The sequence below is a fragment of the Gouania willdenowi genome, chromosome 2 (genome assembly GCF_900634775.1).
Source record: "Gouania willdenowi chromosome 2, fGouWil2.1, whole genome shotgun sequence".
Lineage (NCBI taxonomy): Eukaryota > Metazoa > Chordata > Actinopteri > Blenniiformes > Gobiesocidae > Gouania > Gouania willdenowi.
Window position 1 is genome coordinate 10,537,553 of NC_041045.1, and position 72,089 is coordinate 10,609,641.

The 72,089-nt window shown below is 36.1% G+C and overlaps 1 protein-coding gene across 1 annotated transcript; it reads right to left on the reverse strand.

The window, feature by feature from the left end:
• Positions 1 to 15,447: 15,447 nt before the first annotated feature.
• slitrk6 (SLIT and NTRK-like family, member 6) lies at positions 15,448 to 37,753 on the reverse strand. The gene is made up of 2 exons (XM_028472084.1): positions 37,312 to 37,753; positions 15,448 to 19,547 (listed from the first exon to the last, which is right to left on the reverse strand). Exon 2 carries the CDS (start codon positions 19,529 to 19,531, stop codon positions 17,003 to 17,005), a length of 2,529 nt encoding a protein of 842 aa, XP_028327885.1. The 5' UTR covers positions 19,532 to 19,547; positions 37,312 to 37,753; the 3' UTR covers positions 15,448 to 17,002.
• Between the last annotated feature and the right edge of the window lie 34,336 nt (positions 37,754 to 72,089).

A 72,089-nucleotide genomic window follows, 5' to 3' on the forward strand; every position in this document is an offset into this window, starting at 1 on the left:
AAGGACAAGGCCAGACTGCAGCGTATCATCCACTCTGCAGAGAAGGTCATCGGCTGCAATCTGCCCTCCCTCCAGGACCTGTATGACTCCAGGATTTTGAGGCATGCAGGAAAGATTGTGGCCGACCCCTCTCAACCCGGTCATAAACTGTTTCAATCTCTCCCTTCTGGTAGGAGGTTTCGGTCCATCAGGACCAGAACCTCCAGACACAAAAACAGCTTCTTTCCCTCTGCCACCATCCACATGAACACACCCCAAGTCACTGAACCCCCCCACCCGATCACCACCTCCATGATGACATTATCTGCTGCACTGTATATATATATATATATATATATATATATATATATATATATATATATATATATATATATTTATCCTATTTATCCTTTATTCTCTATCTATCCTTTATTTATCCCTCATCCTTTATATTTATCATTATTATTATTATTATTGTTGCTGGGTTGTGCTTTTTTTTGTGCACCAACTACCAAGACAAATTCCTTGTACTGTCCTTAAAACTGTACATGGCCATTAAAAACATTTCTGATTCTGATTCTGATTCTGAAAGTAGAAAATATTTCAATCCTTGTTATAATCGGAAATAAAATGGGTTAAAAGTGACCAAAAATGGTGGAAAAAGGTGGTGAAATTGGTTTACATAGAAATTGCTTTTAGAAAAAAAAGGTTCAACGTGTCAGAACAATTATATTAAACTGGCAAATAATGGGCATGAAAAATACTGAATGTGGTTAAATTTGAAAAAAAAAAAAAAAAAGAAAAAAAAAAAGATGAATTAGGGTAAAAAAGAGGTTACAAGTGATCAAAAAGTGGTTAATAGTGCATCAAAGTATACAACATTAGGTGGGAAAAGTGGTGGAAAGGGTAAAAAATGTTTTGAAAGTGTTCAAAAATGCATGAAAGGGAGGAAAAATATGGCACGGAAAAGTGATGAAAATAGGTTAAAATATGGCAAGTTTGGTGTAGTTACCGAAAAAGGGTAAAAATAAGCTAAAAATAGGCTTAAAAAAACATTCTTAGTTTCTTGATGGCACATTTGGGCCTTGTTTTGACCCCAAGGTTTAGAACCACTGCTCTAAAGCACAAATGTCCTAAAAAAAACCATCAAGAATGCAACTTTGTGTTTGTCCTTTTCTCTTTTTCAGCTTTGCACGCTGAAATATGCCTTGTTTTTTTGTATTTTTTTCACCCACAGCTCCTGCAGCTTTTTTTTCAGCACACAAGCCGACGGGTAAAAAATGACTTAATTGTTTTGACTTCTAACATCAAAAACGCAACAGCAGGAACACACCAAGTCCAAAGCCAAAGGGTGCTTGGATGTGTTTTTTTTTTTTTTTTTTTTTGTGTGTGTGTGTGTGAGGGGATTTGAACCTTGCTGAAAAAATGGGGAAAAAATACAAAGTCACACGATATTTGCATAGAAATCAACAAAGTGTATAAACATGGTTTTCACAGATCTTTTAACAACTTTTTTTTTTTTTTTTTTTTTTTTGCAACTACAACATTTTCCTTTTCTTCCAGAGAAATCCGCTTCCCCTTAAATCCCTGATATTAAGGACTAGCACTAATTCCTACTAAGAGGCTTCAGAAATCCGCATAAGAGACTTGGGAGACTTAGTGATTTCACCAATGGGAGGGGAAGGGGAGGGTTCTAAAGAAGTGTGTCCCAGACCCCGTTGATGATGATGGATGAAGTGACCCATGAGTCACATTTGACTCATGTCTGGAGCAGGTCACTAGATGTGTGTCGCTAATCCGGCACAAACAAGCATTCCTCTTACAAGGATTTCTTCCCATTTTTTATTGAGAATTTGGGATAATAAGTGTTGCATTTTTAATAGTGAGTATTTCTTATTTTCTGTTGCCGTGCTGTGATAGCAAATGCTGAGTCATCTATCTATAAAAGCAAGGAATATCTGTCTGTGTGTGTGTGTGTGTGTGGCTCAAATATCTCTGCGGTTCGAGGATCAGACAGAGCTGAGACTTTCAACATGGCTGCTGCTTGGTTCAAGGGTGTGGATTTGTTTTGGACTGCAATGACACCGTTAATAAATTATCTCATAAATGCAGCGTTGCATAACAGCTCGATGTTAAGAATTTTTTTTTGATGATGTCACAGGTTATCTCAAATAAAAAGCAGATGATGATGTCATACGCTCTCTCAGAGTCCCAAGCCTGGATAAAGGAGGAGGGTTGGATGTTTCATCGAGCAATTCCACCCCACGTGACAGTCTTTTAATGAAATTTGATATTCTAATATTTGACAGAATTAAAATAAAAATAATTAATTATTAATTTGAGACATAATGGCCTCTTTCAATGTCAAAATAAAAAAAAAAAAATAACTTAATCTCAGCAAACTGCAGATGTATGCTAGCCTATATTACAGTGCTAAATATAGGTATTCTTCCTACGGGCACTGCACTAGTTTTATGTAATTGTTTATTTAACTGTGACGGACTGGGGGAAGCTTAAAATTTTGTGTTCTATGGCAACAGATGAAGATAAATAGTGTTTTACTAAGGAAAATACAAACTAGCACAACCTGATTATTGGTAAAATAAGTATAAATGATTTATTGTACATTGAATGAATTGTTGAAGTGAATAAATCCAACTTAAAAGAGGAATTTAAACGTTCAGAGCTCTTATTGTGACAGGTCGAGGCAGGAAATGAGGGCTACACTTGCAAAACAAAAAGTCTTACAAAGGTTTTTATTGATTGTCTTTTATCTATTTATCGCACAGGAAGTTAGACCCATGACAAGGATGCATCGTTGGAGGGGTGGACGTCCTCACAAACCTGCACTTAAAGTTCTGCCGTGGGATGAATGGGTGACTGTTTTCAACAGAGTAAACTGAGAAGAAGAAGTGACTCAGACTTCGAAATAAATTAAAAGTAAAAAAATAAAAAAATCTGTTGGAAAGTCCTCACTGAGCTCGAGGCTGCCAAACATCCACTTTGTTCACAACGTGAAACGCTCTTCATATAAAAAAGTAAATAAAATCCCACTCGTGTGTGGATGTAGTGCTGCTTTTTGGGCAGTTTGCCAGTTTTCTCTGCAGCATCTGTCAGCTGTTACGACTTTATGTTACTCATATTATTCATCTCTGTGGTTTCTGGTGCTGGAAGTTCACACTCAGTGTAAAAACTCAGCGCTGATGGGATTTTATATGAAGGAACACGATTCCCTGTCAGATATTTTTAATTATATTGTACGTTTAACCGTCTCTGGAGCCTAGAATTTATGTGCAAAATCACACAATGTCAATAGTTAGTGGATGTTTAAAAACAGCGTAGTGTGGTGGTACAGTTTCCTGTGGAAGAAGATTAGGGCCACAAAAAAAATAAAAAAACAGGCAGGAGTGGAAAAAAAAACTAAAATCATAATTGTAGAACAATTCATCTTGATTTGTCTTTGCCTTTTTTGTTTTAAATTTTTTGGGCTGTTTTTTTTTTTTTGTTTTTTTCATTTGTTTTTTTACTGTTGGGTTTTCTAGTCCTATGTTTTATTGTCTTGATTTTCCTTTTTTTGGAAAAATATTTGGTCTTTTTTTTTTTTTTAGGGCTGGGCTTGAGTTAACTTTTGTTTTTTGATTTTTTTTTTTGTCTTGCTGTTTTTTTCAAGTTTTTTTTTTTTTCAAGTTTTTTCGACTGGGTTTTTTTTTTTTTTTTTTTTTTAGGGCTGGGCTTGAGTTAACTTTTGTTTTTTGATTTTTTTTTTTTGGTCTTGCTGTTTTTTTCAAGTTTTTTTTTTTTTCAAGTTTTTTCGACTGGGTTTTTTTTTTTTTTTTTTTTTAGGGCTGGGCTTGAGTTAACTTTTGTTTTTTTATTATTTTATTTGGTCTTGCTGTTTTTTTCAAGTTTTTTTTTTTTTTTTTCAAGTTTTTTCGACTAGGTTTTTTTTTTTTTTTTGTAGTCCTAATTTGTTTGTCTTCATTTTATTGGGGGCTAATCCTTTTCTGTTTCCCCAGTTTCTTTGACTATAAAAAAAAAAATCCTAAATCATGTGTGTATTTTCTGTGTCAAAAAGACTAGAGTAATTATAAACTTTTCCTTTAAAACGAATCAAGCTTTTTCTTTGGCTGCTAATGGCCAACATTTAAAGCCTTTATCGCAGAGAAACTCAAAGAACATTCCATCAAAGATCTTTTTTAAACAGATCTCATTCCTTTCATGTTTACTCTAATCTAAGAATGTTGGAATAGTTTGGAAGTAGTGAAAAAATTCCAATTATCTGCACAATTTTAAATACTTATACAAGTACAGTAAGATTTTTGGTCAAAGACGTGAATCTGAACTGAATGGAAATGACTCGTCTCTTTGAGGATGAAGAACAAGCTAGCTGGGAGCTAGCATCCTTCTGACGCTATAGAACATCGTTCAGAGGAGGAAAAGGACCGTCGGGTCGTCTCAAGCCGTGAAAACTCAGCGAGAGACGTTCCATGTGGCCATGAGCGAGACCCTTCACACTACGGCTCATTAGCTTTAGTCGTATTATTAGAAACACTTTGGGCTAGCTAGCTAGCGTCTCATAGCTCCGCAGTGGAAATGTGCTCTAATGTGATGACTATGATGGTGATTATCTGTATTCATCATCATTCTTCTACTTCTTTTTTTTTTTTTTTTTTTGCACACAGACTTGTGTAGAGTTTCCAAGACGTAGCAATTATCTTACGGGCCATGCTAACATGTCGCGCACGTGTTACGTGTGCACGAACAGGCTTTTCCTCGCCTCTAAAGTACCAGATCCATGTCCAGGGATGAGTGCTCCATTGGTTATGCCTGTTTATGTATTTTTTTTGGCACACAGGTCACGGTTGTTTGAACAAAGACCAGGTCGTGTGGTACATCTGTGTGTCTGTTTCTCTGCTGAAGCGCACACGGCTTATTTTCTGCTCTGGAAATTGTTCCAATCGCAGGATTTAAATCCACAACTTGGAGTGAATGAATAAACACACTGCAATAATATGATATAATAAAGCTCCCAGTGTTCCCATGCACCAGGGTTGATTTTGATTAAAATTGGACTAAAATGCAACTTATTTTTAGCCAATATTTAATTCTAAGTACTATTTCAACTAGTTTTAGTCAACTAAATGACTACATCTGTGAGAGATTTAGTTGACTAAAATATAAAGTATTAGAGTTAATGCATTTTTGCTACATTACTCCCATTTCTGCCACATCTCCATCACATTTAAATGCCTTTTCTGCACATTTTTTAAACCCTTTCCACCACTTTTCCCACCAAATGTCACATATGTTGACATATTATTGTCACTTTTAACCTGTTTTCAACATATTTTATCCTTTTTTTTTTTTTTTACCACATTCATTATTTTTTACACCCATTATTTGTCATATTTCTGTGCCTTTATTGCATTTTTGCTACATTACTCCCATTTCTGCCACATCTCCATCAAATTTAAACTCTTTTCACCATTTTTCGCACATAAGTTAACCGATTATTGTCACTTTTAAGCCCCTTTCACACATTTTCACGCTTATTGTTTTTGCCAACGTAACCACATTCGCAATTTGTCACAGCCATTGTTTGCCACCTTAAACTAATTGTCCAAATGTTGACACTTTGAACCATTTTGATAATTTTTTCCATTATAATTTGCAACTTTTAACCAATTTCTGTGTTTTTTAAAATTCCATTTCACTGCCCTTTCCACCATTTTTGCTTTTTTTTTTTTTTTTTAACCCTTTTTCAGCATATAAACCAAACTTGATATATTTTAACCTATATTCATCACTTTTTCTTGCCATATTTTTTCTCCTTGTAATGCATTTTTGCACATTTTTTCCCACTTATAAACCCTTTCCACCACTTTTCCCACTTAATGTCACATAAGTGGCACTTTTAAGCTGTTTTCATGCTAATTTTTTGCCAATTTAACCACATTCACGATTTGTCATGCCCATTATTTGCCACTTTGTTCAAACATTGACGCTTTGAGCCATTTTTACCACTTTTTCCGTTATAATTTGCAACTTCTAACCAATTTCTGTGTTTTTTAAAATTCCATTTAATTTAAATTTTTTACCAATGAAGCCACATTGACTTTTTTTCATGCCAGTTTAAGCAAGTAATTGTTCTGACACGTTGAATCCTTTTTCTGTCCATTTTTTGGCCACTCTATTTTGCAAATTAACTAATTTCTGTGTTTTTAAAATCCAATTCCACCACCTTGTGTACTATTTTTTCTCACTTTAAACCCATTTTTATTTCTGATTAAAACAAGGTTTTAAATGTTTTCTACTTTCAAGACATGTTTGGCAGTTTTAAACCCTTTCCATCATTTTCCCACCGAAAGTTGCCCCATTATTGTCCCTTTTAACCTCTTTTCACCTTATTTTTGGCAATTTAACCACATTTACTATTTTTCATGCCAGTTTAAAGTAATCGTTCCAATAATTTACAAACTTTGAACCCTTTTACCACTGTTCTGGCTTCTCTAATTTGCAACTTTTAACCAATTTCTGTGTTTTTTTAAATCTAATTCCACCAACGTTTCCACCATTTTTGGTCACTTTTAACCCATTTAATTTCTGATTAAAAAATGGATTTACATCTTTATCATGACTATATACTATGGAACTTCCTGGATATTAATCAGATACATTAAGAAAAATGGCACCTTTTTTCTCCCCCAATTTAACTGCATTCGCTATTTTTCATGCGTTATTCACCATATTTTAGTGCCTTTTATTGCCTTTTTGCGACAATACTCACATTCCTGCCACTTCCTCATCAAACTTCAAATCCCATATATTTTAAATCCCATTTTACCAACTTTTTCATCAGTTTTGGTCACTTTTAACCCATTAAAACAGGGATTTACATCTTTAAGACGACTATATGGTGCAAAAAAAAAAAAACTTCTTGGATAACAGTGGATATTATTCAGATAAATAAATAAATGTGGTTATCACAGATTCATAAACAATGGAACAGAATATTATACATGCCCTGACTGTTTTTCAATGTCTTCAAAGGTTGCGAACCACAGCATTACATATATATATTTTTTTAGTCAACTGCCACACACAGTAAACTATCCTCAGGTGTACCGATGCATGACAGCTTCAACACCCCCACATTGACTTTAACTGCGGGTCACTCAATAAACATTGGGCTCACAAAGAGGATTTGAGTGAATGTTGCTTCAATGGGGGGGGATTAGAATTAACCACCAACAATGGCTTCAATCCAGGGTGCAGTGGAATCCGATTAATCAGTCACTGGCTGGGCGTTGACGCTGTTTATTTAGCCGTCGGTGTTTGAAACGTGAACAACAACAAACGCACTGGATAGAAGGTCATTTGTATACGCCATCGCCACTTTGAAATCTTCTTTTTTTTTTTGTTTGATAAAATGCATCAGTCTGGTTAAAAGAAAAAGACTTGTTTTCCCCAAACCGCAACAGTGAACTTTGTTTAAGGTTAATCAATGAAAGATAACAAGGTTGGTGGACTCCAAGTGTTGTCTAATTGATGATGAAAAAGGTCCTTGAGAGCAGGACAACCAATCAATGGGGTTCATAAAGGAAAATCCATTCCTCTGCTTCCTCTAACGATGTCTGTGTGTGTGCACGTATCTATTGTATGTACGTTTCCCTTCGTCACATCGACACTTCACATAATCCATTACCCAAGACGAGTTTCTCTCTCTGATGCCTTCAATCAATAAACCATTGTTTTAGAATGTTAAACGTATTAGCGCAAGATGTTTCGCGTACCTCGGTTTCTTACGTTTCTATAGGAACGAAATCAATTAGCATTTGGTGTCAGCAATAGATTCAGAACCTGCTACTACACAATAGTCTAATTGCAGAAAATAACACAATCTGACAGCTAAACGGATAAAATGACTAAAAAAACACACACACAAAATGAACGCAAAAATGCAAAAAAACAACAATAAAGTTCCACAAAATTGTCAGAAAAGGCACACAAAATTCCGAAAACATGCACAAGACAAGACGACTTCAAATAAACACAAAACTAACAGAAAAAACACAGAAAATGGAAAGACAAATACACAAAACAGCAGCATACATACGCCACACGGTAGCAAAAACACACAAAACTACAGGAATTGCAAAGCGACGACAAAAATACGCAAATTCGTTCAAAAAAAAAAACACAAGATGACTTCAAAAAGCACAAAAATAAAAGAAAAACACCATAAATGGCAACAAAAATACACAAAACAACAGCAAACATACACAACATGTATAGCAAAAACACACAAAACTACAAAAATTGCTAAGCGACGACAAAAATACGCAAATTCGCTAAAAAAAAAAAAAGAAAAACAAGGCAAATTCAAAAAGCACAAAAATAACAAAAAAAAAATGAAAATGGTCACACAAATACACAAAACAACAGCAAACATACACAACACGGTAAACAAAAACACACAAAACTACAGGAATTGCAAAGTGACGACAAAAATACGCAAATTCGTTCAAAAAAAAATAACACAAGATGACTTCAAAAAGCACAAAAATAAAAGAAAAACACCATAAATGGCAACAAAAATACACAAAACAACAGCAAACATACACAACATGTATAGCAAAAACACACAAAACTACAAAAATTGCTAAGCGACGACAAAAATACGCAAATTCGCTAAAAAAAAAAAAAGAAAAACAAGGCAAATTCAAAAAGCACAAAAATAACAAAAAAAAAATGAAAATGGTCACACAAATACACAAAACAACAGCAAACATACACAACACGGTAAACAAAAACACACAAAACTACAGAAATTGCAAAGCGACGACAAAAATATGCAAATTCGTTAAAAAAAAAAAAAAACACACAAGATGACTTCAAAAAGCACAAAAATAAAAGAAAAACACCATAAATGGCAGCAAAAACACACAAAACAGCAGGAAACATACACAACATGTATAGCAAAAACACACAAAACTACAAAAATTACAGAGACGACAAAAATACTCAAATTTGTTAGAAAAAAAACACACAAGACGACTTCAAAAAGCACAAAAATAAAAAAAAAACAATATAAATGGCAACAAAAATGAGTCCAAAAGCCAAAAAACCAAGAACAAAAATACACAAAACGAACCTATAATTAAACAAAATGAGCAAAACATTTAACAGTTACAAACATTTTTGGTCAAAGCCAATAAACACATACAAAATCTACCAAAGTAGGAAGAAAAACAGCACATTTATCAGTATTCTGGGATTCCTGAAAAGACTATCATACTTTTTTTTATTTTAAAGTTACAATTATGGGTATTCAGGAATGATGTTGTGGAACAGAAAAGGAAGCAAAACCAATTTGTGATTCAAAGCTAAAATAATGGGGGTCTTATGAGGTCACGTGTTTACGAGAAAGCTACATCGTGTCCAGACTAATTCCCCCGTATATTGTTATTGTGTCCAAGCGTGTGTCCAACAAAACATGGAATACAATGACAACATGTTTGCATTCAAATTGGGTCAGTGGCTCGGCGAGGGGAGAGGGTTCAGGGGGGTGGGCGGGGGGCCAAGCCACTCTGGTAAAAAAAAAACAGTCACTATTTCACTCAAATCACAGCATGTGGACTCTTAAGAAGGATTAATGTCACTCTGTCGCCTTTTAATGCATTTCTCTACCTTTATTCCTCACTTTTTGCACAAAGTGTGTGTTTAGGACACCTAATGCATCACCTGCTGTCGGTCGGGCACAGACTGACACTTTAATGGACAAACCGTTCTCCCTCCTCCTGCTCATTCTCAATCACTTGAGGGGCTGATGCATACATAAAGCTCTGGATGATAACGGGGTAGCTGAATTGATGGCTGGGTTTGGTTCGATAAGTAGATAAAAGATAGAGGAGAACAGTTCCTCTTTCTAAATAACAGCCCATCAATACAGTGACCACGAAGCAAACGATGCCAAGGGGAGAATTTAATGCACCTCAAGCTTGTTTGAAATCTCACCCCATAGAGACGTTTAATGCAACGAGAACCACTGGAGAAGAAAGCTTGTAAATCTGCAGCTTTCACTTTAAAAATGTGTGTGAAAATGCACTAAAAGCTGAATGATGGAGCAAGGGCAGCAGTAAAAAAACAACACAACAAAATACACAGAACAACAGCAAACATACACAACATGGTAACAAAAACACACTAAACTACAAAAATTGCAAAGCAACTACAAAAATATGCAAATTTGTTCAAAAAAAAAAAAATAACAAGACGACTTCAAAAAGATCAAAAATAACAAAAAAACACGAAAAATGGCAACACAAATACACAAAACAACAGCAAATATGCACAACACGGTAACAAAAACACACAAAGCTACAGAAATTGCAAAGCGACAACAAAAATACGCAAATTTGTTAAAAAAAACTACACAAAACGACTTCAAAAAGCACAAAAAAAAACAGAAAAACAGCAAAAATGGCAACACAAACACACAAAACAACAGCAAACATACACAACATGGTAACAAAAACACACTAAACTACAAAAATTGCAAAGCACCTACAAAAATTTGCAAATGTGTTAAAAAAAAAAAAAACACAAGACGACTTCAAAAAAATCAAAAATAACAAAAAAACACAAAAAATGGCAACACAAATACACAAAACAACAGCAAATATGCACAACACGGTAACAAAAACACACAAAGCTACAGAAATTGCAAAGCGACAACAAAAATACGCAAATTTGTTAAAAAAAACTACACAAAACGACTTCAAAAAGCACAAAAAAAAAACAGAAAAACAGCGAAAATGGCAACACAAACACACAAAACAACAGCAAACATACACAACATAGTAACAAAAACACACAAAACAACAGAAATTGCAAAGCAACTACAAAAATATGTAAATTTGTTAAAAAAAAAACACAAAACGACTTCAAAAAGCACAAAAATGACAAAAAACAGCGAAAATGGCAACACAAATACACAAAACAACAGCAAAAATACACAACACAATAACAAAAATACACAAAACTACAGAAATTACAAAGCGACGACAAAAATACGCAAGTTTGTTAAAAAAAACACACAAGACGGCTTCAAAAAGCACAAAAATAACAGAAAAACATTGAAAATGGCAACACAAATACACAAAACAACAGCAAATATACACAACACGTAACAAAAACACACATATATATACAGGAAAGAATAGTTTTGCGAGATTTGGCAAAACTAAAGCATGCAAAAAAATAAACATTCTTCCTTTTTTTTTACATGTCCCTCTGAGGGCATTGTCATTTTGCGAGATCCTGTAATATTTTTGCAAGATTTAAAATAATAATAATAATAATGTTATTATATCCTCCTTTAAAAAATGAAAATAAATAAAGGGAAGAAAGGAGATTTTGTAAAACTAGGCATGCAACAAAAAAAATTGCAAGTTTTATTATTATTATTTTATTTTTTTTTACTTTACATGTCCCTTTAGCGGCTCCGTAGTTTTGCGAGATCGTGAAATACTTTTGCGAGATTTTGCAAAACTAAGGCATGCAAAACAAAACAAAAAGTTTTTTTTTTTTTTTTTTTTTTTTTTTTATTACACGTACTTTTAGGGCCTCTGTAGGTTTGCAAAATTTCGTAAGTTTTACTTTTTTTATATCCTTCTTAAAAAAGTGGAAAAAAAAAAAAAAAAAACATACGTGAAATTCTGCAAAACTAGGGGATGCAAAAAAAAAAAAAAAAAAAAAAACCTGAAGTAAAGAAAAAAAAGTTCACCCAAATCCTGCAAAAATTTTGCAAGATTTTGCTAAACTATTATTTTTGTATTCTTTTCTCCCTTTAATTAGTTTTTTTTTTTTTTTTTTTTTTTTTTTTACTTTACTTTAAGGGCAATTTAGCGAGATCCTGCAAATTTTTGCGAGATTTTGCAAAAGATTTATTTGTATTGTATCCTCCTTTAAAAACATAAAAAAATAGAAAATATAGGAAGAAAAAAAATAACTACGGCATACAAAAAAAAAAAAAAGAAAAAAACATGACCCTGCGAGATTTCGCAAAAGTTTTTTTTTCTTCTTCCTTTAAATGTTTTTTTTTTTTTTATTTTTTTTTTTTTTACGTCCTTTTTGGGCCTCCGTAGGGAAAAAAAAAAAAAAAAAAAAAAATGTTTCCAAGCCTGCACAATTACTTTTTAAATTATGTCATGTTTTTCTTCTCTATATGTCAAAGGAAACCTAATCACAGGTTGTTATGGTGCATTGTTAGAGCTCAGCTCTGAAATTGCCTAAGTGTGCTTCTCGTGTGTACACGACTTCCAGCGCCCTTATTACCAGCTCCACACCTGGCGCCATCGTTCATCTTTCATCCTAATTGCATTCCGTGCGATTAGCGGCGAATAAGGAGCGCTGCTGCTTCGATGGGAGCAGAACAACATTATTACAAAGTCAAGCTTGTAATACACAGTTTCATGTTTACGAGAGGTGTTGAGCTTTGAAAAACCACAACACGTTTCTTAAATGAATGTGAAATTATTATCATAACTAATTATTCTTTTTTGTCCAAGGAAATCCTACTTCCTGTGTGAGAAAAATCACCAAATTTGGCACAAATGTTCAGTCCCATAACAGATTATATCAGTTGCAAACACATGTGCTAAAAATGTGCAACTTTCACCAAAAAAAAGCCCTAATCATGACGAAAAGTTTGTAAATTTAAACCTCATCCAAATTATGAAGTCCAACATGATTTTTTAAACTCATCTTGTCCCACAAATTTTGGGAATTTTTGGTAAATTGACACCAAATTTTCTAAAGTTAATCTCCAGACTGTACAACACAAACCATCTGCAACATATTTTTAATTGATCAAAAATTAAGCCTGACAGCATCAAAATGTTGAACTGGAAACTGTAATAATAATAATAATTACACAAATCATTATTTGGTGTCAATATCAGAATTTTATCTCAAATCCACCTGTTTTTGAAGATGGAGAGTTGCCAATGCTTTAAGAAAATCAACTTATTTCAGAGAATGAAATGTATACAGACAACATAATTTCAATCAATCATTTCCTTTAATGTTGTTTTATATCAAGAAATATATCTTATTGAATAAGGTTGAATTTTTCAAAGAAATACTAAAGAAATGTATGAACTAAACGCTAAAAAAAAAAAAAAAAAAAAAAAATATGTCAAAAACAGATTTTATTTAAAATAAGCAAACAATTGCATTGCAAAACAATGCAAAATCAGAAAAAAAAAAAAAAAAAAAAAAAAAAAACAGTTTTACATATATGGAGACAATGAATCATTATTACAAAATAAATTAAACTTAAAAAAAAAAAAACCTAACATATCCATGCTGTCGAGATGAAATATGTTTTTTTTCTTTTTTTTTTTAATTCTGACTTTAATCCCAGAGTTCTGATTTTTTTCTTCAGAGTTCATACTTTAAACTCAGAATTCTGACTGTTTCTCCAAATTATGACTTTTCCCCCCAGAATTCTGACTAGTTTCCTCCTAATTGTGACTTTTTTTCTCCAAATTATGACTTTTTTCCCCAAAAATTCAAAATGTTTTCCTCCGAAATGTGACTTTTTTCTCCAAATTATGACTTTTTTCCTCAAATTTCTGACTTTAATTATAGAATTCTGATTATTTTTTAATCTCCTACATCCAGGATAGAGATTTTTCTGACTGGATTGGATAGGAATGTGCTATCCTGACACTAAATCAAATGGCCAAGCTTTTGAATTTTAAAATTCTTACAAATACGCATTAAATTGTACTATTGTCGCTTTCTTAACTTTCTTTCGTTCGTGGTTGCTTAATTATTCTGTTATTTGGTGTATTGGCGCTGCGAGCTAACCCCTACAGTATTTATTCATTGTCAGAGCTAAAATAACAAATGTCTCCCTCCATGGTTGTGCACTTTGCTAATGTCCAACCTTTGGTGCGTATACAACACTCCCAGGATCAAGTGAAACAGTATAATTTCCTTCCGGCCTGTTTTGTCTGTGTGGACGTTTGCTGCATGCTTCTGTGAGTTCCGCATACGTTTAACGATGTGTGCATACAAAGCCATCATGAATATTTATTCTCGCCCAGGCTTCGGATACCGCACACACACACACACAGCATCAGTCTGGTGTGCAATGACGAGGTTACGTGTGTGCGACACAACGGCGAGTGCATCACTTACGGGGAGAAAATGGGGAAATTAGAAAAGGTCCTTCTGTTTCTCCAGTGAGAAATAAGGAGGATGGAAGTCATGCAGAAAACTGGGGGCTGCATGGTGGAAAAGCCTGCAGCCACTGTTGTGTGATTAAGAACTAAAACTCGAACTGTGGCGGGGGGTTGAATTATTCACACAGTAGGGAAAGAAGATCCAAACATTGTTTTGAGAAGACCATCCATGCACAAATAGTCGTATACACACGAATCTTTAGGGGGAAAACATTATTTTTTCAAGGAGGAGGGGCTGTTGTGTCCATTAGCTGTATAGTGCAGTGATTCTCAACCTTGGGGCCTTTTTCTGCAACTACACCGAACTTGCCATATTTTTTTACTTATTTTCATCACTTTTTCCAGCCATGTTTTTGCTCCTTTTAATGCATTTTTGCTACATTACTCCCATCAATCCAATTTCAATGCCTTTTCTGCACATTTTTTTCCCACTTTCAAGACATTTTCAGCGCTTATAAACCTATGTTAACCCCTTATTGTCACTTTTAACCTCTTTTTACCACATTTCACGCTTATTTTTCCCATTTTAACCACATTTGAGACTTGTTATGCACACTATTTGCAAGTTTAAACTAATTGTTCCAATATTGACCCTTTTTACCACTTTTTTTTGTCTAATAATTTGCAACTTATTGCCAATTTTTGTGTGTCTTTAAAATCCCATGTCACCACCATTTTTTGGGGAACTTTTAACCCATTTTATTTCTGCCTAAAACAATAATTTAGATCTTTAAGATGACTATATACTACGGCGCAAATAATACTGCACTTCCTGTATAACAATGGACAATGTGCGTATGGACAATTAGAATAAAATGGCTACTAATGGCCATGACAAATCGTGAATGTGGTTAAATTGGCAAAAATAACCATGAAATATGGTGAAAAAAGAGACATTAATGGGTCAAAATATGTGAAAAAGGGGTGGAAAGTGCTGAAAATGTCTTGAAAGTGGGAGTGAAGTAGCAAAAATGCATTAAAAAGGACAAATATGACAAGAAAAAGTGATGAAAATTGGTTCAAATATGGCAAGTTTGATGCTGCAGAAAAACTGTCAAAATAAGCAAAAATGGGCTCAAATTGCTCAAAAAAAACATTCTTAGTTTCTTAAAGACCCCTGGCTACCCCCTCCCAGTGTCTCATGGTCTTGACCCCTGAGAACCCTTTGTATAGTGAATGTGTTGCATAGAGACTGTGTGAAATAGCCACCATCTTAAAGTCATATTCCATTTCTTTATTTTCCTGTTTCTGATACAACTTATTCGTATGATCTGTACAGCACTGAAGGCACAAAGAAAAAACCAAAGTTTGAACCAAACACAAGTATATACAAAATATACAGAATAAATAATTAAATCTAGTCAAGTAGAAAAGCTACAAGGTGTGTGCTTACGTCGTCACAACATATTATCCCCCCCCCCCCCAAGTGTGTTGTCGGCACAAACTCTGAACACTGAGGACAAAACGTTGCGTTATTCGTGTGCAAGTCTGTTTTTTTTTTTGTTTTTTCTTCTTTGTCGTCAGAAGTCCCGACGAAAACCCCAGGTCCAGGTTACCGTGCTCAAACTCAAGAAGATGCACAACACAGCAAGAGTTCTCCGTCTCACGCGCACACACATGCACACGAATGATCATGTGACCAAATAAAAGAACGTTTCAGCAGGACACCGTTGATTGTCATGCACCATCGTAGCGTATCGTATGGCGTTTGATTAATGCAATGCAACATTTTTAAGGTTACATTTTGTGTGATGTTCTTGTTTTCCGACGACATGTCTTCAATAAATAATAAAAATCTCAAGACTGATAGTTTAGGGCAAAATGTTGAAGTTTGTTGGCAATTTATTAACTCTGCGGAACAAAAAAAAAAAAAGCCAGTATTCCAGCTGGCTGGTGTTGACAAAGGGTGTAATCAGGTCATACTCTAAGTCAAGAGTGATTAAAAAGCGATTTCTGGGTCAAGTGGTGATTGAAATTCACTCACTCTTTTTTCCAGACATCTGCTTTATCCTGTCAGGGATGTCAAAGGGGGTAAGGGGCGGTGGTGGGGGCGGTGGACGGGTTGTGCTACGTGGATCGATTCATTTTCCTGCAGCCAGCCACACTATAGGAATCCAATCAATTGTAAAACGCAGACCGAGTGATTTTTCAAGCGACTGCCACAGCTTCTTCAAACGAAGACTTATCAATGTGTGTCACACTTTCCAGAACAGAAGAAACAAAATAGTACATTCTGTGCTACGATCCAACAAAGTCGTGATAATTCCAGCAAAGTTCACTTTAAAAAAATATGTTAAGGTCTTCATTTATTCCAACAGTTTTTCAGAAAATGTACTTTGATCTCCTGACTGCCAGTCTTCATCAAAAGCGTCTACTGAATGCTTTGAAATAGGTTAAATATGGTAGGTTTGGTGTACTTGCAGAAAAGGGGTAAACATAAGCAATAATAGTTCTTTTTGTCTTATTTTTTAATTTAAGAATCCAAAAAAAAAGACAAAAAGAACTTCCTGAAATTATCGCAAAGAAGTCATAGAAACATCAAAGTGATTAGCAGCCACCTCTGAAGAAGTGGACAGTCGAGATCAAGGTAAATTTCCTGAAAAACACTTGTCTGAATAAATGAACTTTAACATACCAACAAAGACGTGCCCAGGATATATTATATGCATCTATTCACACAGATTTGTTTAATACGTCGTGAAATACAAATGGGCAAACCATACAAGGCACTTGTTTCCAACTTTTTTTTTTTTTTTTTTAGCTTAAACTCAGTTAAACGCTGTCTGATGCTCCAAAACCTCCAAATAGTCCGGCTCTGTGTGCAGATTGGCCTTTAGTTCAAAGTACTCATTCTTTGTTTGCTCCAGCATGACCTTGCGTGGTCTCGAGTACATAATGGCCTCCATTAGCTTCAGCTCCTCCTGGTGACCTGGGACTTGCATGTCCACGGTCGACTGGAGCCCGGGCATGTTCTTGCGTAAATACTCGGTAATCCCAAGTTGCTGCAGCTCCTTCTCTCGCTCTAGAAGGTTCCGGTACAGGGAGTTGGGGTTCCCTAGAGTCATGAACTCCGTCGGGCAGTCGCCGGTCAGGTGTTTGAACTTATTGTTGGGGTTTCCGGTGAGAGGAGAGGTATTCTCCTTCTCCATGATGCTCCGACAGAGGTGGTGCTTGGTGCTGGCGTTGTCTAGGCCATAATCCAAATCTGTATCGTGCTCTTTATGTTGCGAACAGTATGTTGGGTTGCGACAGATCTGCACGATCGGGCTGTGTGATCTCTCTTCGTATAAAGCAGAGGGGCCTGTTCTTTGCGTGAGGGTGTGGTGGGTGGTTTTTTGGCCATACATGCTGTAATGTAAGTGAATCGGCGAGCTACTGTTGGTGTCACGCGGCTGCTCTTCCGCCGCTTTCTTCTTCGCCCTTCGCCGCCTCCGATGGACCACGAATACTACCAGCCCCGCCGAGCAGAAGATAATCATGAGGACGACCACGAGCAGGCCGAGAATGAGCACCGAGAGTGGAATAGTGTCCGTGAGGGAAAGAAAGATATTTCTGTCGCTGATGTCTGGCCCCAGCGTGGCCACCTCGCTCTCGTCCCCGACGGAACCAGCGGGGTGGTACGTCCCCAAGTTGGGACACAGAGCGTCCCGGTGAATGCTCCGCAACTCTGTTTCAATCAGTTTCTTTGGGTTTTGACACAATATGGCACCCACGACTGTGTCCTTTCTGAGCTTCTCCACCCATTGTTTGAGGCTGAGCAAGTCACAGCTGCAGTCCCACGGGTTGTCCTCTAAATAAATCTGCTCCAGTGACTCAAGCTGATCCAGCACGTTGCTCACCGGCAGGTGCGTGAGGAGGTTTTTTCTCAGGTTTAACTTGGCGACGGGGACGTTGCGGAAAATCTGTGCAGGGAGAGAGCCGAGCAGGTTGTTGTTTAACGACAGCAGCCTGAGGTTTGGAAGGGGATTAAACGTGCCAGGGGCAATCTCTTTGATAAGATTGTATTCCAGATACAAGTATTCAAGGTTGTGGAGTCCAACAAACATGGTGGAGAATAGTTTTTCAAGCCTATTGCCATTCAAATACAGCTTCTTCAAGCTACCCAAGCTGAGAAAAGTTTCATTATCGATGAAATCGATTCTATTGTTGGCCAAGTTGAGTAGTTCCAAGCTGTCATACGTCACAAAATCAAACTTCAGAAGTCTCTGAATCATATTTCCAGTCATCACCAGCTTAGTGGGGCTCTGTTGAAGTATTCCGATATCTGACACCTTTTGAATTCCTCTGTCCTGACAGTGCATCAAAAAGCCAGCCACGGGGTGATTGTGACACGAGCAGTGCTCCACACAAGGGCTGCCAGGAATCTGAGAAGGCGACGCGTCATCTTTGGCATTGATCAGCTTGGGAATCTGGGACACTTTAGTTGAAGGAGTAACAACCATATCCAGAGACTTTGACGGTTCTTCCAGGTTGATAACGGCGTGTGACGGACAAAGAACGTCACGCTTGACTTTAGCCAGAGTGATCCCTTTGAGTTGATGGGGCGTGCTGCAGATCACATCCCCGATGACCGACTGCGCCCTCATGTTCTCCATCCAGATTTTCAAATGCAAAATATCGCAGTCACAAATCCAATCATTGTCCTCGAGAAGCAGCTCCATGATGCGTCCAATATGCTCCAGAAAGCCCACGTACGGCAGTGTCTGCAGTTTGTTGCCCCGTAGGTCCAAGTGGGTGAGGGGCACGAAGCGAAAAATATTATTCGGTAAAAACTCAATGGAATTGTCATTCAGAATGAGGACCTTGAGACGGATTAGTTTGTTGAAAGCCCCGGGTTCAATAACCCGAATGAAATTTGTGTCCGCTTGGAGAAACTCCAAATTCACCAGGCCTTGGAAAGTGTCCTCTTTCAATGTGACGAGAAAATTGCTATTTATGTGTAGTTTCTTCAGGGAACCCAGGCTGCTAAAGACCCCTGGCTCCAGCTCTTGTATGCTATTACCACCGATGTGTAGAGATAGAGCGTTCTTAAGCCCTTCCATTTCCTCGACACGCAGCTCAACCAAGTCATTTTTGTACAGATTCAGGTGGAAAGGCACCCCTGACGGGACTGCGATTTGGGAGATTTTGCTGATGTTTCTCTGTTCACAGTTCAGATGAAGAACGCCGTCTTTGGCCTCACAGGAACACAGGGAGTCACAAGATTCACTAATGGAAGCCAATGCCTCTGAGGGATGGATGTCTTGGGACTGCGCCGTGGAGAGAAACAAGCCGATGAAAAGGACACAGGACAGCATGATGATCCTCGGATATCTGCAAAAGAAAGAGGAGGATTGTTGTCAGAAGGTGCGAGAAGTGGAAGAAAAGCCTCAAGTGTGTGCTTGTTTGAAACAAAATATAAAGGCTGATGCACACTAAATATACTGGCATTTCTAATTTACAACATTTTCAGCCCAAGACACCAAAAATAAAGGTGCCAGAGACCATCATATTATTATGATTATTATTATTATTTGCACCATAGTATATAGCATGAATTATGATGAAAATAAGTTAACAGTCACCATAATGGCCAACGTATGTGTCATTAGGTGGAAAAAGAAGTAAATCCTTGTTTTAATTAGAAATAAAATGGGTAAAAAGTTACCAAAAATGTGGAAAAAAAGTGGTGAAATAAGATTTTAAAAACTACAGAAATTGGCTTAAAGTTGCAAATTAGAGTGGCCAAAAACAGACAGAAAAAGTGATAGAAAGAGTTCAAAGTGTCATTATTGGAGAAATGAGTTTAAACCGGCAAATAATGGGCATGACAAATTGTGCATGTGGTTAAATTGCAAAAAACAAGCATGAAATATGGTGAAAAGAGGTTAAAAGTGGTGGGAAGGGTTGGTAAATGCCAAAAATGTCTTGATAGTTGAAAAGAATGTGCAGAAGGCATTGAAATTTGATGGAGAAATGGCAGAAATGGGAGTAATGTTGCAAAAATGCATTAAAAGGAGCAAAAATATGGCAAGAAAAAGGGATGAAAATAGATTCAAATATGGCGAGTTTGGTGTAGTTGCATAAAAAGGGTCAAAATAAGCAAAAATAGGTTTCTTGAAAGCATCTAGTGACCTACACTCAGGGCTTTTTTCAGCCCTAAATGAGGTCCTGACCCCATGGTTGACAACCCCTGTGTTAGAGGACATGGATTCATGTTAGCAATTTACTTAAATAAAACCATCTTTTGTGGAGGATAGCATTGTTTTTATGTGGCAATAAATACATTAAATATAGACCTCAGAATATATCACATCCCACTGTGACACAAAATAATGCAACATGAACCTATCCTACATGCATCTGAATGCTGCATTATGATAAGCAACTACAGCAGAATAGCATGCCTTCCCAGTGACTCACAGTCGGATAATGGTACAACGCAACCTCCTCATTTGACTGATTTATTTGCCCTTTTTTACATGACAACTCATAGCTTCACAAACTTGCTCAGGGTGAGTCATGCCAACGCAGAACTCAGTGTAGTCCATGATATTACAGCAGGAAATCGGGTTAAACTGGTAAAAAAATAAAATAAAACTATGTAAATGTTGCACAAGACAAACTCGGATAAATAAACGCACTTTCTGTCTTCATAATTCACCACAACTTCCAACAAAGCATCAATTCAATACATCTGCTTTAAAGAGACAATAAAAAGCCTTCAGTGCTCCGTACAAGCTGTTCAACAGCATCATTATGACTATGTCTATTTATACCTGTACATTTGCTCCATAGAAACAGAGAGATTTATTTATGTATTATTCAACGGTTTCCTCTGATCTTATGTAAGGATTGAGAAAAACACGCATTCTGAAAATACAGCAATTAAGGAATTTTAATCAGGAAAACAAAAATAATTCAGTGGTTCTCAACCTTGGAGTCAGGAGCCCATTTGGGGTCGCGAAACACTGGAAGGGGGTTGCCAGATGCCTTAAAAACACTACGAATATTTTTTGAACAATTTCAGCCCATTTTGGCTTATTTTTACTATTTTCCTGCAACGACACAAAATTGGCCATATTTCAACCTATTTTTATCACTTTTTCTTGCGATGTTTTTGCTCCTTTTATTGCATTTTGTGACTTTCTCCTATTTCTGCCCCTTCTTTGTCAAATTTCAACGTCTTTTCTGCACATTTTTTTCCACTTTCATTGCTCCAAACCCCCTCACCCCATTCCTGTCACTTTTAAGCTAATATTGACACTTTGAAGCCTTTAGCCACTCAAATTTGCACTGATAACCAAATTTTTGATCACTTTTAACCCATTTCATTTCTGATTAAAACAAATATTTGCATCTTTACAATGACTATATACACTATCGCACAAAAAATAGTAAACTTCCTATGAGTTCATGGATGGTGCCCCAAAACGCTCTCCCCTTTATTGCCACTGTCTCCACATGGGCTGGAAAGGTTGAGAACCACTGCTGCAGAGAGTGACAACAGAAACACTGGTAATGAAGCATCCACATTGTTCTAAATCCATCTCTTGGGATAGCCTGAGATATAAAAGCATCTACATCCACCAGCGGTTTCACAGATCAGTGACATGGTTCATCACAGAGGTACGACCTGGAAAGACGACAGCTGCTGCTACTAACAAATCCCACGAGCATCCGCAAAGTTTCGTTCGAGCAAGAACGGACATGCCGAGTTCAGCCAGCGTAACCTCCCTTTTTTTTGTGTGTGTGTGTGTGTGTGTGAAGCCGCTGAGTCACCAAATAATGAGGCTGAAATGCTTCTCTTGTGCAGAAGGTAGAAAACACCACCTTTTGAATGAAAGGAATGCATTGCGTGCAAAGGAGGAATCATTTTCAGAACAGTAATGGATATAAATGTAAAACCTATGTTCATACAATAAAGTGAAATAATAGAGAAAGTGCCCAATATTTCAAGCACAAGCGACGTGCAGCTACAAGCAGTGGTTTCTAATGTACGTATATAACAGGCGTGCATGACCTCACGTACCTCACTTTTGTTTTTGTAAAACTGGTCGTCATTCAAAATATTTAAAAGTAAAACCCAATAAATGTTATGGACCACTCACCTGGAGAGTTACGTGATAAAATGTCAACTTCAATGCTAAAATTGCATCTCAGTGCCCCCACAAAAAACATCTTCAAAAGACCACAACAACAACAAACACTACCCACCACACACTAATTAGTAGTATATTCCTGCCTTCAGGGATCTGCTTTGGCTTGCACAGCGGTGAAACAACAAGGGGACCAACAATCGGAGGAAGAAAATTGTTTTGACAGCGGAGGAGTTTGTAGGAGAATGTACTTTTAAGTTAGACGTGGTTTTCAGGAAAGTCCTGCAAAGTGTAAACCCAATATGTCCAATGTAGTGATTCAGTTACGCTAGTAAGAACCTTAAATGTTTTCCTCTCGATTGCTGACAAATATTGTTAAGATAGTACTGATCCAAACCCTGGCCAACAACATTATCTACAGTATGTCAATATCCTTTTCCTTTATCCCAATATGTCAAAATGCAGATTCATAAAGTCAAATGTAGTGATTTAGTTATGCTATGAACCGTAAATGTTTTCATCTTGATTGCTGTCAAATATTGTTGAGACAGTACTGATCCAAACCCTGGGCAACTGCAATATCTACTCCAATATCCTTTTTCTTTATCCTGACATGTAAAAATAGCACATTTCTAAAGTCAAATGTAGTGATTTAGTACGTTAGTAAGAACCGTAAATGTTTTCCTCTTTATTGCTGTCAAATATTGTTTCGATACTAATGACCCAAATAGGGATGTAACGATTAATCGTAAGGCAGTTAAAAAACGATTCATAGGTATCACGGTTCACATCGATACTGTGAATATTGAATCGCAGTACTTTTTTTATCCAGAAGTGTTGGCGGCGGGCGGAATTTGCTAATACGTTCTTTCTGGCCGCCTTCTACTCTTAAACATGTTCATAAATGATTCCTTACCCCTTTAGCACCAAAAGAATATTACGTGAATATCTGTAAAAGTCACGTTTTTCTATTAGCTCTGTCTGCTAGCATAGCATCTCTTCTTCACTGCAAGATATATGCATGCCAACCGACCACTGGGTTACCAGCACCCTCTGCTGGTCCAAACATATCTGACCGAAATACAATGAAATTAGTTTTTTTTTTTTTTTTTTTTTTAAGTCCAATAGTTAAGGAACAAAATATATTTTCAGCTGCACTTTTAAAAAGAACTATTATGCAGTTTTGCATTGTTTACTATAGAACCAGAATTTAAATTATTAGGCATCTTCTTAATTTGTATTATTCCTTTATTTATTTCATTCCAGATTTATTTTTAGTTAAATTGCATTGTTTTGAATAGTTTATCAAGGGATTCTTTTGACAATGAAAAATAAAAGGAAAACAGTATAGTTTTTTATATTTTTTTCCCCCCAAAAAATAAAGGAATATTTTTCATAATTTTTCTACAGTCCTATTTTGTAAAATAAATCGTGAGAGAATCGTATCGTGAACCCAGTATCGTGAATCGTATCGGGAGTTGAGTGAATCGTTACATCCCGAGACTCAAACCCTGGCCATGAGCAATATCTACGTCAATATCTTTTTCTTTATCCCCTCAGAGGGTCCACGGTATCCAAGGTATTCACCTCTGTGACCCAGAAGGCTTGTCGGATATTACGAAATGAAAGAAAAAAAGTCTAATAACATGATGGTATCGTGCAAGGCATGTTCCAATAACTTGGCTTGGAACACAAATGAAAAAGCAACCGTACGCATCAGTTTTAAAGGCTTCCATTATTTATTATTTGCTATGGGTTCAAGTTCAAAGGTTTGCATCGTTTTGTTTAGATGATTTCATTCTGCAGAGATCGCTCATCATCATGCATGCATGCGTTGCCAACTGATTATCTGAGATCAAACGAGATGGCCGAGAGAAAGGTTAAAGTTGGATGCTGAGGAGGATGAAAAGAGCATAAATTCATATGTATATATATATAATATCAAAACAAAATCAAAACAAAACAGCAAAAAACTCTTTGTCCATTTCCAAAGCCCTGAATAGTGATGATGCATCAATTGAGCCAGGAAAAAATGTTTCCCTGTGGCACTGATCTTCCCACTACGCTAAACTACAACCCTAACAAGTCAGCTAGACGTGTTAAATCAAGTTGAACATAAAAGACTGAAGAACAGATGCTGTGTCAGATAGAGAGTTAGAATTTGTCAGAAACACAAAGTTAGTGTGGTTTGCGTTGATACTTAGTATTAGTATTCTGTAAGCATTTTATATTAAAAAAAAAAAAAAAAAACAAGTCATCAACGACAATCCAACAACCGTAATTGTTAAAATACAACTTCCAATTCTCCTCATGTGAAATGCATGTATGTGATTGCGATGAGACCTCATTTGTGTTCATGTTTTGTGTTTCCACACGCCTAGTAATCCTGATGCCTGGTGGCGAGACAAGATATGTACAATGAACACACTGAGATGTCGGTGGGTATTTGGTGACATTAGGTATTTATCCTGGTTTATCCGTCCAACTTCATGTAAATTATCTGCTGAGTCCTATGATTTCCATGTCAAAGGACATTGCGGACGAATGCACTGAATCGAGCAATAAAAACGGAATGCACTGTTTAACGAGAAAAGTGAATATTGAGAATGAAACCGTCTCATTGTGCTGATTGCTTTGATGTTTTCTTGATTTCCACATAACCGTTCCAGCAAGCTAATTTTGTCTTCCTTTTGAATAATATGTTAAGCTGCCACTTTTTTTCAGGAAATTTACTTTGATCTTCTGACATTTTATCCATTGTCAGTCTTCCTTAGAGGCATCTGCTGATCGCTTTGATGTTTTCTTGATTCCCACATAACAGTGCCAGCAAGTTCATTTTGTCTTCTTTTTGAATAATATGTTATGGTTCCCCTTTTATTCAGGAAATTTACTTTGATCTTCTGACATTATATTGACTGTCAACTGTCACTCTTCCTCAGAGGCATCTGCTGATCGCTTTGATTTGACCTAAGAAATTATTTCTAAGGAACTCCACAGTTCTGTCCGGCTGACCACACCCTCCTGTCGCCCAATGGTCTCCGGAAAAAAAGTGTCTCAGGTCCCAGAAAGAACTCATGAGGACACATCAAAGCGGTCAGCAGACGCCTTTGAGGATGACTGACAGTTAACAGTCGAAACATGCCAGGAGATCAAAGCAAATTTCCTGAAAAAAAAGTGGAACCTTAACATATTACTCAAAAAGAAGATAAAATGAACTTGCTGGAACTATTACATGGAAATCAAGAAAACATCAAAGAGATCAGCACAATGATGCAGTTCCATTCACAAAATATTAACTTTTGTCGTTTAACTGTTGATTCTGTTTTTATTGCTCGATTCCGTGATTTCGTCCGCGATGCCTTTAACGCGGAAATCATAGGACTCAGGTAAACTACATGTAGTTGGACGGATAAACCTAATGTCTGAATAAATTAAACCTAAATACAATACGGTCTGAAATTATGTCATTATGACAATTTAAATTTGAATAATTTAAATTAAGTTGATCAAAGCATAATCTTAATACTTTTTAATTGTAGTTTACACATGGTTTTAAATTACACTTTTATTTTTAAATTAATTTTGGTTTAATAATGGTTTGAAATAAATGTATAAAATATTTCTTAAAAAACAAATTTATGTGGAAAACATGGAATTTGGGGGGAAAAAAATGGATTTTATAGAACTTTGCAATAGTTCTTAACACAAAGATTCTTGCTCTTATTAAATATGCAGAAAGACAACACAAACTTATATATTCCCTCCTGCTAAACTGTTTTCCACCTGTGGTGCTAAAGCGGTGGATTTTTAATAAACTCACAGCGTGCGACGTTGTTATTCTCGACTGCACATTGTCGTCATCGCTCCAAATGCTGACGTCTCCCAGGCTTTAACGCAGCATGAAGCTTTCATTCTATGTTTATAACACACATGGCCTTTTCTATCCATTGATTTTCTACGCTTCATGCCCCTAATGCTAACGGAACCGCTGTGACACTTAAACACACACATCCCATGTACTGTATGTGGCAACAACGCGACATGAGGCCGGTTCTAACTGTACAGAGTAGCGTGCGAGCAGTACCCGACCATTATTTTTAGACGATATGAGCACAGTTATAGTTATTAGGTTTTGTCCTCGTCACTGTCAAAGGAAGTAAAGCAACCCAGAGCCACAAATAGCCCATAAGACAGGAAACTAATTCCTTTTTTTTTTTTTTTTCTGTAGCATGACACGACTTGATGTACAAGTATGAAGGGGTTTGTTCTCCCTAGTGACGCCAGACAGACGGAAACCATCCGCCACCATAGTCGAGTCGGGTTTTTTTTTTTTACACACAACCAGCAGGAATCTTACAAATATCACTCTATTCTTGTGTTTGACAGTGTTTGAAAAAGCAAAATTAAATCATCCCCCACCTGGAACTGATCTGGCAACATCATCACTGCTGAGGGATTAATTCATCATCACATTCTGATGATACAATCTTAAGCAAAATAATGAAATGAAGATATAGTTCAGGTATGTTTTACTACAGATGGAAAATCCCCATCAAAATAAACCTCCAGGTTTTCTGCATCTAATTATGTATTACAAAATCACCATAATAAATAAATAAATAAATAAATAAATAAATAAATAAATAAATAAATAAATAAATAAATAAAATAAGAATAATTTAAAAGAAAAAAAAACAATCAAACAATCATTGAAAAAAACTAAATAAAAAAAAGTCTCAACTTTGCTGATTCAAAAAATAAACAAAAACATACAAAAAAAATACACACATACTGAACAATAATCCAACATTTATCGAAAATAAATAACTACATATCTGAACAAGTCTAATTTTTTTTAAAATTACATTACAATTTGAATAAATAAATGAATCAAAAACAATTTAGAAAGTTGGACTTTTTTTAAATTAATTAAATCAAAATAAATTGCACAATACAAATTGCCACAATAAACAGATTTATTATTATTATTATTATTATTATTATTATTATTATTATTATTATTATTATTATTATTATTAAAATCTTTTTATGATTTTAAACATTTATTAACATACATACAAAAACAGCTAACACTATAAAATGAATTGACATTACAAAAAAATAAACAGAATTTTATAAAAAATTATGTTTGAAGATGCCTAGATTTATTAGAATAAATTGCTCAGCACAAAATTACTAATATAATAAATAAATATCCAAAATCATAATAAAATAAATACATACATAGATCAATTAGAGCTTTTTCACTAAAAGCATAGATTCAATATACAGCTGGGTTTTTTTTTTATTATTGTTATTGACTGATAAGAGTTTTTCCCACACAACCTGCAGGTATCATGTTTCTGATGATTTACATTTTCCCCCTCCAGCATTCATGACTTGGATCAACCTTCAGAGGAGGTTATCTGACAGTCAGGATGATGAATGCATCGCGACAGCACAGACGCTGAAGGAGTACGTTTTAATTCGCTTATGTGCACACTTTTGTTGGTGCAACTGCAGTAGATCGTCTTGCATGTGTCGCTGCATCGTCATCCCGGTGTTTTAAAAGCTGTAACGTGTTGTGACACAGAGCTGAAAGTATTTTTAAACAGCTTATATTTCCTCAATGAATGACGTCAAAGTACTAAAATGTTGAAGAAAAATGCCAATGCATGTGTCCCTTTTACTCCAATACAACATAAATTACCCAGACTGCACTGGGTTTAAAGCCAAACACTCTACAGTCCAGGAAAATCACAATAATTTTAGTTTGACAGCTCTTTGATCTCAAGAAAAATGCAGAAAAAAACAAAACAATTACAGGATTATTGCATAATCTATTAACAATAATTCAATCAAGTTCCTTTTGTCTTCTTTTCAAATAATATGTTGGTTTGAGGAAGTTAACTTTCATCTCCTGACCTGTTTCGGTGTCAACCAACTGCCAGTCTTCTTCAGAGGCGTCTGCTGATCACTTTGATGTGTCCTTATAAGTTATTTCTGGGTGTGGCCAAATTGACAGTTCTGTCATGATGGCCTCGAAGCCTGTCGATGTCAAAGTAATCAACAGACACCTCTGAGGAAGACTGACAGTTGACAGCCGAAACACGTCAGATCAAATTAAATTTCATCAAAATAAGTTGCCTGAATAAATTAAACATTAATATATTAATTGAAAAAAGTAGACAAAATAAGTTGCTGAAATGATTACGCGGAAGTCAAGAAAAAAGCAAGGCGATCAGCAGACGCCTCTGAGGAAGGCTGGCAGTTGACAGTCGAAACGTGTCAGGAGATCAAAGTAAATTTCTGGAAACCTTAACATATTCAAAAATAAGACAAAATTACCTTGCTGAAAATATTACGTGGAAGTCAAGAAAACATCAAAGCAATCAGCAGATGACAGTCGAAACATGTCAGAAGATCGGAGTAAATTTCCTGAAGCCTTAACATATTGTTAAAAAATAAAACAAAATTAACTTGCTGGAATTCTTACGTTGAAGTCAAAAAAACATCAAAGCAATGTCAGAAGATCAAAGTCAATTTCCTGAAAAAAGTAGTCTGAATGAATAAAAGCCAACATATTACCTATGAACAATGTATTTGAATCTTGTACAAATATCCAAGCAATAAATTACAGGTTTCCATACAAAATGTGTTGATTTTGTGGGAATATTTAGCGAAAATATTAAAGTTTTTTTTTTTTTTTTTTTAAATAATCTTGCAAGTTTCTGCATAGAATTTATTTATTTATTTTTTTCTCAACAATCTAAAGATTAATAATCATAATTGCACTGAATGCAGTAGTTTATGGAGTCTGTATTGTAAAGTGAATTTTTTTTTTTTTTTTTTTTTTTGTGTTGCTGAAACAAAATCCCTGGCTGCGCCGCGATCACACAGAGTTGGATAATCAATGGACCGAAGCCTCTCTCCTCGTGCTCTGCTCGCCTCTGTGAGGATTACATCTTCAAATAAACATTGTCAGTGGCCTGTTAAGAAAGATAAACAGCTGTGTGCTCGTCTTATGTCATGTGGCAGTGCAAACATCTGGCAGATGATCATATATAGCCAGAAACGGACGGAAAACCTCATTGACCCGTGTTGCTATTATGTATTTAATCTTTGGTAGACCCTTAATGTCTAATATAGATGCACAATAATAGAACTAATAATAACAGATAGAATAACTGTTCTCAGTAGAAAAAGCACTGGGATAATGACTGCCTTGTGATAAACTTTTTAATCAGGCGTGAAACCATGGAGCATTATTCTGGAATTAAAATTAAATTAGCAACCACCTGGAACTGTATTTGGGAAAATAAACATTTTCACTGCTGGGAAATACTTTCACCACCAAGTTATGGCCAAAGAATGTTTTGGAAATGAAATATATAAAGTGGTTTGCAGGTATTTTACAACAGAAGGAAAACTCTTTCAAAATAAACCAGGTTTGCTTTTGTCACCTGCCCTGCATGTAATATTTAATTCACAACCAAGCAAATTGAATTTTTAGTATTTATTTTTTTTCATAATAAATAAAATGTGGATGTATAGATTTATGCAAAAAAAAACAAAACATTGCTTTAAAAAAAAAAAAAAAAAAAAAAAAAAAAAAAAAAAACATCAAAGAACAAAATTAATCATTCGGAAAAAAAAAAAAAAAAAAACTTCAAAAAGTTTGAAATTTTTTTAGATTAATTATATAAAGCAGCAATCAATTGATCAACACAACAAAAAAATAAAAATAAATGAATATTAGTTGAAAAAAAAAGGTTTGAACATGTCTAGATTTAATAACTAATTTGCTCTTAAAAAAAATGAAATATTAAAATAAAATAAATCTAAGAATAGAAAAAGAAAAAAAAAATTCCAAGAAAAAAAAATCCTAAGAAGTCAGATTTTTCCTTTATATATATATATATATATATATATATATAAATGCATTAATAAATACATAAAAATAAAACAATCCAACAATCATTGCATCTAAATTTATCAATCATTAAAAATTATCATAAATAAATAAAACAATTACATACATAAATAAGAGCTGATGGCTAGGGTGCATTTACCAAATTTAAAATTTAATAATCCATCTGCATTTTATGCTTAAAGCAAATATTTAAAATGCAGCTGTTTTTTTTCTTTTTTTTTATTTGTTGCCAAACTCCAGCATGTTTTGTAGCTGCTCCCAGTAAGAAAATAAACAAAAAAACACCCCCACACTTCCTTTCAAGTGACAATACATCAAGTAATCAACTATAACCTGGTTTTTGGCATCTGTTTGTTGGATTTCTCTCTTTTTAAGCTGCAGTCTGTCACTATTTCTCACGGAGAGCAAACGTTTGGTCTCGCCCAGGTTCTGCCCTGAGGTTTCAAATACCTGACAGTTTTTATGATTAATGCGCAAAGACCGGAGGGGGAATTTGTCAGCATTATTTTGAGATGCTTTGCATTTTGCATATTGGAAATCTGACAGAAATACATTCAAACATGGAGTAAAAGTTACTTACATAGCGTAAGTCTCCTGACATCAATGGATCAAAGAAACCTGACATTTTTTATCACGTTCACATCTGTTAATGCGAGGATTAAAACTCAAAGTCACATTGTGCCTTTTACAGTTTGGTAAACACGCCCTGCAGCTCCAATCAGGCCTGAAAAATGTAAAAACAGCGAATTATCACGTGAAGCTCATTCGTCTTTTTTCTAGAAGGACACTAGGGTCACACTTCCATAACTCATCGACGTGTCCAAGTGAAGGTGAATTCAGAAAACACTGCTTTCCTTTTCTCTTTCGGAAAATTCTTGGTGGAAACCAAAAACCAAAAAAAAAAATAGGAAACCAAGACAGACACCGAAATTAATGATCACGCTAATTATTACTAAAATAAGAGGATTTTTTGAACCCTTTGAACCAATTTTTGCTTATTTTTAACCTTTTTCTGCTACTACACCAAGCTTGCCATGTTTTAACCCATTTTCATCACTTTTTCTTGCCATATATTTTGCACCTGTTAATGCATTTTTGCTGCATTACTCCCATTTCTGCCACTTCTCCATCAAAATTTAGGCCAAGTTAACCACATTCACTATTTGCCAGTTCAAATAAATTGTTCCCACTTTTTCAATTACATTACCCAGGTCTCTGGTACCTTTATTTTTTGCCAATATTTATTATCATTGTTACCTCCACTCTACAAAAATGACCACATTTGAAATAGGATAAAGGAATTTAAGCTAAGAGGCTAATTATTTACAGGGCTTCCGGTTTTTCAGGAAATTGACTTTGATCCCCTGACAGTCGGAACATGTCAGAAGATCAATGCAAATTTCCTTAAAAAAAACAAAAAAAAAACACATTTCCATATTCCATTTAGGGGTTTACTCATATCCACGTCACTTTAATCGGGGCAATAGAATCAACCTCTCATAATAATCTGAATAATTGGACATATTTCTCTGTTTTCCAGTGAAAACTTGCATTTAAATGTGGATGCGAGTCATTTCCTTGTCATGTTGAAGTCTGATTTCAAATATAGAGGGAAAAAAAAAGGAAATTCTGTTTTTGCGAACAAAAATGAAAGCGATTAACATTTCCTGTTTGTAATCTTTAAATTAAACGTGTAATAAAAAAATTTAAAAAATGGAGGTATTAATTATTAATAGAAATGTTACCCTAAACACAGCGTGGGTGGAACAGCCCCATGGGAGGGGGCGCGAGGGGGGCGTGGGAACATATGTGCTCATGTCGGTTGATAATTAGGCTGTAAGATGAGAAAAAAAATAGAAATAGAATAATTATTACCAGCAGCGACCTGGATAAAACTCTAGCATAAAAAAGATGAGAAATTAATGTAAACACTAACTCTTATTTTGATTTTCAACTTAGTTTTTAATCGCACTTACAAAAGTATTTGCCCTTAAAAACAGAGCGTATCGATTGATTGATTTTTTTATTTTTTTATTTCGCCAGTTAGAAAGTACTGGCCTCAGCAGTGAGTTAATTAAACTCAATTCTCTGGCATTATCTAAAATTCAGGAATGGCGCCATTTGGTGAACAGCAACATGCTCGTAGTCAATTAAAACTGATATTTCTATACAAATTATATTGGTTTTCAAGGCGGATTGCAATCAAAATTTCATTCTTTCTCTCCACCACTTGATGTTTTTCATGTTTTATCTTGTAAAGATTAGCTCACAGCTCGATAAGTGCAAAACTACGATTGCGCGCTGACCTGCATCATCTAATGAGGACCTTTCAAGACCAATTAGGAGAAAACGCCGCCACATGCGGGTAAAGAAACAGCGCAGTGAAAACTTCAAACCAACACCACCCACAATCTATTCCTTTATTTGTACTGAGGCGCCTTTAAATGCTTTGGATCATCACAGAAACACAGATTAAGTCCGTTTACTGAAAACACAGCTGATGCCCAATGCCTTTCACACGTGATGAGAGGAAGAGTTGAGTTTCAAATGAGAGCAATGGAGCTTTAATCAGAATTAATCAGAGTGATTGTCACAGCCAATCAAATTATGCGTGTTGAATAAAATAAGAAACATAAGGAAGAATAAAAAAAAAAAAATAAAAATAAGAAGAAAAAAAAGAAAGATAGAAAGAGTAAAAAAAAAGAAAAAAGAAAGAAAAACACAAAACAAATAGAGAAAAACGAAAAATAAAAAAGAGAAAAGAGAAAAAAAAATTTAAAAAATAGATGAAAAAAGAAAACAAGAAAAAAGAAAGGAGAAAATCTTGAAAAAAGAGAAAACAATAGTGAAAAATAGAAGAAAACAATTATGTGAGTTGCAAAAAAAATGTTTTAATAGTTACGAAGACAAATAGCTGGGAAAACATAAAACAAATAGAGAAAAATGAAAAATAAAGAAACAAGAGGAAATTTATTTTAAAAAAAAAGAGAAAAAAAAGAAAAAAAATATTTGTGTTGCAGCAAAAGAGAGATGGAAAAAAGAAAAATGAAAGAAAAACAAGAAAAAAGAAAGGACAACAAGAAAAAATAAGTGAAAAAAGAGAAGTTGCAGCAATTTTTTGTAATATTTACAAAGAGAGATGGATGGGAAAAAGAATAAAAAAAAAAGAATGAAAAACAAGAAAAGAAAGAAAGTTTTTGTTGAAGATAAAAACAATGAAGAACAACATCCATCCCTGGAGGTTCAGCCATCAGATTCCCTCTAGACCGAGAGGCTTATAGCAAGAAACACTCACTGTCAAAAAAACTTGAAAGATAAGGTGTCACACTCCTGTGGAGTGACTCAGCACAAACAGGAAAAACTCACTTTTAATGACACATCAGCTTGTTTAACAATGATAATCACATGTTTTAAAAGGTCCAACTCAGAGGAAGTCGTCATCGTCTTCCTCACCCTCTTAAGGTGCGTTCACATGAAAGCGGTTAGCGGCTAGCCCATCTTGTATGTCACCTGTGGTCCTTTTTACTGGGACAGAATATCGCGTCTAGCCTTCCGACGTTTCTTCCAACTTTCTTCCTACATTACTTCCCCGGTCATCACGCCACATGGAGGAAAGAGTCATCATGGCTGTATGCGGCGAGCTCATCCTGTACGACACCTGTGGTCCTTTTCACTGGGACAGAATATCACGGCTACACCTGTGGTCATTTTTACCGGACCGCGTCTAGCCTTCCGACGTTTGTTCCAATTTTCGGAACAGGCTTTGACATTTGCGGTAGATGAAGCGATGAAGTGAGGCAAGAATGTTCAAGCCACTCATCATGGATGAGGTTAAAACGCTTTAGGATTCGTTCCATGATTTAAGCAACTATAGTCGCTAAAGTCGCGTGTTAAAACGCTCTAGGATTCATTTGCTCGGCTAGTCCTCCTCGTTTGCTCGGTGTGAACACGCAAACCAAGTCTAGAGCGGATCAAACAGGCAAATTCTAGAGAGATTGTTTCTCCCGGTCTTGGAGCATTACGGTAAAGGTCCCTTAACTGGTTAGCTCATGTAACTGCACCAGAGGCTGTTTGGAGCGCATCAGAAGTTGTTCTCTGAACGCAAGCCAAGTCAAACCAAGGTGATAAATATATCAGCTGTTCTCTGCTCATTCGGAATGAGTCCACGACTAAACAAATCTTAGAGTGGTTCAAACTCCCTACTGGGATTAATTTGCTCGGATATTCTGTCTCGTTTGGTCGGCGCGAACACGCAAACGAAGTCTAGAGCGGATCAAACAGGCAAATTCTAGAGTGATTGTTTCTGCCGGTCTTGGAGTGTTTCCAACCGAAGTCTGGAGCAGTGATTCTCAAACTTTTTCGGCTCAAGTACCGACTGTCTGTTATTTCTTAATGCAAGTACCCCCTACGACATTTTGCTCAAAATACTATGAAAAAAAGAACTATAGAGCGTAATGATGGAATGAACGAGTGAAGAACAAACGGAGAAGATAGATAGATGAGATAGATGAGAGCCTTTCCTTCAAATCTTTGGGTGTCTCACGATTCGATTAGATTCTTAACGTCACGATTCGATTCAAAATCGATTCTCGTTTTAACCGACTCTTGATTCAACCGATTCTCGATTCAAAAATTGATACAATGCATAGTCTGTTAAGTCAAATTCTGGCATCAAAACAATACAGTTTGTCTAAAGCGGAACTCCTGAATCAGAGTTTTTCTTTAAAAAAAATAATTAAAAAAACTTAAAAATAATTTTTTAAGTTTATTAATCAATTCAGAATTGTGGATAATCAGAATCACGATTCTAATGTGAATCGATTTTTTTTCCCCCACCCCTAATGTCAAGAGATGTATCTACTCCTCAACTGGCTAGCTAATGGAACTGCACCAGACGCTGTTCGGAGCGGATCAGAAGTTGCGCTCTGAACGCAAAACCGAGCCAAACCAAGGTGCTCAAACTCTCAGCTGCCGAGTCCACGACTAAACCGTCGTGATAGTATCCTTAGTTTTCACTCACTAGCAGTTGCGTGCATCACTGATACTCCAAAGTCACTCTGCTTCACACTCAGGGGCTCAGACGGAAAACGAGAAGGACACTAAGTGGGACTTGTTGTTTCGTTTCAGCCTGACGTGAGAGAGCAGATTACACATCCCCACACCCACCCTCGTCCCCTTGCCCCTTGTCCTTTAGTTTGGTTTATGTACACCGTCTGATTGCCTATAAAGTTCCCCAAGCGCCCTGCAGTGTTCCCAGCCACCAATTACGGTGGGACTTGTCCTTTCTTTTTATTTTTTTGTTACCCTGAATTGGAAGTGATGTGGTTTGGCCTCCAGGGTCGACACCATAGCTACACCCACGTATCTGCAGAGGCTCCGCCAGAGCCCGACTGCCCGTGGCCCTGTGCTGCAGTCCTGGAAAAATGATAATCATGAAATCTACCCACTCATAGGGCAGGAGATGGTTCGGCCTCTCCTGCCCCTCGTTCTTAGTCTTTCCTTTTCCTGATTCAATATTCTGGAGGCAACAAACTTCATCTGATTGTTCATCTGCAGGGTTTTTTTTCTCTCTCTCTCTCTCTCTCTCTCTCTCTCTCTCTCATCGACTTCCTTCTTGGCCACAAGCTTCAGCTCAAAAAATCTGCAGACTGCTGCTCACACCTGTCAGGCCAATTTATTATTTTTTTTCTTTTTTCTTGGCTGCTATATCTACTCGCACACATAAATGCTTCTTTGTTTATTTCAGCATCACAACATCGGAGATTAGCCATTTTACCAAGGCTGGCTAATCAGAAATGTAGCCGACAAAAGCCAACAGCAGTCGCGTCGTTAGATTAAGAAATAAAGGATCAATTGAAGCACTTGAGACTCATTTCAGATCAAATTCAGTTTATTTATGTTAGTTTTTGTTTTTCATGTGTGTTTTTGTTTCCATTTTGTGCTTTTGGATTATTTTTGTTTCCATTTTGTGTGTTTTGAATTATTTGTGTGCATTTTTGTTTCCATTTTGTGTTTTTGTTTCCATTCATGTGCATCAATGCTTCTTTGTTCATTTCAGCATCACAACATTGAAGATGAACCATTTTTCCAAGGCTTGCTAATCAAAAATGCATCCGACAAAGCCAAAATTGGTATATTTACAGCTGTCACTTCATTCAATTCAGAAATAAAGGATCAAATGTAGCGCTTGGGACTCATTTCAGATCAAATTTAGCCAAGTAATTTATTAACAGGGGATTAAGCAGCCTATGCCACTGATTCACCCAAGCAGCAAAAAAAAAACAACAACAATCAAGACTCAATTACACGTTCACATCTATAACCTAATTAGCCACCACTTCTTGCCTTTAATTCACACTTAATCAGACTATAACCTCAACCCGAATTAGATAAAAAACAAACAAAAAAAAAACAAACTGCTGACTTCCAGTAAAACTGATTCAATTACACACAAATGTGGTCTAACTACAACTTTGATCTAAAAAAGGAAATATTGTAACAGGAGAAATGATGGAGCCACCGGTTATGACGCAGTTGGATGTACCTGCAGACCCCCCCCCCCACAAAAAAAAGGGCTCAAACAGGAAATATTGAAGCATTTAGTGGAACAATATGTCATGCAGGTGTCTACGCCTACTGAGAAAACACTAATGTGGGTGGATTTGTCATTTGTGTGTGTGTGTGTGTGTGTGTGTGTGTGTGTGTGTGTGTGTGTGTGTGTGTGTGTGTGTGAGAGAGACGATTTGGCCGGATAAAAACAGAAGGCAGTGCAGTAAGTGCCGTAGGATATTCTGGATACCGGGAGGTGCGCGTGGCAGGCAGCCAGGTGTGCGTGTGCTAATGAAGCCCCCAAAGGGAACTCACCGGTTTATTTCACACGAGAAACATGATGCTTATTAAACCTGTGGGCTTACCTCCATTTACGCACCATTGGAGATCAGTGCGTAAAATGCGTAAAAGTGAAGGTTTAAACAGCCCTATTAACAATTTACAATACATTCTTGGTGCTGAATCTTCATTGCAAAGAAAATAAGTAATAAAACACATAAAGGCAGACGTTGCTTACCAACTCAAAGCGATGGAAATGAAGACTCCAAGTTCCTCAGTCCGTGAGTAAACGTGGGAAACGGACGCGTTCAGTGAGATTTAACAGGTCCATCTCTCCTTAAAAAGCACCAAAAACTTCCCACTCCCACACTCTCCTCCACAGCTGTGACGCGGGTTCGGGGGTCTCTGATGGTGACGGTGATGGTCCACCTCCGGTCCCGGGATGAGGATGAGTAGCGCGCTGCGGTCCTTGCGCTGTAATTTCTCTGATTAAATCACCGATTCAGATCAACTGGAAACGTGAAAGCGACGCATTTCCTTTTCGTTTTAGGTGATCTTCTTAAATTAAATAAAAAAAATTAAAAAAAAAAAAGGAAGCAGAAACGCGCGCACAGTGCGCTGCCGCTTTGCGCCGTGACGCGCACTGTGGGTACTTCACCAATGTGAGGGTTGTTGGAGTCGCTCGGTGATTTGCATGCAGCAGAGGTGGACCAAAGGGAGAAATAAAGGGAGTGTCAAACTAAACAAAGTGTACGGCAGCACATCTTGTGCAGACTTTCAAAATAAAAGCCAAACGCAAGCTCATAAAGTCCATCAAGTGCATTTTTTTCCTTATGTGCTCTCTTATGTTATTAAATGACTATATTCAATTTTTCAGCATTTTTTCAACCAAGGATAGCTTTTTTTTGTGTGACTAAATAATCACTACACTTCCCCACGTTCCTGTTGTTTTATTCTGAAAATAACGCGGACAAAGGCTCCCCGCACGTGCTGAGCTTCCTGCTATTAGTCGGTATGATATCTGCACTGGTGGCCTTTGGATAACCTGTTCAGCTTAAAATACACTGGATTTACACAACTGGCATGGGAAACTAGATTAATTTATTCCATGTATGCGCACACAAATGTGTGTGTGTGTGTGTATATATATATATATATATATATATATATATATATATATATATATATGGGGACTGCAAGATTCTCAATAATAATAATAAATAGGATTAGATTTTGGACAGTTTTATGCACCAATGCTGCACACACTATAATAAAAGATGCATTTCTTCTGCTTCAGCAGCTCGTGATCCTAAAGCAGATGATAAGCTGTTCTTCACAGTAGATCATCTACAGCAGACATGGGCAACTGGTGGCCCGGGGGCCACATTCGGCCCTCAGTCTAATTTTATGCGGCCCACAAAGTAAACGTACAAAATGACAGAAAAAACACACAAAACAAAAACAAAAAATACATAAAAAAATATATACAAAATTGCAGAAAAATACAGTAAAAGACAAGAAAAAACAGAAAATACTCCAAAAACATACAAAACTCCGACACAAATTAACAAACAGCACGTAATACACAAAATCACCCAAACAATTTACAAAACTACAGAAAATGACAAAAAAAAGTACGCAAAAAGACAGCAAAAACACTAAAACATAATTCCGCAAACCCACAGTATTAACAAACAAGCAAAACAACAACTAAAATCCATAGAAATTACTCAAAAAAAAAAATGCAAAATGAGAACAGAAATACACAATATGACTCTAAAAAACATACATTTTACAGGAAAATTACTCAAAAGGACAAGAGAAATGCACAAAATGCAATCATAACAGGCAAGACAAGAACAAACATACACAAAATGACTATATAAACGTTTTTGTTCTGTCCCGCGTTCACGCTCAGATTGGTCATTATTGCTAAATGCTGACATGAATGTTGATCACGTGGCCCTTTGATCAAACGAACACATTTTTGTGGCCCCTGCTGTGAGAGAAGTTGCCCACCTCTGATCTATGTGGTCTGTTACTTCACTCACTGATTTCTTTCCATTGTCCTGGATTAATGTCTCGCATAGTGTCCTGTATGTGTTCAACCCCTGACCTCTGCAATCACAGGTGAACTGACACAGATCAAAATGTTGCAGAATCAAACAAATGTATCCTGATCATATATTTTTTTTGATTTTCTCCAATTTGGTATTTATTTATCTTTTTGTTGTTGATACTTCTGGAGTCATTTATGTGCATTTTTGCTCTTGTTTTGTGTATTTCTCTGTCATTTGATGTGTTTTGATTTCCATGATGTGTGTTTTAAAACCATTTTGTGCATTTTTGTTTCCATTTTGTGCGTTTTGTTTCCATTTTATGAGTTTTACCATCATTTTGTGTTTTTGTTTCCAATTTGTGTGCTTTGGATTCATTTAGTGTGTTTTCACTTTTATTTTGGATTAATTTTGTGTGTGTTTTTGGGCTCATTTGTTTTTTTATTTCCACTTTGTGCTTTTGGATCAATTTAGTGTGTTTTTGCTTTCGTTTTGTGTGTTTTGGATTTATTCATGTGCATTTTTGTTTCCATTTTGTGCGTTTTAGGTTAATTTTGTCTATGCTTCATTCATTTTGTGTGTATTTGGAGCCATTTAGGTGTGTTTTTGTTTCCATTTTAGGGGTATGTGACAAATCTAGATTAAATTACAATTCTTATCGAGCTCATTTCCGGGATTTAATAAGTGTGTGCCGGACTACGAAGGTTGCTAACGTCTAACGGCCCTAAATCACCACGGGAGCTTATGCTGAACAACTAGCCTGCTCGCAAGCAACAGTTTTTTCTCTGGCTAGGATCTGAACGAGTGCTCAAATCCCATCTCCTGACCAATCAGTTCTCTTAGAAAAAGAGCTGTCCAGTGTTTAGAATCTCACTAATTCTAATATTATTTACACTCATGAATTCCTGCATTAATTACTGTCTGCTTTTTCTGCAGCAACAGTGTTGGTTTTTGGTGTGAGTTTTGTAATTTAATTATTCCTATTTTTAAAGAATTTTTCCTCATTTGTGACGTTTTACATTTCCTCCGTGTGATTGGTCTGACGCTGTAATATCCATCTCCGTTACTAGAGCGCGCCGGTTAACCAGACTGAAATCAGCATGTTGTAATTTAGATCCGTAAAACAGCTTCTGTCTGACGGACAGTGTATGGTTCGTTGAAGCCCACTAACAGAGATTAATCCAGGATATAATTATCTAGATTCGTAACATAGGCCCTTTGTGTTTTTGGAATAATTCTGTGTTTTAGTTTTGGATTCATTTTTGGTGTTTATGGTTTTTCGTTTTGTGTGTTAAGAGTCATTCTCATGTGCTTTTGTGCTGTTGTTTTGTGTATTGTCATTTTGCGTGTTTCGGATTCATTTCGTGATATTTGTGTTTCCGTTTTGTGTATTCGTCTGTCATTTTGTGTGTTTTTTTTACTCATTTGGCGCCTTAGATATTAATCCAATTGACTTGGGCTGCTTGGAATCTTCTCTAAATCAAATCCAGATTCATGGTCGTTCTATTGCACTTTTTGTGCAGATTTCCATCAGATTTATCTAAATTCCGAGTGCAATCGAACGCAGCATAATAATGGGAAGTACTGTAACCGAGTTAATTACCCAACCAACTAAAGGAACAACCAAAATGTTAAAACAAAATCAATATTTAACAGTGCATGTTACTTTAATGAGTGTTAAGAAGCAAGTTGGGTATAATGAACTGTTTAAATAACTCCCAGATCTCATGTCTGCACTAGAAAGCCATTGGTAGTTGGTTTAATAACTAGAAGGAGCCTCATAACATTAAATCTGTGTTTTACAGCGTGCTTTTACAGTTGGAGGAAAACCATCAGAACAGTGGGGGCTTTGCATGTTTACTTAGTCACTTTTGCTCCATTTTGACCCCAAATTTAGACACCATTTTTGGTTTCATGAGCTAATTACAGGCAGATGGGGCATGGAGTTTGGAAGCAAGTTCAGTCGCAAAACACAGCTGTGACGCAGCTGATGGAAAGAGGGTGGATAAAAAAAAATAAATGAATAAAATAAATAAATACAATTACAAAGATGGATAAAGTAGACCAATAGCAATATAAATAGAAAATTAAATAAAAATGAAAAAAAACAAAAAAAACAAATTAAAAATAAAATATGATTAAAAAAAAATAGCAATATACATATATATATTGCTATTTGTTTTTATCATATTTTATATATATATAAAATACAAATAAAAATAAAATGGCAAAAACTAATGAAATAGATGAATAAAATGGAAATAAAAAAAACAATCAAATCAAATCAAAAGTATATTGTAAAATAAAATGAAAACAATTTTTATAAATTTGTAAAATACACAATACAATAAAATGAAAAAGCAAATTACATAATAAAATAAAATAAACAGGTAATATACATAAAATTGTATCAAAATAAAAATAAATGAATAAAAAAACATTTTATCAAAATTGAATGAAAAATGTAAATAAATAAATGAATAAAAATGTAAATACATAACATTTGATCAAAATTAATTAAAAAAAAATAATTAATTGATAAAAAAGTAAAATACATAGATAAAGATTAAAAAAAATAAGACGACTAAATAAATACATAAAAAAAAAAGAAGGTAAATACATGAGCTGCAGAATTCCATATATGTGTTTGAGTGCAGGTGGACCAAAGGGAAACATAAATAAATAAATAAAGATCTGCAACAAACTGCAGATTTGCCCACGTTACATAACTCTGCAGCGGTTGCATGCCTCCGACTCACGTTGGCTGGATAATTAGCCGTGTACAGTAGCTCTTCTCTACTTTCTCTAATGCACACTTATAGCAGAGCCTGTCAACACCCAAGCTGAATAAATTCCTATTTTTTTTCCCTCTGAACATCTCTTTAATGTTTGTTTTCCCACCGAGCGACACAACTTTGCCCCTCCCCACCCACCCAACCACCCACCCCCAATCATAGTTTGTTCTCTTCTCCAAGTCCTGGGTTTCAAATCACTTTCTGAAAAAAAAAAAAAAAAGTGTCTATCAAACGTGGAGGGAAAGTATGACTCAGACGACCTTCAAACGAGTTTGTTCTACTTTCAACACAATCAGTGTGTGATAAATGTTGGATATATAAGCTGTGCTGCATCCACAGCGTGATCCCATGCTCTCGCTATTTCCCAGTGCTCCATGGGTAATGAGTGCAATGTTATGTTTGTGTCGCCTTGCTAAATTGACGATCGCATCCATGACATGTCGCCCACTTTTCTAATAAAACACTATAAAAAGCTAAGAAGAGCCTGGAGGTAAAAGATGAGACTATTATCAAAAAAAAAAAAAAAAAAAAAGGTGAAAATATACTAATGAACTGTAATATTTAGACACGTGTTTGTTTAGGAGCTAAAAAGAAAAATATAGGATGCTTTTATTGTGGAAATTGTTTCCGTAATCAACACACGGGTGAGCTTTTCTAGATTCAAGTTGTTTGTTGTCAAGGAATCGTCTATAAATTAATGATAGACATAAACAAACAACAAAAAATTTAATGTCAAATGTATTCCTATTTTATTTGAATAAAGTTCAACCAACATCAGTTTAAATTAACAGGATGTGAACCTGTTTTATAATCATCAATACCGCGGAAGTCAAGGACGCGCCAAAGCGATCAGCAGACGCCTCTGAAGAAGACTGGCAGTTGAATCAACGGGAGATCAACATAAATTTCCTACAAAATAGTTGTCAGAATAAATTAAAATATAACATATTATTCTGAAAAAAAAAAAAAAAAAAAAAAAACTAACTCTAACTGGAGTTATTACTTAAATTTGTTTTTGATAAAAAAATACATATTAGGTTTACCTGACTTTTCGGCACATACATTTTTTTTTTTTTTTTTAAATGATGGAAAAGGTGGTTTAATGGGATTTTAAAAACCACAGAAATTGGACAAAAGTTGAAAATAGTAATGCAAATAATGGGTGAATATGGTACAAACTGTTTAAATGTGATAATAATGGGTGACAGGGGGGTGGAAAAGTGGTGGAAAGCATTTATAAGTAGCGAAAATGTCTTCACAGTGGGAAAAATGTGCAGAAAAGATAGTGACATTTGATAAAGTGACAGGATGCAGAGTAATGGAGCAAAAATACAAAAAAAAAAAAAAATGATGAAAATAGGTTAAAATATGGAAAGCTTGGTGTCGCTGGAGAAAAAGGAATACAAATAAGCGAGTAAAATGCAATTTTTAAAAGCACAGAAATTGGTTAAAAGTTGCGAATTAGAGTGGCCAAAAATTAACAACAAAGTGGTAAAAAGGGATCAAAGTGTCAATATTGAAACAAATAATGGGTGTGACAAAAAATAAAAAAATAAGTATGAAATATGGTGAAAAGAGGTTAAAAGTGACAATAATGGGTCAACATGTGCAACATTAAGTTGGAAAAGATGGAAAAGATGCGCAAAACAGGCATTGAAATTTGACTGAGAAGTGACAGAAATCGGAGTAATGGAGCAAAAATGCATAAAAAGGAGCAAAAATATGGCAAAAAATGTGAAATATTGGAAGCTTTGTGTAATTGCAGAAAAAAAGCAAAAATGGTCTCAAATTGTTAAAAAAAAAACTATTCTTTATTTGGTGTAGTTGCAGAAAAGGGGTGAACATAACAAAAAAATGGTGGAAAAGGTGGTGAAATGAGATTTTTGAAACCACAGAAATTGGTTAAAAGAGTGGTCAAAAATGTATAAAAAAAGTTGCAAATAATCATGGCAAATCATGATCTTGCATGGTCAAATTGGCAAAAATAAGCATTAATATGGTGAAAAGAGGTTAAAAGTGACAATAATGGGTGACATTAGGTGGGAAAGGTGGTGGTAAGGGTTTATAAGTGCCGAAAATATCTTGAAATTTGATTGAGAAGTGACAGAAATGGAAGTAATGTAGCAAAAATGCATATTAAGGAGCAACAATACGGCAACAAAAAGTGTTGAAAAAAGCTTAATAATTTAGTTGCAGAAAAAAAGGCAAACATGGGTACAAATTGTAAAAAAGAATACATATATATTCTTTGTTTGGTGTAGTCTTAACCAAAAATGGTGGAAAAGGTGGTGGAATGGGATTTTTGAAATTGGTTAAAAATTGCAAAGTGACCAAAAATGGACAAAGAAAGTGGTAAAAAGGGTTCAAAGTGTCAATATTGGAACAAAAAATGGATGTGGTTAAATTGGCTAAAAAATAAGTATGAAATATAGTGAAAAGAGGTTAAAAGTGACAATAATGGGTCGGAAAAGTGGTGTAAAGGGTTCATTAGTGCCGAAATTGTCTTTACAGTGGAAAAGATGTGCAGAAATGGCATTTAATTTTGATGGAGAAAGTGTCAGAAATGGGAGTAATGTAGCAAAAATGCATTAAAAGTGATGGAAATAGGTTAAAACATGGCAAGTTTGCCTCGTATCAATACAATCGATTGATTACCTATTAAAACCAGACTTTTTTTTTTTTTTTTACAAACTTCCAGCTAAATCCGTCATAAGCCTATTTTCCTCCCCAGCCATGACTTCCAGTACATTCAATGTCATCCTCAGAGAATTAGCGCTCCACCATGTTACCAAATCAACAAGACAGGCCAGGTTTATTTTTATATCTGCGTCGAACAAAAAAAAAAAAAAAAAAAAAGAAATCTGTGCGTACGAGCTACAGACCCCCCCCCCCCCCCCCCCTTGCATCTGTGTGTGTGTGTGTGTGTGTGTGTGTGTAGACCCAAGGATTTGGCCCACCTCCAGTCCCATGTCGCACAATTTGTGTGTGCTCGCACTCCGAGATGTCTGGCATCACAGATGTAAAAAAAAAAAAAAAAAGTGGGGGTTTTGCGAGGACACAGACAGACACACACACAGGGTGAATATAGTCTTACTTTCTCGCTGCTTCTCCTGTCAAAAGCTGAGCTGTCAGATAGAAAATGAAGCTTTCCGGCGGCCATTTTCCACCACACAATCCCCACTGAGACCTTCAGATTCACGTCAAAACCTTAGAGTTCTCTGGAACATCTCAAATAATGTTCATTGTTAATTACTACAGTCATATCAACGCAATTTAAGCACATATTGGCTTATTTTTCATTATTTTTCTGCAACTACATCAAACTGGCCACATTTTAACCTATTTTAATGACTTTTCCTTGCCATGTTTTTGCTCCGTTTAATACATTTTTTGCCACATTACTCCAATTTCTTCCACTTTTCCATCAAATTTCAATGCACCATTTCCCACCATTAAGACATTCTCAGCACCTAAAAAACCCTTTCCACCACTTTTCCCACCTAAAGTTGCATATATTGTCACTTTTATCCTCTTTTCACCATATTTCATGCTTATTTTATCCAATTTAACCACATTAACGCTTCGTCATGCCTAACCCTAACCCGAACCTATTGTTCCAATATTGACAATTTATTCTTCTTGCCATATTTTTGTTCATTTTAATGCTTTTTTTGCTACATTACTCCCACTTCTGCCACTTTTCTAATTTCAACACGGTTTCAAACCCTTTTCTTCACTTTTACCCACGTAATGTCGCCCATTATTGTCACTTTAAACCTTTTTTCCTTATATTTCATGCTTATTTTTTGCAAATATTTGCCAGTTTAAACTAATTGTTCCTACTTTTGAAACTTACTTTAAACAACCCCCTCCCATTTCTGCCACTTTTAAGCCAATATTGACACTTTGAACCCTTTTTTACCACCTTTTTAGGCCCATTCTAATTTGCAAATTTTTTTTTTGTTTTCTTTTTTTTTAAAAATCCCATTCCACAACTTTTTCCACCATTTTTGTTCGCTTTAAACCACTGCCTGTTCTGCGTAACAAACCTCGAAGGTGACGACAACTTGTTCAGCGATTATGAAATCACACAATAGCTCATGATGGAAATGACCAAGCAGGCTAAATTTAGCCACGTGTCGCGCCATTGGCAAATACTGCACGGATGAGTATCAGTGCGAGAGAAGCACAAGAAGACTAAACAACTACTTTCTGCACTTTATCTCCCATTTCACGTCGTCACCCATTCTCTGCGTCACGTAAGCATTTAATTACCTTCACATGACACGAGCAAACAAGGCAACACAAAGAGATCACATAGTTGTGTTCTGTACACACAGTTATTATCTGCTTTGCATTTGCATCGATGTCACAGTAGCATTTAATGAACATTATTAAAATATGCAAATCCTTGTTTTAATCAGAAATAAAATGGGTCAATAAATGGTGGGAAAGGTGGTGAAATGGGATTTTAAAAACTACAAAAATTGCCTAAAAGTTGCTAATTATAGAGCGGACAAAAATGGACGGAAAAAAGTGAATTGTGAATGTGGTTAAATTGGCAAAATAAGCATGACATATGGTGACAAGTGACAATAAGGGGTCAACATATGACACTTTAGGTGGGAAAAGTGGTGGAAATGGTTTATAAGTGCTGAAAACAAAAAAAAAAACAAAAATAAGTGTAGAAAATGCATTACAATTTGAAGGGAAGTGGTAGAAATGGGAGAAATGTTGCACAAACGCATTAAAAGGAGCAAAAATTTGGCAAGAATAAGTCATTCAAAAGTGGCAATTTTGGTGTAGTTGCAGAAAAAGGGTAAAATTAAGCAAATATTTCTGTCAGTATGAGAACAATTAATTCAAACTGGCAAATAATGGGCATGGCAAATCGTGAATGTGGGTAAATTGGCAAAAAAAAAAATACGCAGAAAATATGGCGAAAGGAGGTTAAAAGCGACAATAATTGGTCAACATGTGTGACATTAGGTGGGAAAAGTGCTGGAAAAGGGTTTATAAGTGCCGAAAATGTCTTTAAAGTGGAAAAGGCACTGAAATTTGATGGAGAAGTGGCAGAAATGGGAGTAATGCAGCAAAAATGCATTAAAAGCAGTAAAAATATGGCAAGAAAGTTTGGTGTAGTTACAGAAAAATGGTAGATACCAGCAGAAATGGGCTCAATGTTCAATTCCTTTCTTGAAGGCATCTGGCGACCCCCTCCCAGAATGTCCCGTGACCCCAAATTGGGTCTTAGCCCCAAGGTTGAGAACCCCTGACTTAAATGAGGCAGTCGTTGCGTTCTAGTGTTAATTCTCTTTCCTGCGTCCTTGTCACTTTATCTTTAAAGCTCCTCTCGATCTTCAAAGGAGTCCTTTCATCTCTGATCCTCAGAGTCTTGCAGTGAAGGAGTGAAGGAAGGGTGGGAAGAGAGACGGAAGTTGAGGGAAAGGTGAAAGAGGAGGACTAAAAAAGCATCATAGTGTCTTTCATTTCATCTGGTCAGCTTCTTTAACCCCTTTGTGAGAGAATAAAAGGCATTTGTGGTGGCCCCGCCCCTTTGACAAACACGTGACGTGTGATAAGGACAAAAAATGTCATTTTTCTCGTCTGACTCAGATCCATGAGGCTCACCCTGATGTTTCATCGCACGTTCTGGCAGCTCAACCCATGTCTGACCTTTCGATTTACCAGCAGCAGCTGCTTATGTTTTTAATTTTTAATTTTACCTCATCATCATCACGTCTTTTCAATAATGCATGTTTTCAACTCTATTAAAGCAGATTTTTTTAGATTAAAAATGCACGTTCCCATTTCACTTGTCATTTAATGTCACGTTTGACGTGACGAGGCATGAACAGGAATGTTCTCAGGCCCCCACGGCCCTGAGCTGCTGACATTTAAAAAAAACAAAAAAGAAAAACCTAATGGAGGAATTCATAATACGTTAGTTTTTTTTTTTAAAAAAATATATTTTTTCTATTATTAAATATATTAAATTGCTGATTACAAAATCACTAGAATAATAAATACGCAATCTGTCATTAAGAAAAAAAAAGTCTAGAGTTATTAAACTGTTTAATTTGCTCATTGAAACATAGTAAAGTAAATTAAATCAAAAAATACAGAAAAAATAAATACAAATTTCTCAATAAAATCACCACAATAATATATATATATATATATATATTATTAAAATAAAAATTAAATAAAAATGATCGATACAAAATTACTAAAATAAATTTATAAATAAATAAATGTAAATAAATAAATATATAAATAAGAGCCAAAAGTCATTCCACATGCCCCCCCCCCCCAGGTAAACGGTGCTTTAAGTATTTCAATAAGAAGTGCCAGTAGTGACTCACCATGACAGAAAAGGTTCCAAAAAAGGAAAAATTTAATTGGTTACTCAGAAGAATGAGAACAACAAAATAGGGTTTTTTTCGACATTAAAGAAAAAAAAATGTATAGTTATATTTCCCCCTTCGTCTAAAATCTCTGATAGTAGCATGTGTGATTAGTGCTGATATCAGATCGGCGTTAGTTAACAAGCAAGTTGGCGATATTGGTAAGGAATTGTATCGGGACACTCTTACAAAAAATGATTAAAACCATTAAATACAAAATCACCACAATAAAAAGATGAAATCATATTATATAACAAATAAAGAACTAATATATATATATATATATATTTTATGAAAAATATAAGGGAATTGCGTTGCCATTTCATGACAACACAACAATACAAAATTACATGAAGTCGTTTTGTGACATAATAAATTTCAAACCTGATTTTTTTTTTTTTTACGTGATTTTAATGAATCCAATAAATTTCCCGCCCTTGAGTGAAAAGCAGCGTCACTAAAACTGCCTGAATGAACCCCATTGATCTTTCAATGAGCCTGAATCCGATTTGCAATCCAATCCCATTTGTCACACAGAGTCTTTTCCTGCAGCGTCACACCTTTTTTTCTCCTTTTACCTGTGCTGGTGACTCACCGCTGCAGCGTTAAATGAAATATGCTGATAATGACTCTGCCCTGGTGACTCGTTGCACACCTGTTTGCTCTCCAGGGGCGCACACTCGACACCAGTCCAACGCCATCAAATCACATAACACCCCCCCCCCCCCCCCCCCCCCCCCCCCCTTTCCCACAAAAGATGACTTCACGTGCAATATCCTGCTTATTGTTCACCTGGGGCGACTTTTAATTAAAACCTGAGGCTGCTTTTGTGTCTTAGACAAAGGCTTGTGATGCTATTGTGATCAGGATGAGAACATCCTGTCCCATATTTTGTCGTTTTCTCTTTATTGACTGGGTGATCTCTAAGCCAGGGGCACATAGGTCAACGCCGTCCACGCTAGAGCAGGGGTTCTCAACCTTTGGGTTAGGATCAAGAAACAATTTGAGTCCATTTTTGCCTATTTGAAGCTTTTTTCTGCAACGACACCAAACTTGCCATATCTTCATTTATTTTTAGAGCTTTTTCTTGCCATATTTTTGTTCTTTTTAATCAATGTTTGCTACATTACTCGCATTTCTGCCAGAAATTTCAATGCCTTTTCTACTGTCAACACATATTTGGCACTTTTAAACCCTTTTCCCACCTAACGTCGTCCATTATTGTCACTTTTAACCTTTTCCCACCATATTTTATGCATGTTTTTGCCAATTTCATCCCATTTGCGATTTGTCATGGCCATTAATTGCCAGTTTAAACTAATTGTTCCTACTTTTTAAATTACATTACTCCAACCCCCTCCCATTTCTGCCACATTTAAGCCAATATTGATTTTTTTCCCATTTCTGCGACTTCATTAAATTTCAATGCCTCTTCTGCACATTTTTTCCGCTTTCAATTTCAACAATTATAAACCCTTTTCCTACCAAATGTCGTATATTTTGACCCATTATTGTCACTTTTAACTTTTTTCTACCATATATCATACTTCTTTTTTTAGCCAATTTAACCACATTCACAATTTGCCATGCACTATTATTTGCCAGTTTAAAGTAATTGCTCCAATATTGACACTTTGAACCCTGTTTACCACTTTTTCCTGTTAGTTTTTGGCCACTTTAATTTGCAACTTTGAACCAATTTAAATCTCATTTCGCCACTTTCCCACCATTTTTCGCTCCTTTTAATGCATTTTTGCCACATGATCATATTTCAATGCCTTTTCTGCAATTTTTTTTTTTCTCCACTTTCTAGACATTTTCGACACTTATAAACCCTTTCCACCACTTTTCCCACCTAATGCCACATATGTTGACCCATTATTGTTACTTTTAACCTCTTTTCACTATATTTCACGCTTTTTTTGGCCAATTTAAACACATTCACGATTTGCCATGCACTATTATTTGCCAGTTTAAACTAATTGTTCCATTATTGACACTTTGAACCCTTTTTTTACCACTTTTTCAATCAGTTTTTGACCACTCTAATTTGCAAATACAACAATTTTTGTAGTTAAAAACATGGATTTACATCTTTGAGATGACTTCATACTATGGCACAAATAATAACTTCCTGGGTAACAGAGGATATTATTCCGATCAATAGAACAATGGACCATCATTTTGCTGACTTAATTATATCCCCTTATAGATGACCCTGTCTACACTCTCCACATGACTGTTCTTCAATGTTCCACCACCTTCAGGTTGAGAACCACTGCTGTGGAGGATGATCACAGCTGATATAAACTCTGCTGAGCGAGGACAGCTTTATTTGCCTGTGAAGTGGCTGTGAGGGGGATCTGGAGGGCCTGAGGGTGCCAAACATCTGCCACATGGTTCCTGCTTTTATTGTCCTCAGATTCTGCTGGAGGTGTCTGTCACGCTCTCTTTCTTTCTTTCTTTCTCTCAGCTTGTCCCCACTCTGCCTTCAGTCATTTTCTATGTTGTAACGTCTTCAAACAGCGACCAGAGCTGAAATCCTCCAACAAACACACCAAACACTAGTATATATAGTATTTGCAAGTCTAATAAGTGCTGTAGCTCTCAGCTTTCCAACAGATGCTTCATTCCCTCTCTGCACTGATTTGGCTGAGGAGTCCAATCTGTTGCCAGTTTGCAAAAAAAAAAAAAAAAAAATTAGAGAACATGGTGGATGGAAAAAGGAAAACAAGAAATCAATTTTACTTCATTTTTTTGCTGCTATATACACATCCTTTTCGTTTTATTTCACTGCTGCAAGCTCAAAAAAAAAGAAAGGACAAATATGTGGTGGTTTTTCGCCACCTGCTGGTCACATATTGCAACAACAGGGTTCTCATACCAAATACACCAATTTTCTAGTACCATAATGCACAATGACGGCTTCAATTTTTTTGTTTATTCATTTATTTTTTTTCATTTGAAATTATTTTATTACTTTTTTTTGTTTAAACTTTTCTTTTTTTACATATTATTATTATTATTATTATTATTATTATTAGTAGTAGTACTAGTAGTACTACTACTACTACTAGTAGTACATTTAACAAATAAATATTACTTTTATATATTTTTAGATTTACATTTTGACATTATTATTCATATTCATATTATTATTGCACTTATTATTCCACTGTTTAGAGTCATAAGTCTTTTTTTGTATTTCCTCAAAAACAGATTAATACACAAACATTGTAGCTGGGTTTATTGTGTTTTTAATTTGAAAAATAATATTCATCATTTAATTATTATATTTTTATACATTTTTTATTGTTACATTTATCTTTGAGGAAGTGAAAGTATAGAATACAGTTTGAGATTGTGTGTGGTGTTTTAAATTTTTTAAAGAAGAAGAATTGTCAGAAAAAAAAAAAAAAATTAATTATAATAATAATGATTACAAAAAAAAAATAAAAAAAATAAAATCAATTACTAGACATTTTAGGTGACACGTTGAATTCCAGGCGACCCCACATGGGGCAAAAACCCATTGATTGAAAAACCCTGCCTTAACGTATCATTCAAAAAGAAGAATGAAAGCAAATTTACCTAATTTTATCTTTAATTGTCAGAAATTCACAAAAAGTTATCTGAATAAAAGAGAAACCCAAACATATCTATCTATAAAGTAGTGTTATGTTCAAGACAATACTATCCGAGACCAAGACTTGTCCGAGACCAGAATGCACCGAGACCAAGATAAGACCAAGACCGAGACCAAGACCATAAACAATTTTTATTTTATTTTTTTTAATTTAGAAAATATATATAAATAAATAAAATGATTAAGGTTCGAAAGTTAAATAACATTCTCTCTTTAGTTTTAGTTTCTTTTAAATACATTTGATGGACAAAAAAAGGTGCTTGCAAAAAAATAACTAAAATATTAAAACTACAACTGCTGCTGATAAATTCACAATTATTCTACATATTTGAAAACAAGACTTTTATGTCAGCTGAATGTACAGCAAGTGTTTAAAAGTATTTCTGCCAAGAAATAACATAGCTGGTCACCTACACACCGCAGAGTGTTTCCTCTTTGCTGTGCTTTTAAAAATGTATTCTTTGTGGTTCGTGAAACCAAATTTCACAACCAACAAGTTAGTGGACATGTTTAGCTCCCGCCTCTCTCTCCTGCTTGTGTGTGTGAGTGTGTCACTCAGTCACATTAAGGAAGGTTGCGGTCATTAAACGGGGTGGATTAAAGAATTAATAAAGGATTGTTTTATCCCGTTCTTCTCCTTGTTATTATCACATCATAAAAAAGTTTAAAAATAGCAGGAATTAGTGCTGGTCTCAAACGGTCTTGACGGAAAATCCCGAGATCCGAGACAAGACCGAGTCAAAATGCTTCCGAGTCCGAAACCAAGACCGGTCTCGACTACTTCAACACTACTATAAAGCAAGGACCCTCTGTGTGTGTGTGTGTGTGTGCTCCTCAATTATCTCTGCGAATCAGGCTCAGATTGACCTGAGACTTTCAACATGGCTGCTGCCTGGTTCAAGGGTGTGCAATGTCGGACTTGTTTAGACTGCAATGATGCCGTTCATGAATGAGAAAAAAAATGATCTTGGCCACGCCCCAGAAAAAAACTCATCAAAGCCATCAGGCAGTTGACAGGCAGGAGATCAAAGTCAATTTACCTGAGAAAATTTGCCTGAATAAAAGAAACACCTTTATATTAAAAAAGAAGACAAAACAAACTTGCTGGAATGACCATTTCATCTAAAATAGTGAGAAAATTACTAAAAAGCAAACATGTTCACGAATGTAGTTTTGCTGAATTTCAGATATTGTTACATCACTGGGCCACATCTGCAGGTTTCTCACACGCACACGCACACACAGAATGCTGATTCTTGGCCTCAGCTCCTGATCTCCTTTTTTTCTGCAGAGTTGTAATTTTTCCTAAAATTGTGTTGATGGTCGTGTACTCGCTGTTCTCTGACCACCCGTGCTGAGCCTGAGCACGCACGCACACACACAGATGGACTCAAAGCTTTTAGTGCCCCTTGTTCCAGAAAGTGCTCTCACCAAAAGCTTTGGTTCTCCTCAAAGACAATTAAAGCGAGAGGTAATAGTGAACGCGGTCCTCAGAGAGTGCAGATTAGGGCCGTGGCTCTTTGGGATTAGTCGGGATTAGTTGTGGAGGGTGCAAGGTGCTTTAAAAGCAGGCGATAAGCTCTCCAACAAACTAAAGGTCACTGGCCAAACAGATGGAGTGGCTCACACAGCAGGATAAGAGGAGATCTCTGTGACAGGCAGGTGGCGGGAGACGGGGAAGGTGTAGAGATACACCACCATTGAATATGTGACTCACATGTCCTTGTGAGATTGAAAGAAACATTTTTATGCTCACTTTTCAGATCTGGTGACCATGAGTTAGAAATATATGAGAGAATTATCCAACAATGTGATTTAAAAGCTAAAAAGTAGCATTTTATACATTACATTGGAATAAAACGTCCATATTTTTGTAAGGTACTAAAGTACTTGTGCAAAAGCGCATGTTTCCCTGCTGTAAATTGTTTCAACCATCATATTGCAATATATCACAGCTTATACAATAATTTAGAACCATCAATGTGCAAAGATTTCATCATAAAATACTAATTTACCTGAAGAGAATCCTACAAGATTCAAATATGAGGTGTATTTTATGTAATGCTCTGTGTTTATTTGCTAGTGTTGTGGTTGAATGAGCTTCTTTTGAGGTTTGTCTGAAGTGTTTTTTTTGGTGAGAAACCAGTGAGTGTTATTGGTTATTGTGACTAACACCTAAAATCAGGGTGTTACTGCCACCTCCTGTTTTATTGAAGAATTGCAATTAAGTGTTACCCAAAGTGACATTGGTTAAAAGTAGCAAATTAGAGTGGCCAAAAATGGACAGAAAAAGTGGTAAAAAAGAGGGTTCAAAGTGTCAATATTGAAACAATTAGTTTAAAATGACAAAAAATGGACACGACAAATTGTGAATGTGGTTGAATAGGCAAAAATAAGCATGAAATATGGTGAAAAGAAGTTAAAAGTGGCAATATTGTCACAAAACATGTGACATTGGGTGGAAAGGGTTTATAAGTGCTGAAAATGTCTTGAAAGTGTAACAATGTGCAGAAAATGCATTGAAATTTGATGGAGAAGAGACAGAAAAGGGAGTAATGTAGCAAAAATGCATTAAAAGGAGCACAAATATGGCATGAAAAAAGCTATGAAAATAGGTTAAAATGTGGCAAGTTTGGTGTAGTTGAAGAAAAAAGGTAAAAAAAAAAATAATCAAACACACCTTTATGGGTGTTAAAAGTTAGTAAGTATTTCGTATTTGGTGGTTTTTGTGTTCTGAGTTGCTAAATTAGCTGTGATTTAGCGCTGTCCTTGGTGCTGAAACATGGCCTATTTGACAGCTTTCAGAGTGAGACAAGGATGCGCTCCGCAACAGGCGATTGAATGCTGATTCATCATTCTTTTATGAAACATTTAGGTTAATTAGTTGTTTGTGTTCAAGTGACAATATTTAGCAAAATGCGCTTTAAAAAAAATGTCATCCGTGACATTTTTGTCTCTCTCTTACTGCCGCAACAACACGTGGCCTGTGTTCCGGGACCCGATTATTTACAAATCAACCACTGCTTATATTATTTTTTTATATATATATTCCAATTTCTCACAAATAATTCCACGAAATGACAAAAACAAGACTTATTTAGGTGAAGACCCTGCAGGGACTGATATTGAAAACTAAAGCACAAAATCACACCAAAAATTTGTGGCCCCCCTAAAAACTAGTTTGACACTACTGCCCTAGTCCATGACTACAAGGTACTTTTGGAGTTCTGCATCGTGCTCAAGGACACTGTGGCACATATAGAGGCACTGCCTGAATAAAGACGACCATCAGAGCAGCTCTGCCTAAAGTATGAAAAGATAAAAGGTTTGTGAATATGTGTGTGTGTGTGTCAGCTAGATAAGATTTAACAAATGGCCGCTATGTTAAAGTGCCTTAAAAATCCTCTGATGTTGCCGCCGTGAAGCTGCAACAATTCCTAAAGCTTCACTTTTAGTTTGTGAATAAAAAAGAAAGAAAAAAAAAAATGGACGAAGTACATCTGACCATACCCATACGCTGAGTGGGTGGGGGGGTGGTGGTGGTGGTGGTGTATGGAGACAGGTGGCAAGGGGAAAAATAGAATTCTTAATATAATCGACATAATATACAAATAAATACAAATTAAATTGTTGTTCTTTTAAAAATATTAGTATACGTTTTCGGTGAAACGGTCCAAAACATTTGAGACTTTAGGTTGGTTCTTCTATTGTTGCGCAATTGTTCTTGTAGGGCGACAGGTAGGAATGGAAAAAAAAATTTCTTAATATAATATACATAATATACAAATATATACAAATTCAATTGTTCTTCTTTTAAAAAAACATTAATAAACGATTTTGGTGAAATGGTCCAAAACGTTTGAGACTTTAGGTTGGTTCTTCTATTGTTGCGCAATTTTTCTTGTAGGGCAACAGGTGGCGGGGGGAAAAATAGAATTCTTAATATAATATACATAATACACAAATATATACAAATTCAATTGTTGTTCTTTTAAAAATATTAATAAACGTTTTTGGTGAAATGGTCCAAAACGTTTGAGACTTTAGGTTGGTTCTTCTATTGTTGCGCAATTTTTCTTGTAGGGCAACAGGTGGCGGGGGGAAACATAGAATTCTTAATATAATATACATAATATACAAATATATAAAAATTCCATTGTTGTTCTTTTAAAAATATTAGTATACGTTTTCGGTGAAATGGTTCAAAACGTTTGAGATTTTAGGTTCGTTCTTCTATTGTTGCGCAATTCTTCTTGTAGGGCAACAGGTGGCGGGGGGAAAATAGAATTCTTAATATAATATACATAATATACAAATACATACAAATTAAATTGTTGTTCTTTTAAAAATTATAGTATACGTTTTTGGTGTAATGGTCCAAAACATTTGAGACTTTAGGTTAGTTCTTTTATTGTTGCGCAATTCTTCTTCACAACGTAAATGGTGATGCGACACTACGCATAGACAGAATTGTTTATAGTTAACGTTATCCATTATATTACTAATAATTTGTAGCATTATTGTATGTGTTGCACACATTGTGGTTGGTGCAAATCTCGAGATGGTCTATATATTTAGAATCTCAAACTCCACCTGTGCCTCTGACGTCTGCCTGTGTGCGTGTGTGTGTTCTTCGTCATACATTTCAATTAGATTCCTCCATTGAAATTACAGCAGGCACCACCCCCCGCCCCCACTGGGTTTGTAACAGACAGCCTTGTTTAGCCTCAGGGACAAGGTCGTTTAAGTGATAATGAAATCGTCTCATTACTGTAATGAGACCTATTCATAATGAAGGTGATTTGTCCCAAAAAAAAAAAAAAAAAAAAACAACACACACGCACACAGGTAGAAACAAGCAGACAGACGAGCTTGGATCTGAACACAAACGTGTGCACAAGATGTGAGTACGATACATACACACACACACACACAGAGACATACACACACCTAATTACCCAGCAGGACAACAGATGACGCTAGCTGCTTTAGCTTCTTTAGCCGCCGTGTATCTTTTGTATCTGTGATTCAAGTCGCTTTCAGGCTGAAGTCTCAAAGCTAATTACACAAGCCTTTCAACAATAGTGCGGGATGTTAAAGCACAATGTCAGAATTAGCCAGGAAGGAATACTGTTTGCTCCAAGTAAACACTATACTACAAAAGGTTTTCCTATGCTTATGGTACTTTTTTGCTAATATTATCCGACACTTTCACAACATGGATCACCAGTCCAGTGCTGCTGGCTTGCGTTGTGTAAATACAAAGTTTGAGATTGAAATAAAATGTCAAACTTGAGTTAAAGCAGGAATTGCGTGTGATCGATAGGTTTGTTTAGTGGTATTTTGTCAAGATGAAGCTGCAATTTGCGCTGCAGATTTTCAGCTAAGCGGTTTGCACTGGTCAAAGCTTCATTTGCTCTGATTCACCCTTGAGTGGACAACACACTTAAATTGCAGCAATTTGAACTGTGCTAGATATGTAATGATGTGCTCGTTAAATGTCAATCTAAATGTTAAAGGTAAATCTTATATGTGAAATGTAAATCTAAATGTTAAATCTTAATGTTTAAGGTTAAATAAAAATGTTAAATGTAAATGTCAAATCTTAAATATTAATATAAATGTTAAATAAATTATTTACTGTTTAATCTAATTTTTAATTCTAAAACGAAATGGTAAATTAAAACAATAAATGTAAATATATATATGCTAAATGTTGAATCTAAAAAATGTTAAGTGTAAATCTAAATGTAAATCTTAAATGTTGAATCTCAATCTCAATATTAAATCTAAATGTTAATTCTTAAATGTAAATGTTAAATAAATAAAAAAATGTTGAATCTAATTGTTAAATCTAAATCTTGATGGTAAATCTCAACATTAAATATTTACGTATTTTTAAATGTTGAATCTGAATGTTAAATCTAGATGCAAATCTTAAATCACAAATTTAAATCCAAATCTTAAATGATAGATCTACAGTAAATCTAAATGTTTAACGTTGAATCTAAATGTTAAATCTAAATCTCAATGTTAAATCTAAATGAGAATGTTTAATCAAAATGCTTCAATCTAAATGTTAAATCTAAATGTTGAATTAAATATTTAATGTTGAGTCTAAATGTTGAGTCTAAATGTTAAATCTAAATGTTTAATGTTGAATCTAAATGTTAAATATAAATATAAGTCTTAAATCTGAATGTCACAGGAGAAACTAAATATTTAGCTAATAGTCAAATTCACAGGAAGTGAATATCGCAAATGAACTTCAGAATCGGCGCCCCATAACTTGTAAGAATTTGATATTATTAATATATTGTTTACAAATAGATCATTTCTAATTATACCACTGCTAAAATAAAAGTCTATGACATGCATTAAACCAAGCACTCAGTTTCACCGAGGTTGTTTTCTTCCAAGTGACAGACTCAAACTGCCACTTACCGTTGTTTGGGATGAAGTAGTTGCTCTTCATAGAGTCTGACAGCGTGTACTTGACATCCCTTTAGAGATCTGCTCAAATTATTCCTTTTTTTCAGATATCTGCTCAAATGAAGGCTTTTTCTTTTTCCCCAGTGAGATGCACGTTTCAAAGCAGCTGCTAAAAGCAGTAAAAACAATTGAAAACAACTGTCACGACGAACCGTCAGAAGTCGGCAAACACGGCGAGACGTGGACGCTAAATGAGGCAAAGGGGGAGAAGAGGGGCGCAAGCACAACATTGGGGTCAAGACTCTATTTGGGGTCGCAAGACATGATTGTCAGATGCCTTCAAGAAACTAAGAATATATTTTTTTGAACAATTTGAGCCCATTTTTGCATATTTTAACCTTTTTAACACTTTCTTGCCATATTTTTGGTTCTTTTAATGCAATTATGATGCATTTCTCCCATTCCTGCCACTTCTCCATCAAATTTCAATGTCTTTTCTGCACATTTTTTTTTACACTTTTAAGACATTTCAGGCACTTATAAACCCTTTCCACCACTTTTCCCATCTAATGTTGCATATGTTGACCCATTTTTGACACCTTTAAGCTTTTAACCATATTTTAAGCTATTTTTTGCTAATTTAACCACATTTATTGTTCCTACTTTTACATTACCCAAACCTCCCCACCTCCTACCATTTCAGACACGTTTTAGCCAATATTGACACTTTGAACCCATTTCATCCGTCTCTCACTCTGAGTCACAGCTGTCAAATCGGCCATGTTTCAGCACCAAGGACAGCGTTAAATCACAGCTAATATAGCAACTCAGAACACAAAAACCACCAAATACGAAATACTAACTTTTAACACCCATTTTATTTATCCTTTTTTCTTCAACTACACCAAACTTGCCATATTTTAACCTATTTTCATCACTTTTTCATGTCATATTTCTGCTCCTTTTAATGCATTTTTGCTACATTACTTCCTTTTTTGCCACCATCAAATTTCAATCCATTTTCTGCACATTTTTACACTTATAAACCCTTTCCACCACTTTTGCACATAATGTTACATATGTTGACCCATTATTGTCACTTTTCACCACTTTTCAGCATATTTCATGCTTATTTTTTGTCAGTTTTTGGCCACTCTAATTTGCAACTTTTAACCAATTTCTGTGGTTTTTAAAATCCCACTTAACCATTTTTTCCACCATTTTTGGTCACCCATCCATCCATCCATTTTCATACCCGCTTATTCCCGTTACAGGGTCGCGGGGGTCTGCCGGTGCCAATCTCCGGCTCTCATAGGGCGCTGGGCGGGGGTACACCCTGGACAGGGCGCCAGTCCATCACAGGGCAACACAGACAACCATTCACACTCTCATTCACTCCTATGGGCAACTTAGAGACTCCAATCAACCTTACAGTCATGTTTTTGGATTGTGGGAGGAAGACAGAAAGGACCCAACCCAGGACCTTCTTGCTGTGGGGTGGACGTGCTAACCACTAAGCCACCGTGCGCCCTTTTTTGTCACTTTTAACCCATTTAACTTCTGATGAAAACAAGGATTTGCATCTTTAAAGGCTGTTGGATTCAATTCGGACACAAGATGGCACTGGTGTCTCTCCAAAGCATCCAGTGGAAATCTAATCAAACCCACAAATGCTTGCTCATGTATGCACCAAACATCAACGTGGAACGACCTAGACACACGGCCAGGCCTAGTCGTGAACCCTTTACGACTCCGTTCACACTTTATTTGTCTTCCGTAACTCACTTGTGGCCAACACTCGCCTTCAATCACTCACATGCGTAGCTATTAACTTGTCAAGCGCGCCAACTGGGGACGACTCTACCTTTTTTTTTTTTTCTTTGAAGAGACACGGTCACGGATGTCTGTCTCGTTCCCCGTTTTGTGCCAAAGCAAAGCTTGTCGGATGGCTGTCTGGTGTCTGGTGCCTAGTCACAGGGCAAGAAGATGAAAGTCGGAGCACATGGCTCGGCATCCGTGACAGAGTGAATGATGGCACGAGATACAGCAGCTTAAGAGCGACACCTGGGAGTGTGTACTCCATCTTTAAGGTGTGGACATTTGTGCTCTAAGCGTGTAAGTGTGTGTGTGTGTGTGTGTGTGTGTACTCCCTGCAGATTGCAGCTCATCTGTGGTTTATTCTTCCCCGTGGATAGAGGGGGTGTACATGCTGAAAGGATATATCAATCATTGGACGGGGGGTTGGAAGAGATAGGCTTTGTAGAATACAGATGTGTCTCTTAACTTTGTATACATTCGTAAGGCCTCTGAAAGAGGAAACATGGAGGAAAAGAAGTGCAAACAAGACACTGGTGCTTTTTTTCTTTTTCTTTTTTCTTTTCCTCTTTTTGAGCTCTTCCTCTTTTTTCCGAATCCCACGCTGAGAATCTCCTGCTGTCCATTTCAATTAGCAGCATTTAGCTGGTCACACCACTGAGCTACAGATGACTTTGTTTCCCTCCTCTCAACACGGCAGATTGCCTCCCATCACTAATGGCACCACTAGGAAGGAGATTGCTGCCAAGAACTCCAGTGTAGAAACAGAAATATACCACCTAGAGGGCAACCATTTCACAATAACGACAACATGTACCTGGGTTTTGTCGCTAGCATCTTAGATCAGTGGTTCTCAACCTTTTCAGCCCACGACCCCCAAAATAAAGGGATCGGTGACATGAACATTGAAGAACAGTCATGTGGAGACAGGACCATCTATAAGGGGGGATACAGGGGAGTGCCCATCCATAAAATCAGCAAAATGATGGTCCATTGTTCTATGAATCAGTGATAACCACATGTATTGATTGTTCTGAATAATATCCACTGTTATACATGAAGTTACTGGTTATTTGCGCCGTAGTATATAGTCATCTTAAAGATGCGAATCCTAATAATCAGAAAAAAAGTGGCAAAAATGATTCAAAGTGTCAATATTGGAACAATTACTTTAAATTAGCAAATAATAGGCAAAAATAAGCATGAAATATGGTGAAAAGAGGTTAAAAGCGACAATAATGGGTCAACATATGCAACATTAGGGGGAAAAGTGGTGGTGGTGCCTAAAGGATCTTGAAAGTAGAAAAAAAAAAAATGCAAATCCTTTTTTTTTTTAATCAGAAATAAAATGGGTTAAAAAAATATAGAATAGAATAGAATTAGAGTGGCCGAAAATGGAGAGAAAAAGTGGTAAAAAGAGTTCAAAGTGTCAATAGTGGCCTAAAAGTGGCAAAAATGGAGCAATTAGTTTAAACTGGCAATTCATTGGTTTGACAAATCACGATCACGGCTAAATTTTCTGAAACAAAAGGAATTAAATATGGTGAAAAAAAGGTTTGTTGTAGTTGTAGAAAAAAGGTAAACATAAGCAAAAATGGGCTCAAATTATAAAAAAAAAAAGAAAAATCATATTTTCTTGAAGGCATACGGCGACCCCTTCTTACTGTCTCGTGACCCTAAATGGGGTCCTGACCCCAAGGTTGAGAGCCTGTCTTTGGTAATGTTGTGGCGAACTTATGATGGGCAGGAGGTTCTGTGGTCGATGAGAGCCAAGGGTGACCAATCGATTTTCGGGCGTTAATAGTTTTGATGATAGAATCCTCGGCCCCTGGTCATGCGTGCATGTGAACCATGCATACGCCTCCACATGCTATTATTGATCATGTGCCACGGGCAGAGGTTAACGTTCAGCGTTTTCAAAGTGCTCAGAGCACACGGCGGCCAAAGTCACTCCATGAAAAAGTGCCGCCGGCTCAGGATCGACGCAATTTAATCCTTGAATCAAGAAGAAAGGGTTAAACGTTGCATGTCACCTTCATCTGAAGTGACTCAGAGTGTAGAGCGCACGTGTCTGTCACTGTTTGAGAGAAAATGTCAAATCCAGACACAGTGACTAATATGATTATAGCATTCATGTGATATTTCACTGCATCACCAGTGAAAGCTTTTTCTATACAACTGCATTCTTTATTTGATTACTGAAGCAAATCTGCATGTAAATAAACCTTTAAACATTTTTTTGTGCATTTAAGTCACACAATTGCCTTCAAATTACTCAGAATTTTCTATGGAAGCCTTGTAAATAAGTCCCAACAAGCAGCCAATAGTTTAAATGCATCTAAATTGACCTTTAATGTAATTATGAGGGTCTGTTTTGTGAATGCTTTAAGGGCACTTTTTAAATGGAATGCCAGTTATATGAATAAATATCACCTAAAAAGACAATTCCAATGTCGTAAAGGTTGTATGTCAGCTTTTTATTTCGTGTGTGTGTGTTTTAACCTGAGGACAAATGTAATTGCACTGATGACCTACTTTGTCACAAACTTTTTATTCCTAACCCATCTCTTTGGCTCGGAATTGTGTTTTTAGCCTTTTTTCTGTAACAAGATCGAAGCAACAGTATAAATACATATTTCATAAACATATGTGGAGAAAAAAAAATCCTACTTTGTCAGAAAAGAGTTTCAAGAAAAGCAAAAGCAAATTATTCTTAATGCATCTCTTCAGCTCGGCATTGTGTTTTTAAGCTATTTTCTCTAACAAGATCAAAGCAGAAGTAAAGTATCTTATTTGCGTGATTAAAAAAACCTATGTGAAAAAAAATCCTTTTTCGCAAATGAAAAATGTTCTGGGCCATGCCCAGTAACAACTTATATGAACACATCAAAGCGATAAGCAGATGCCTCTGATGAAGACTGTTTTTGATGGTCAATACATGTCAGGAGATCAAAGTAAACTTCCTGACATCAAAGTGATCTGCAGACGTCTTTGAGGAAGACGGCAGTTCAGCAGTCGAAACATGTCAGTTGATCAAAGTAAACTTCCTGACATCAAAGCAATCAGCAGAGGAAGACTGCATTTCAGCTGTTGAAACATGTTAGGAGATCAAAGTAAACTTTGTGAAAAAAAAAGTTTATCTGAATAAATGTATCCTTAACATGTCACCTGAGTAAAATTATGAAGAGATTAAAGTAAGCTTCCCCAATCTGAGGAAAATTAGAAAGAGATCAAACTGAACTTCTTTAATCTGAGTAAAAATAGAAAGAGATCAAAGGCAGGATGCTTGATGCATGAATCAGGACTGATTGTGTGACTGAGTGGGCGATTTACACTAAGACTAAATTAAAAATCAGTGTCCAAAATAATATGAGCAGAAAGGTTAAAACCATTAAAGGATACGTCTTTGTTTCGAGTTACTGATGCTGATCAATAGTCCCACTAATGGTGTGTTCTGGTCATTTAGTGTTATGAGGCGATATAAACCCCACTCATTGCACTTTTAAATGAGCTAAGAGATGCATTCAAGCATCCTAGTGGAAGACATTGGAGAGTTCAGCAAAAATCTGGACTAAATGTGGTGTTTGACGTTTTCTCCCAGTTGTGCAAAGTTAAAATTAAAGCGCTGACACAAACAGTGTGTTAGCTGGCAGAATATATACCTTCACTTAATGACCCTCGTAAAATTAGAAATTGGCAATAAAACGCATACGGTGAGTGTGTGTATCTAATGACACCTGGAGGCCTGAAGGGCGTTTACATAAGGGATAATTCACTAACAAATGATCAATGACAAGCATTGTGTCATTGATATGATGTTTGGATTAAATATGCAACCCTCACCGTCATGTTTTAACACAGATATTGAGGAGAGTGCATGTGTGTATAAGATGTAAATGGTTTCTTTTCTAGAAACCACCTCTGCAGTCTGAAAAAAGCCATTACTCAAGGCAAAAATCTCAATATGTTGCAAAAAAAAAAAAAGCCAGGAGGAACGTGGGGAATTGAAAAATCATCTGCATTGCATTGTGGAGTAAATGATCCTGAGCTTTAAAGATAGGTGAGTCATAAAAATGTCTCAGCTTTAAAGAGAACCTGTAGAGGATTTCTTATCTTGGTAAACGGGCAAAAAAAAAGGCTTTTTCCTTTCTTTTCTCCCATTTCTTTTGCACTCTATAAAAAAATCAGGCCCCGACGTGATGCAGACATGCCTCACATGCATGTTTTAGAACAAAATCAAGCATTTACACGCTACTTTTCACCCGAAAACAGGTGGCTGTTGACAAATATGTCCAATTCTGTTAATAATTTGTTAAAAAAAAAAGTTATGGTTGGAGTAGTGTTCAAACATGTCAAACGTGATAGTGACTCTTAGTTGTTGGTAATTAAAAGTTTCCCAAATTTTATTTTGGGACCGTTTCACACATTTCTGTGGTATTCTAAGGGTGGCTAAGGGTTAGCAGTGTGGTTGGAGTCACTATTGTGATGTAATCTTGCGTGATTTCAGCGTAAATATCCAGTTTCCACAAAGAAGACGAAACAAAGAAAAGAAAAAAGAAAAGTAAAGTAAATGACTTAGTTAAATAGGGATTAAATACCAAATGTAAAATTGATTACAGTAGTTGACTATATAACCCTATTTTGCACATTTGATGCGATTTAGGCTCTAGTGTAAAAGCCAGAAAAGTCATCTAAAGAGGGAAATAGAATGAAACCGAAAGACAACGGAAAAGTGTAACATGACGCAGAAATAAGGAAACCCTGAAACAGAATTTGGGAAATTTTGAAACAGGAAATCAGGGATCATTCAGCCGACTGCTGGCTGTGGCCGCTTCAATGCACAAAAAATAAATAAATAAATAAAAATGTATTATAGTGTTTTAAGCGATAAAAACCTCTCCAAAAAATTATTTAAATGTGTTTTTTAATTAAAAACAAAAGCAAATAAAAAATGTCCATGCAATTTAAAGTAATTTAATGTTATATAGTGTACATTTCCAGCCCAGGTTCTTTTTAAGGTGCTCGTGTTTAGGCAAAGGGAGTTATTTTTATTCAGATGCAAATATTCATGCAGCTACAATCATCCCAGTGGACATTTCTGTTCCCTCCCCATTTGAAACCTTGTTTCCTGTGTTTTTACGAGGACACCCCATGTGACGTGGTGACTCAGTGGTGAGGCCTCGGCCCTGGAGATAACCAAAAAAAAAAATGTCACTTTTATTAAGTGAAGACCTTCCAGGATACGGGCTGCCCGCTGTAGCTAATATATGTTTCAAAGATGAGTCATGGGTCAGACTTTTATGCAGGCACAGATTCGGTCCTTCAGTCTTCCTCCATGCATTTCTCACTTTGAATGTGTCTTTTTGAGCTTTTGATGAAGGGTCTATCAAAGTAGCACCGTTGGTGTCTCAGCCACGTGCAAGGACAGGACACGCAGGTAAGCCATCAACGACGCCCACGTTTGAAACGTTTATTACTCATGTCCCTTCAGTTTTGCTCTATTATATTCCGAGGGACCACGTTTTATCTTCCTGAGGCTACAGAAACATTAACACCAAGTCCTTCACGTTGAATATAGTCATTGTAGCAACTGGTACGCGTATTGATACATCTTGCGTTTAATTACCACAGCTCAACAGGCTAGTCTGCTCTGACCAAAGAAGTAGTTCAGGTGTACCTGGTCACATGACCACTTTTCTCTGAGAAAACATGGTGCTCTATGTATGAACAAAAGGAGACAGACATTTATTAATATTATACTTAATAAAATTGATTAGACAGCAAACTACGATGGCGTATTAGGGCCATAAGAAAATATAAATTAATCTGAGCACTACGAGTTTAAAGTCGTAATATTTCGAGAATAAAGCCGTCTACATATAGGGCAGTGGCAAAATCTTTATTTTTCTCTTATTTTTAATCTTTTTTTAATCATTACCATCATCTAAAAGTAGAGATTCTTAATTGTATGTGGGTTTTGTGATACAACCTGCTAAAAATGCAAACATATTTGCATTTTTTAATCTGTTCAGGAAATAGGCGATTTTTGTTCCAGTTTAAATTTCTAAAAAATTCAGAAATGAGATATGAGTCACCTTGAAATTGTTTTTTTCTTTTTTTCTATTACAAATAAAAATTAAGTCAACAATCACTTTTTGATTAAACCATTGAGGCCCTTAAAATTAAAGCATCATGAGATCACAAGCAGGGCCGGCCCTAGCCTTTTTGGTGCCCAAGGCGAAATTACTTAATTTTAAGTTTATTATACCTTTTTAAATTAATATAAAAAAAAAAAAATAAAAAAAAAAATAAAAAATTGGGGTTTGCAATTTGGTACCTTTCCAGCAGATAACGCCCTAGGTGGCCGCCTGAGTTGCCTGTTGGGAAGACCGGCCCTGATCACAAGTATCGACAGCAAATGTGTCAAACTCAAGGCCCGAGGGCCAAATCCGGCCTTTCAGAGCATCCGATTTAGCTCACAAGAGAAAATGAAAATGACAGAGAAAACTTAAATCACTGTGTAAATTACCAAATAAATTTTCTGTAAACTGTTGTCGAATGAAGTCAGAATTTTTCCAAAATACTGCAATTTTTCTCAAATTGTCCCACAAAATCAGCCCAAATTCAATAAAAATTGGTAGAAAGAAAAAAAAAAAAATTAAATAATAAAGGACGTTCAAGTATCTGTCACTTATTGCATAGATATTGTTGATGCCTTCCATACTTTTTGTTTATTATATAACTGGAAGTGCAAACTTGTGAAAATTGTTGGTTTTCCTGCCCAAATCCTTCAACCTGTGATCCGACTGGTCCATTTCGGCCCTTGAACCAAAACAAGTTTGACACCCCTGATTTAGAGCATTAGTTGCATATTTTAAAGATGACGCTGCAGTTCAACTGCTGACAGGTAGAGAGCGCTGACACTTTGTATCACCGGTATGTGGAATTATCTCTCTATGGGTTGGTTATGTCACTCTCCTCCTTTTTCCTTTTCTCTCTCCCTCTTCATCTTCCTCTTCCTCTCAGTGTCCTTGTCCAACCACAGGAAGCTGATTTTTTGTAAATTTAGAGTAAAGAGAAGAAGAAGAAGAAAAAAAAAGACTAAACAATGCTGTGATCTGTGCTGTTTATTATGCTGGTGTCCCATTTTTCTGCCCAGCCACTCTCACAGTCCACCCACGCGCTCTGCTACAGCACTTACGCCATTATCACTCCAACCAGTGTGTACACACTGACACGTTCACAGGCATTCATTTGTAAGGGCTAAGATGCTACTGTCAATATTTGGCGTGCATTAAAACACACAGAGGACTGAAATCGGGAACACCTGGATCGATCGGAGGAGGTCACGTGATTTCATTGCCGTTCTCCTTAATCGGAGTTTATTGATTAGTACAAAGGGTTTGAAACTATTTCATCCATTTCATTAAGAGCCCCAGAGGTGAGTGTCTAGAGTCTTAAACTGTGATCACATTGATGCAAACACACAGCTCTTAGTCTGTTTCTCTTCACAAGTATCTGCATCTGCAAAACCATACAGTCCATGCTTAAACCCATCAGATGGTATCTGTTGATCTCAGCTCTACAATACACCTTCAAACAAAGTTCTATCAATTTTAAACTATCATTAGTTTTTAAAACTGATAAATCAGAAGTACAAGTTGGGCTAAAGTGTAAGTATACACCCTAAAATCACTTTGAACCTATAGGATTAACCTGATTAACCTGGCCAGAGTCAGATTGATGTGTAGCCCCTCCCTCTAACTCAAGTTCTCCACATTGATTGGGGTCAATGTCTGGTGAATCCTTTCGGAACCAGGGAGGGATATGAACAGAAAGCTTGCAGCTGATTGGGCAAAGCGCCTGTCCACCATGATTTGTTTTAGCCAACCACACGGTAACACATGATGACGTCGTCATCGGCATGCGCCGTAGAGACGCTGCCGCAACAGTGGTGAAACGTTCTTTTGGGGTAGTAATGCTGCGGTCATTATGTCGTTGAGTGACTTTTGCCGTTTTTGCAACACGAGTATGCAAGTTAAAGGCACTTTAACCATCCTCCTGCGTCAACATCTTTCTGTTTTGATTCGGAGCTACGCTATTAGCGGTAGTCCAGCAAATTCCTCTCCCCGCAACTGTGCATGCGCCAGTTTTGCTTCGGCGCTTCCGCATTCGTCACACCCAAATATCCCGCCCTAAACCACATCTAGCAGGCAAGGTGAATATATGATTAGGTATGAAGTAATGTCATAAAAATAATATCTTTTTTATAAAGCACTTCTCAAAAAAAAAAAAAGAAAGACACTTTACACTTTTCTTTTTATCATCTGTACTTAAATTGTATTCAGATTCAGGGGAAATTCAGTACATATTTTAATGAAAGTTTCACTGCTAAAAGTAGTTTTTAGCAGTTAAAAGCAAGTCTGAGTAGATATATAATTTGAAAGAGCAGAGTGGTACAATTTCTTATAGGATCTAGTCCCTCTATTCACTTTTTAGTCAAAGTATTTAATGTAGTATTTTTATTTGTAAATTGTCAGCGTGACTGCCCTCTATGGGTTGAACACTGCTATTACAATTGCATTTTCCTATTGGCTAAGATTAGAACAGTGATGTCACTGTCTCCTATAAAAGATGGGAGGAGGGACTGGTTTCCTCAGTCAGCATTGATTGACAGCTCCATGCTGAACTGTGCAGCGCTGGGGGGGCGGGGCTGCTGTGACTGGGCGTGTCTTAACTACTCAAGGAGCCACTCGCATAATCAAGGCTAATTTTTTTTTTTTTTTTTTAATTCCTTCTAGTGGCAGGTTAGCAAAAACCTAGGGGTGTACTTCCACTTTAAGAGAGTAAATGACTGTTTTATCAACCTGGTTTGGCTCTTTTTGTATATTTTTTTTTTAACTGACCTTAGTTTTTAATCCAAAGGAAAACGCAATCATGAACTGATACATTGGATTCACATGAACTGAGGTTTTTTCCCCCTCTTTTCCCCTTTTTATGTCGATTTTGATGAATGCGATGGAGTCCCGCTTTAGGGTTGCTGGTCAGATGCTGACGAATAAAACATTAAACATGCCTGTAGCACACATATAGCCTACTCAAAGGGTAAACCAATGTAAAGAAAGGGGGGGGCTGGCTTACATCGCAGTACGATAACCCACAAGGGCGGAACGCAAAAAAGTCAGAAAAAACAGTGGTGGGAAAAAAAAACATATATATATATACATTTAAATCAAATTTGCAAAATAATAAAAGTTTTTATCCACAAATTAGATTTTATTTTTTTGCCCAGACCTACTCTCAGGGTTATGTATGTTGCTTATAGCAGTAGTCGAAACATAGCAACGCCTCCTCAGGCAAAGACTTTGATGTGTGCCATCAGTGTATGATGGTATCTGGCCATCGGTATAGGGTAGTCTGACCAGGAGAGAGTTCTGTAATTACATATTACACCATTTGTGTCAATTATTGCACATATCTATATCTATTATTATACAGTATATATTCATTATTGAATATTTGCCTATATACAAGTACATTTTGGTCAAATTACAATATATACTGGTTTGCAAACACATTTTAATTTACTGTGTTCTCATTCACACAACTCAGACTCTTAATGAGATAAATCTCTTCTGATCCTGTGTGCTAATAGTTAGCATTCCGCTAGCATAGTGGTAAGAAACCTAAGCCTTTTTTTTGTGGCCCACATTTGGATTTTTAGGGTTGTTTCAATGAATGCTCCACCTATTGGGTGACAAAGAAAGATTTTCCAACAATTAAAAAAAAAAAAAAAAAGCGTTTAAAATGACAAATTGTGGTCGAGGCGTTGGGAAAAAAAAATGAGGCAACAATCCTGAAATGTTGGCACTCGATCCACTGCTGATTAAAGAGCGCGAGAACCTCCCCGAGGACTTGTACAAATGTCCTCCTAATCTATGACAGACTTCTTTGGAGATTCATTTGATCCCCTTGAAAAAAACAAAAAAAAAAACAAACAATACTCTCCGACAACGTCCCAGTCCTCCATCAGGCAGCCGGTACCAGGCTTACCAACACCGGCGCATTTTCATTTCATTCATTTCTACTTGTAATATCAAACAAAAAAGACGAGGCATGTTATATATTTATCCTCCCAAGTTGTATTTTATCCTATCAAACTCTGTTGATACAATAGCTGCAAAAATGGTATATGTCGGGCTGGGCAATATATCAAGATTCAATATATATCAAGCATTCTATGTTGGCGATACAGCCCATATCGATATATAGCCTATTTTTATAGCTTATTTTGTTTTACGAGTCGCTGCTTTTACTGTACTTTTAAAACAACATTAAAAGCACAGTTAGTATAGATTTCTAGAGTGCGTCCTAAACCTATACCTGCCGCACGACAGAACTCACTCGCACGTGCTGTCCCTTTGCCCAAAGTGGAACATTTTGTCCAACTGTTTGTTAATAAATACCCCCGTGTGGCATTTTGCGTCAGCAAATTTAACCCAGAATTGTCTTCATTTCAATTATGAGTATTGAGATTTAAATCAGAAATCGGCATTGAGAGAAAAAACATTGAGATACAAGTCTTGGTCCGTATCGCCCGGCCCTAGTGACTGTATATGATATACCTGTGAAATGCTGTGAAATCCCTTTAAGAGGGTGAATGAGTGACACCCGTATTTGGGACGGTGGACGTTAATCTAACGACGCAAATGTTCCTCGTCAACATAATCAACATTTTTATATATTCTATATATTTATTACTATTTACTATATTATTTTTGATTTTGCCCCCCCCCCCCCCCCCCCCCCATGTACATAATATACTAATCAAACAGCTGTCACCATATATCTCCAATGGTGAGCAGTTGTTCACTGAGGATGACGTGACGACTACAGCTTCTGCTCCGTTTCCAAACAGGGATGCGACCCAAAGCGAGAGCGATAGTGGATGAGTGTGTAGCAGCAGGAGAGTGAGTCACGGGAGCGAAGGAGCTGTCACAGCATGAAGATGATGAAGAGGCGTCGGCGTCTGCTCAGAGACGGCCGAGAATCGGCAGGCCTGCCCGTGTGCTATGTGACGCTAACTGTCATCACGTTCATTCATTCGCTCTGACGCCATTTACGCTCCACGGCCCTTTAGAAATACAGCTCAAACACAGAACTATTTGCTTGAATGAAGCCCAAGAACCAAGCTTGAATATGATTTGAGGTGCTCATGTTCTAAAATATAACATTACACACTATTATTTTTCATTGTATTAAATTACTTCCATGTGTGTTCTGTTGATACCAGGTGCTATATCGTTCAAATATGAAATTACTGCAGTGAATTGTTACTTTTATCGCAAAACCATGAAATACACTTAATTTTCATAAAAAAATAAATAAATAAACAACAAAAACATTGGGAAAGGCTAATATGCCATGGATTTACATGATTTGATTTTTTTTTAAATCATTATTTTGAATGTTAAAAAAGGTAATAAGTGTAAACTTAATTTTTCATTCTCATATTTATCTGTTCATCTATTTTTTTTAATCTCTTTATTTACTTATTTTTTATTGTATTTTTTTGTTTTTCATTTCTATATTTTATTTTTCATCTTTTTATGTATTTATCTTTTTTGATTTGTTTTTATTATTAAAATATTTTGTTTTCATAACATGCTTCAATATTTACAAAAACATCATGAAAAATACCACCCAGAGGCAACAGAATTGTTTCCAAACGGGGAAAAAAACTTTGGGAATTCAAACTTCGGGATGTGTTACAAGACAAAAATATCTGTTAAATGATCATTAATATGAAAGCTTTAAACAATAAACACAACCTTTTAATCCAAAAAAAGCTCTGTTTTGACTAT

What these genes read in the sequence shown, in the direction of transcription:
- slitrk6 (XM_028472084.1), bottom strand. Translation starts at nt 19,531, where the DNA reads ATGCTGTCCTGTGTCCTTTTCATCGGCTTGTTTCTCTCCACGGCGCAG.